We start from the raw sequence: 60,948 nt of genomic DNA on the forward strand, positions 1-60,948 counted from the left end.
TTTCATTATGTAAATTTGTACATAACTTCAGACTATGAACATTTATTTATTTATTTATTTTATAGCTTCTAGCTATAATATTGTTTGGTATAACTTCTAGTTATACCGTATAATTAAGGATCGTATACATAACTTCTAGTAATGTATTTGTAATGTTATAATTTTCCATATAACTTTTGGTTATAGGGATTGCACATATTTTTCATAACTTCTGGTTATGAATTTACCCCATAATTTATCCCATAACTTCTAGTTATAGGAATTGCACATATTTTTTTCATAACTTCTGGTTATGAATTTATCCCATAATTTATAATTTATCTCATAACTTCTGGTTATAGGAATTGTACATATTTTTCATAACTTCTGGTTATGAATGTACCCTATAATTTATAATTTACCTCATAACTTCTGGTTATAGAGATTATACATATTTATGTATTCAAATAAAATATATGAAAATAGAGATCAAAAGGTAATAAAATAGAAAATCATGATATAAGTTTATCACATACCTTTTTGTGAGAAAGAAGAGAGAAAGTCTTTCTATTTGTCTGAAGGGAAAAACATCTTTCTATTTCTCTAAAGAGAAGAAAGTCTTTCTTATTTCTTTTGTAGAGACTATTCGTGCTGATAATGTGTTGTAAAATTATAAAGTGAAAGGAGAAGAAAATAAGAAAGAGAAATTAGAACGTAAGAAGAGAATGAAATAATTTCATTAGAGGTGTCTCCCTTTTATAGGGAGTCATAAAGAGATATACATTAAAATGGATGATCATCCACAAGTTCCCATAATCCGATAAATTCTCATATTTATAACACTAATTACATTTTTATGAAGTTTTATTTTATTTTATATTTTTATGAATTTTGGTCAATTTTAAGCTTATCGATATTTTTTTCCAAAATATCCGCCGATATATCTCCGATATATCCGATATATCTGTAAAATCGAAGTACTGATATATTCGTGATTATTGATATTTTCATCATTGACTCAAACACACTCTCAATTTGGAGCTTTCTCGGGATAAACTTTTGGGTCTTTCACCCTAGAGATCTCACTCCTTTCTTAATTTGCACTCTATATGTCCTTTCATTTCTCATTTTTATTTTTATTTTCTTTTCATTTTTGCCCTCTTTAGGGTTTTTTCATTCTTGTTTCCATTTCACACAACCATTTCTTCAATTTTTTATTTTTTATTTTTATTTTCCTTCACACAATCATGATGCATATGAAGTGCAATCAGCTTACATGTTATAGCATCCACAAATTTCTAGTACATAATTTTATTTACTCCGAATATGCTCCATGTTTTGCAACACTTAACACAACAATTTTTTCTTCACTTTAATCACCATAAACATCAAAATAATTCATAAATAATTCCTATATCATAAAAAATATAGTCTAAACACAAGTAATATAAATTTCATTTATTCCTAACATAATAATTTTCAATAACCAACACAATAATTTTTCTTCCATTAAATCACCACAAACATAAAAAAAAAAAAAAATCATAAATAATCCATAAATTACAAAAGAAAATAATCCTAATAGTAACCATATTTCAAATAACATAAAGAAAAACCCAAATAACACATATTCATCTTCGAACAACCAAATCCGTGATTTTTTTTCAAGAAAAATATTGAATAAAAGTTTTAGGGTTAAACCACCCTACCTTGAATAAAAAAATCTAACCGTTGAAACTAAAATCAAACTCTATAAAAATGTTTCCCACATCAAATAAAGTATTCTCCCAAAATTTTACATGAAATGAAGTTCATTTGATAAGTCCATTGGCGTCCCAAAGTCGGCGATCCTATTTCCCCCACTTTTAAACTCTGCTTCCCTATCTTTAATAAATTAAACTAATATTATTTATTTCATATTCCATAATTATAAATTATACTCAACTTATCATATTCTTAATTAAATTTACTACAAGCCTGTTTTTTAGAAAATATAATTTAACTTTAATTACTTGAAGTAATTTTACTTTGGAATTCACTTAAGACATGATTCCATTAACTATTAAAAAAAAAAATATCAATTTCATAAAATGTTCAAAACATAAAATAATTCTTCGACATCCAAAAAGTTGAAATGGATTATAACCTTTAATCCATTAAGTTTACCAATATTTATTTACCAACAAAAATCTAAGCAATATTTTGAAACTTAATTTCATCAATTATTTAGTAATTCAATTTATAATAATCAAATTCTCAACCCTTCTATAACTTTTATTTAATTTATTTAATTTGTTAAATTCTTAAATTGACTCTAACTTTTAAAAGTTAAATTCACTAAATTCACATTTAATTAATTAATCCTTTGTATGTTTTTCTAAATTCACATATCATAATTTAATTTCGATTCTATTTGATGTTTTTTCATTTTATAAGATTTAATTCTAATTATTAAAATTAAATTGATTCATTATAAAATTAAATTCAATTTCTTTTTAATAATCCATTATAATAATTCATATAATATAAAGTTTTACCAATTTTTTCTCATTACGATTCTCTAATAATTTCCCAATAATAATTAAATTAATTCTTACAATATACTTAATATTCAAATTTTCAAAATTTAAAATCAATTATTTGATGTTTAAATTTTTCTACAAATTTAAATTTAGTTTTTAAAATTCCTACTTTTTAAATTTGATGTGGCAAGATTTAATTTTCAAACTATTGACTTTTGATCAATTTTTTTGTCAAAATTGTTCTCAATTAAATATTAATATGTGGATCTTCATAATTCTTTTTGACTATTTGACTAACAATTTTATGAAAACTTTTTTTATCCCTAAATTTGACATGTCACTAAAAATCCGAGTATTACAAATATTAATATAAAAAAAATTAAATCAAATATATGAGAAATTAAACATTAACTTAAAATATGGTATAGATATTTTACTTATTTAATAGATTATGAATTCATTTTTATTTTAAAATAATTTATTTGGTTAATTATAAGTATGTTAGAATATTTTATTAAATCATTTTAAAATAAAAATATAATAAAAAAAATTAATGAGCAAATTTAATATAATATAATAATAAAGTTGTATATAACGATTATAAATATTATATATATATTAATATTATATGTTATAAAAAATTAATAATGTTATTTCTATAGCACAAGTGTATTATATAAAATTTTAATTATTATTTTTTATTATCTTTCAAGTTTGTAAAAATTCAAAATTAAAAAAGATTTTACAAATTTCATTTTTTTTAAATAATGTAATTTATTTTTATCGACCATGGTTTTCAAGAAGAAGAAAAAACAATTAAATGCATTTTAAAAAAATTATTTTTAGAAAATGAAAATTTGAAAACCTTTACCAAACCAAATACAATAGTGCCTAGTTATATTATTTGCTCTCTTTATGTTGCCCTTAAAATACCAATGAGAAATACAAATCCCTTAAAATATAAATGACACAAAAATTGCACTTAACAACATTTCATTCTTGTTGTGTGTTTTTATTTTCTAAAAATCATTTTAGAAAGCAGTTTTCAAGGAATAAACCAAACGATGGGAATTGTTTTTTAAAACAATTTTTTGTTCTCCAAAACAAAAAATATAGAAAATATGTTTGATAACTAAAAACTATTTTATCTTTTCTTTTCTTAAGAAAAGAAAATAGAATATTTTCAAATAATATATTTTTTATTGTTTTCTAATATTTTAACTTATTTTTTTAATGATTGTTTTAAGAAATAATTATACAAATATATAGAATAATTAAAAATAAAATACTAGATATAAAAAAAAAATATTTTTAAAACATATTTAAAAATATTAAAAAAAAATTAAAAGTATTTTAGTTTCCAAACATACTTTTATTTTATAAAAATCAAAGGATAATTATCAAAAACCATTTTCAAAGACTATTTTTTAGAACTATTTTCACAAATAATTACCAAATTCGCCCTAAAATTCTAAAGTAATGCTAAGTGATTCTAAAATGGATTTGCAGACCCGTTGCAACATGAAGAGCACTGTACCTTTCAAGAAAGTAGTTAGGCAAATTTATTGTTTTCAAATTTTTAAGTTTTTGTCACTTGACCATCCCCTTGCTGTTGATTTTGATTTTGTTTTCATTTTTGAAGTTCCAACTACCAAAGTGTGAAATGGAATGTGGGCCATAGAAAAATAAGTCATGTTGCTGATAACTAATGTCCTTGGTTGACCATTATAATCCTATATAAATAATTTTTTTATTATATGGTATGCTTTTAATTATAGCAGAAATGCCACTTGTTCTAGTTATAAAGTCATATATATATATATATATATATATATATATATATATATATATATATATATATATATATTTGTTTTCATTCCTTAATTAATTTTGTATTGTGATATGAGAATATGACTTTTCCATTGCAAGCTTTGTAATTGTGAATGATAGGGACACTCCTCCAGTCATTTGGCTTCAAAGGTATTCATATTGACTTTCAAATGAAATTTGCTCCCTAAAACCTTAGTCTTCTTCCAAGTTGCTTTAACTCGGTCTTCTTAATTTCTATGGCTTATGGCTTATGGCTTATAGCTTAGTTAAGTGGTAATCTTATGGCTTGATGATTTGAAATTTTTGTATTTCTTCAAAACTAATCCAACCCTAATTAATGAGATGATCCCATTTTTTTTTCATAAAAAAAAACCCATTTTAGACAAATATGTACGTCCTCATATTTTTCTTATAATAATAACATTTTCTTTTAAAACTCATATGTAAATAATTGAAATATTAAAAGATATTTATATAAAAATTGGGTTACTTTTCAAATTTAAAAATGATAGATATTAGTTTTACAAATTGGGGATCTTTTCATCTTTTTTTAATTAATTAATCCAATTAATAACTTATATTAGAGAATTGTGTCAGCGGAGCAAAAATATGAAAGTTAGGCGTCGATTTTGTATCATATTATGATTACATATCTTTATAAAATTACGTACCATTCCTATTAAGATTTTATTATGGAAAGATATTTTTTTATAACTATCTAGAAGGTACTATCAATGAGATGATGCCTTATATACACCATCGAGTTTTCGTGACTTTACACTAAGAGTATCATTCATTATAGTCTTATAGTTTGATCTCATTTATCTAACTTAAATTTTATTTCCACTTTGATTCAATTTAAGTAAAAGGTTAGTAGATACCGAATTAGTAGCTTCGATTTCTGACGTTAGAAACGAAAGCAAACTCCACTCACCAAAGTCTCCTCTCCGGCTATTTATTTATCTTTGGCGCACATAATCAATGCATCTATTTTATAAAAAGAAAGTTAGAGATTCTGCATTCCACGTACACTAAAATTAAACTTTCACTTTTGACTATATGGGGTTGTTGGGTCTGTATTGGACTGTACAACACCAACCGAATGTCAGCATGACGAAACACCAAGAAAAGAGAGACAGTATAAGGGTTATATGCTGTTCTAGAGAATGTATATTTTTTTTTGCAGCAGGGAACTGGGGTGGGAATGTCAACTGAAGCTCAAGATTCACCCATCCCCATGTTGGACTTATGTGAATGGCTCATCTGACTTCTTTTGACCTCAAAAGAAACCAGTATTGTTGTTTAATTCCATGGCCCAATAAGAAATCCCAGAGAGAAATTTCTTAGTTTTATCCTTCTAGCGGTTGTTTGGTGTGAACATTCTTCAGTTTCCAGTTGTTTGGTTTGCAAGGAAATGGTTGGCATTTAACCCGATATTGCCCAGAAAAATCTTGACTGATAACTTGGGTGCAATAACTCATTCGCCAAGCATCTGGCTCTAAAGAAAAATCAGTTCGGATTCAGTCAGTTTTCCAAAATTTTGTGGATTATTTGGTTAGATTGCCATTGAACTATCTCCATAGTTGATAAGAATTCTTAGGGCCCAGTCCTTGCCTCCTTGAGAGACCTACCTTGTCTCTATCCTATGTATGTGTAAAAAACTAAAACTAAAAAAAAAAAAAAAAAATGTCTACCTCAGAAATAATGGGTTGGACCTCTTTCACCTCTTGTAAGGTAGGTAATTCTCTTTCAAAGTGCTCTCTAGAAGAAAGGGCTCCTTCCTAACTCCTTCCGCAGAAGACTTTTTGGAGTTGCTTTTCCCACAAGGGGACTCCCTCAATTTCTCAACTTTTCCTCATCTACAAAGGGTGTCATTAGCTTGAAAGCTTTGGAAGTTTCCAAGTGACCCCATTTTAATATCAATTTTTTGAAAAAGGAGTGGGGGCTTGAATTGCTTAGAAGATTACATGCGAATAGATTAGTTTTCATTAGATACAAATTAATAAAAGGTTAAGGGGATATGTTTCTCTCTTAATAATAATAAAGTGGAATAATAAAAAATAATTTTATTTTGAATCAAATAGACTGTCAAGTCCCAACTACTATTTATTTAAGGGACAATTGTGTTTTTAACCTATATGGGATTGATAATTAAGATAAGGCTCTCCAACTACCCATAATTGATTACAATAATATAAAATGGTAATTGACAAAAATATCCTGTTAACTCATTTTTGTTTTTATTCTACCACTCTTTACATGCCACTATTATTTCTTATTTAACCATTTTTTTATTTTTCATTATTTTTTTAAACTCTTTTATAAATAATTGAAAAATCAACGTTATTTTTTATTTTTAAATTATAAATAAACAAAAATTATATTAATGATTCAAAGACTATTTTGGAAAATACTTTCTAAAAAAATATTAATTTAAATAAATAAAAATTATCTTCTACATTTATTTTTATCTTTTGCATTTTAAAAGTAAATAATTTAATGATTAAAACATTGTTTAAAATAAATATATTCACTATTTTAATTTCTTTTATACTAAAAATTATTTTAAAGTTTTTTTTTTACTATTATAAAATAAAATGTTTATTATTATTATTTTTTTAATTTTCTTCCTTCTTTATTTTAATAACTTTTTTAACATGACTTTTAATAATAAGTTATATGAAATGTTATAAATTTTTTTACTAAGGAATTTTTTTTAATGATTTGAATTAACTGAAAATTTATTAAAATAAGAAAAAGAAAAAAGAAAGAAAGAGGATGGATGGAGAGTTTTTATTTTAAATACTCAATCAAAATGTTTTCATATGACTTAATTTTAGAAGTGGATTATATCAATACATAGTAGAGATTAAATTTTTCTTATATAAAAGAGTTGAAAGATATATTTACTTATTTTAGATGAAAAAAAGTAGTTAAAAATTATATAGATTATATTTGAGTTTGGTTTTAAAATATTTTTCAAGTTTTTATTTTTTATTTTTAAAAATAGTTTTTATTTTCTATATTGTCTCTTTTTGAAAATACGTTTAATTAAAAAATGAAAACTATTTTTAAAAATGAAAATTGAAAACCTTGTTTAGTACTATTTTTTTTTATATAGAAAAAAATAAATTTCATTTATTCATTTATTGTGCCACTATACAATTGTATTACACTAACTGTATAAGAGAAATCTATTAAGTGTACAAAGGTGTATAAAACTACCCTTTATGAAATATTACAATTAATTATGAGTTATTCCTTTATTTTTCTTATCACTCACGGATTGTACACATATGTCATGCACTTTATTTAATTCCCGCATGGAAATTCCAATACTTTCCCTAATAATGATATTTGGGGAAATTTTTTTTTACCTTAAGTCATCCACCATCTTCTCAACTAAACCATTGGAAATATGGTTAAGCACTCATACGATAACACATAACTTAGGAGGGATATGAAATTTGTGTCATTGTATAAAGGTATTACACTAACAGTACAAGGGAAATATACTAATTGTACAAAGGTGTACAAGGTTACCCTTTGTGAATGATTTCAATCAATTCTAAACCATTTTTTTATTTTCCTTGTCAGCTAAGGATTGTACACCTATGTCATGCATTTTATTTAACTCTCATATGAAAATTCCAATATTTTCCCCAATAATGATGTTTGGGGAAAAAAAAATTGACCCTAAGTCATCCACCATTTTCTCAACCAAACCATTGAAAATATGGTCAGTACACCTACATGGACATATAATTTATGAGGGATATGAAATTTATGTCATTGTACAAGGTTATTACATTAGTTGTATAAGGGAAATGTGTCAAGTGTACAAGACTCCTAATAGGTTTTGCATGATTTTTAAACAACGTAAGTTTGACATTAAGATGATTATTGACATTTTTTTTTTCTACCAAACTATGTCATTAAGATATTCCATTAACACATTGGAAATAAAATTAAAATCAATTATGTTTGAATTGTTCATTATAAATAAATTAAATAAAATATATATTTTTACTATTTTGCCTTTATAAACATAATTTCATTGTTATCAATAGATATTAAAAAAAATCATATTTAAATGAAAGTAAAAATAAACAAAAATTATTTTTATAACATTTTTATTTTTTTAAATCATTAATTTAAATGATGAAATTAGTTTTAAAATAAAAAATATTTGTTGTAATTATAGTTTTGAAGATTTCATGATCTTTATCTTATTACTTTGAAAAAATTGCTTTAATAAGAAAGTATTTATATTAATGGTTTTAAATATTTAAAACTTTATTAAAAAATATTTAGGATTAGTGTGGGGAGCAATTAGGTAATTTTGGAATGGAGAAATTTTGAATATTTTAAATATTTTAATTAGGCCAATTACCCGATTTACACTTTCAAAATTATTGGAAGGTTGGTAAATTAGTCTTAAAAATAGTGTCTTCTTGATTAATATTATAAAAGGTTAAGGGGATATGTTTCTCTCTTAATAATAATCAAGTGGAATAATAAAAAAATAACTTTATTTTGAATCAAATAGAAAGCCAAGTTCCAACTACAACTTGTTTAAACTAGATTAGTATCATCATAGCCAATTCATGATGAGTATGAGCCTTAGTCAACTCCTAGTATAGCTGGAAAAATCAGGTTAAAAGGCCAAGTTGGGGCTAGAAAATTTTCGCCTAAAGAAAAGGGACTCAAAGTTGACTACTGGTTAGGTATGGTTCCTTGTTCAGTGAGCAGATATAGCAGCAAATATCAGTAGTAGCAAAATGGGATTTTGTTAGAAAATAAAGAACATGTTAAATGTTTGAATTCCTAAGTAAAATGGGAAATAATGAGCTTGGATTGGATTGTATTTCTTTGATTTTCAACCGCCCCGTTCATGAATACTGCACATGTTTAGATGGTGTGCTTTTACTTGTCTTTATGCCTTCTATATATACGCCACACGGGGCAGAACTCTCTCACCCCACCCCACCCCACCCCCTGGCCACTCCTCTCTCTCTCTCTCTCTCTCTCTCTCTCTCTCTCTCTTTGTGCTATCAAAATTTCATTTATGAGAATCTGGCATCAAGAGCATGGCAATGACTCATAGCGCTCCTCTTTTTCTTATTCATATCCTCTTCCTTGCTTTACTTCCTTTGAAAATTACCACATCACCCACAACAGAAGCAGAAGCTCTTATCAAATGGAAGAACAGCTTAATTTCTTCTCCTCCTCTCAATTCATCATGGTCCCTCACCAACATTGGGAACCTCTGCAACTGGACAGGTATTGCTTGTCATAGCACCGGAAGCATCTCTGTGATAAATCTCTCAGAGACACAGCTGGAGGGAACGCTTGCCCAGTTTGATTTCGGTTCATTCCCTAATCTCACTGGCTTTAATCTCAGCACCAATTCCAAACTCAATGGATCCATACCTTCTACGATTTGCAACCTCTCTAAGCTCACTTTCTTGGACTTGAGTCACAACTTTTTTGATGGCAACATCACTTCAGAGATTGGAGGGTTGACAGAGCTTCTGTATCTCAGCTTTTACGACAACTATTTCGTTGGTACCATCCCCTACCAGATTACCAATCTTCAGAAGATGTGGTACTTGGACCTTGGATCCAACTACTTACAATCTCCAGACTGGTCTAAGTTTTCGAGCATGCCTCTGCTGACACGCCTGAGCTTCAACTACAATGAACTTGCATCAGAATTCCCAGGGTTCATAACTGATTGCTGGAACTTGACATACCTCGACTTGGCAGATAATCAACTGACTGGCGCAATACCAGAGTCGGTATTTGGCAATCTGGGCAAGCTTGAATTCCTCAGTCTCACTGACAATTCATTCCGGGGGCCATTGTCATCCAACATTTCCAGGCTTTCCAAGCTCCAAAAACTTCGCTTAGGAACAAACCAATTCAGTGGTCCAATTCCTGAAGAAATCGGTACGCTCTCTGATCTTCAAATGCTAGAAATGTACAACAATTCATTTGAAGGGCAGATTCCTTCTTCTATAGGTCAGCTCAGAAAGCTTCAGATACTCGATCTCAAAAGCAATGCCTTGAATTCCTCAATTCCATCTGAGCTTGGCTCTTGTACTAATCTCACATTCTTGGCTGTAGCAGTAAACTCACTCTCAGGGGTGATTCCTTTGTCCTTCACCAATTTTAACAAGATATCTGCCTTGGGTTTGTCAGATAATTCATTATCTGGTGAGATCTCACCTGATTTCATCACAAATTGGACTGAATTGACCTCTTTGCAAATCCAGAACAATAACTTCACTGGAAAAATCCCATCAGAGATTGGCCTTTTGGAAAAGCTGAATTACCTTTTCCTGTGTAATAATGGGTTCAACGGCTCAATCCCATCAGAGATTGGGAACTTGAAAGAGTTGTTAAAACTAGACCTTTCAAAAAACCAGTTCTCGGGTCCAATCCCTCCAGTAGAGTGGAATCTCACAAAACTCGAACTCTTACAACTTTATGAAAACAATCTCAGTGGAACAGTTCCCCCAGAGATTGGTAATCTGACATCATTGAAGGTTCTTGATCTCAGCACTAACAAATTGCTTGGAGAGCTGCCAGAGACATTGTCAATCCTCAATAATCTAGAGAAACTCTCTGTGTTCACCAACAATTTCTCAGGCACCATTCCGATTGAACTTGGGAAGAACAGCCTCAAGTTGATGCATGTCAGTTTTGCCAACAACAGCTTCTCAGGAGAATTGCCTCCTGGATTATGTAATGGCTTTGCTCTTCAACATTTAACGGTAAATGGAGGCAACAACTTCACAGGACCATTGCCAGATTGCTTGAGGAACTGCACGGGGCTAACTCGAGTCCGTCTTGAAGGGAACCAATTCACTGGAGACATTTCCAAGGCATTTGGAGTTCATCCAAGTCTCGTTTTCCTTTCTCTGAGTGGCAATCGATTTTCTGGTGAGCTTTCACCTGAGTGGGGGGAATGTCAAAAGCTCACTAGCTTGCAGGTGGATGGGAATAAAATTTCTGGAGTAATCCCAGCGGAGCTTGGGAAGTTGTCACAACTGAGGGTTCTGAGCCTGGATTCCAATGAATTGAGTGGGCAAATTCCAGTGGCACTGGCGAATTTAAGCCAATTGTTCAACCTCAGCTTGGGTAAAAATAATCTGACAGGAGACATCCCCCAGTTCATAGGCACTTTAACTAATCTCAATTATCTGAATTTAGCAGGAAACAATTTCAGTGGAAGCATACCAAAAGAGCTGGGGAATTGTGAGCGCTTGTTGAGCTTGAACTTGGGCAACAATGATTTGTCCGGTGAAATACCTTCAGAGCTTGGAAACTTGTTGACCTTGCAGTACCTTTTGGATCTCAGTAGCAATTCGCTCTCTGGGACAATCCCTTCAGACCTGGGGAAGCTTGCCTCATTGGAGAACCTGAATGTCTCACATAATCATCTCACAGGGAGAATCTCATCATTATCAGGCATGGTCAGTCTAAACTCCTCTGATTTCTCATACAATGAACTGACAGGTTCAATCCCAACTGGCGATGTCTTCAAGCGGGCAATTTATACTGGAAACTCGGGTTTGTGTGGAGATGCAGAAGGATTAAGTCCTTGTTCTTCAAGTTCCCCAAGCAGCAAGTCAAACAATAAAACCAAGATTCTAATTGCTGTCATTGTTCCAGTCTGTGGCCTCTTATTACTTGCAATTGTTATTGCTGCAATTCTTATACTTCGAGGACGAACTCAACACCATGATGAAGAGATCGATAGTCTAGAAAAGGATCGGAGTGGCACGCCCTTGATTTGGGAAAGACTGGGAAAATTCACATTTGGGGATATTGTGAAAGCCACTGAAGACTTCAGCGATAAGTACTGTATTGGAAAAGGAGGATTTGGGACTGTTTACAAAGCGGTATTACCAGAGGGTCAAATTGTTGCGGTTAAAAGACTCCATATGTTAGACTCCAGCGACCTTCCAGCAACAAATAGGCAGAGTTTTGAGAGTGAAACTGTCACTCTGAGAGAAGTTCGGCATAGGAATATCATTAAACTTCATGGGTTCCATTCCAGGAATGGATTCATGTACTTAGTGTATAACTACATAGAGAGAGGTAGTTTGGGGAAAGCACTATATGGGGAGGAAGGGAAAGTGGAGCTGGGGTGGGCCACAAGAGTTACGATTGTGCGGGGAGTGGCTCATGCGCTTGCTTACTTACATCATGACTGCTCTCCGCCCATTGTCCATCGTGATGTTACTCTGAACAATATCTTGCTGGAGTCAGATTTTGAGCCACGGCTCTCAGACTTTGGCACAGCGAGATTGTTGGACCCGAATTCATCCAACTGGACTGCAGTTGCAGGGTCTTATGGCTACATTGCCCCAGGTAAACTGAAGATTATTTTTATCCATTCTGTTTTATATTAGTTGATCAGAATGTGTTTTTAGGAAGCTCATTTTGTTTTCTTGATTTGCAGAGCTTGCACTTACAATGAGGGTCACGGACAAGTGCGATGTGTATAGCTTTGGGGTGGTGGCATTGGAAGTGATGCTGGGAAGGCACCCAGGGGAGCTCCTACTTTCGCTGCATTCTCCAGCAATATCTGATGATTCAGGGTTGTTCTTGAAGGACATGCTAGATCAGAGGCTCCCAGCTCCCACAGGCCGACTGGCAGAGGAAGTGGTGTTTGTGGTCACGATAGCCTTGGCATGCACGCGTGCCAATCCTGAGTCACGCCCCACCATGCGCTTCGTTGCACAAGAACTCTCTGCTCAAACCCAGGCTTGCCTATCTGAGCCATTCCACACTACAACCATGGGCAAGCTAACAAGCTTTCAGAAGTAGGTCGAATTGGTTTAACATCCTTACATTTATATTGTTCACAATGGTTCATGAACTCGAGTAGCTGAATAGTGCTGTGTGTGCTACCTCTCATGTAGCTGGGATGACTTGTCCTAGTCATCTAGGTCTTTAAGGTGGTATATGATTGTGTATGGTTACACATTGAAAATGACAAATGAACATGTCTATTGCTATTTGAGTGATGTGTTCTTTTAAATACTATTTTTGTAGGAGTTTTTAACCTTGAGGGGTACTTGGGCTAGTGTTTGGCTTAGTGATCAATTTGAGTCACATTGGAGTGAGACCCACATATATATATTCTGATGATCTTGAGTGGTTGTTGATTCAACATGTAAACTGTGTATACGTAAGATGGACTTCATAATATCTTGCTGAGGACAATATTTTTCTTTTTAGTAATTCTAAGGTGCATGATTAAGGTAAATCCTTGGTGAGGGTAATTTTATTTGATTATTGGAATTGATGTTTTATCCTTCTAGGATATGGTAACATCAATTGTTTTATCATGACAAATGTGAATTTCTAACTCAAAGGCTAAAGATGGAATTTATTAGTGGATCACACATACTAATTGAATCATGAATATGAGTTCATGGGAAACAAATACATTGATTAGTAGTGTGTGGGACAACTATTAACTTTATGTAATTAGATGTAATTAGTGAAGTGTAGTCAAATGACTTTAATGGAGTCAACCATTGGTGGCCATTGGTTGGAGCTTGAAGAGAGTGAATATAAGTAAGGATTACCGAACCACTATAAAACTTAAATTTGCTTTTTCTATCCCTTATCTCTTTATATTCATTACTCTATAATTGTCTAAATTTATTTTGTTTTCCAAAAGTTTTTAGAAACCCAATTCAATTCCTTCCTAGGTGATTGTATGAATTAATTAGCTTTCAAATTCACACTATATATAAAATAAGCGAAAATATGAAATAATATATTTTATTTCATGTTTAATTCACAATCAAATTTAAGTTATCTCATCACTTTCTAAATTTTAAATATTTTAATTATGAATATTATTAATAAAGAAATAAAAAATTACACACTAAATTATAATTCTAAATAATACCCGATTGACATGTGAGATATTTCAATATTCTTTAATAAACTTTCAATTAAACAAATATTACATTTTCATTCAATTTTTTTTGAGATATCATTTCCATTAAATATAATATGCACGTATATTATGTCTCACTAAAATGATATTTTACCATATACATAGTTATTAAACATGGCCTAAAATTATTTGATAAGGAAAGACGAGACTAGTAAAGCTTTTTAATATGGCTGAATCAAAGATGAACATAAATTAGTATTGGAGAATTTATTTTATTTGAAGGCATCAAAGAGGGAAGGATAGAAATTTCATTAAATTAAAAAGAAGTCCTCAGCCTAAATTTGGTTGATGGGATATAGTCATGACTTTCCTTATCAAATAATGTTCAGTTGATAACTATTTATTAAATTAGTTTTCTATTTTTTAGAAAAAAAAAACTACGATTAACCAAAAAGAAAAAAAGAATACTTTAATATTCTTAAAAGTAGAAAACATGTTGTTTTAATAAAACATCTTTAATTTTCTTGATTGTTTTCACTTGTTTTTTAAGGATGATTTGAATAAATAATCATACAAATACGACAAACAATTAACAATAAAATATTACATATAAAAGTTATTTTTAAAATATATTTAAAAACATAAAAAATATGTTACATATATTTTAGATTCTTAAATAAAGTTTTATTTTACAAAACATAAAATGAAAGAGAATAATTTTTAAAAATTGTTTTTTAAAAATATTTTTGAAAACACTTACAGTATATATAACCTTAGTAACTTAATAGCACTCAAAGATAATGCAAGACAGACTAAGTTTACATAATTGGATAAAAGACTACTTCCAAAAGTAGAAAAACCAAAACAAGTTTTGAAAACGAGCCCTCCAAAATTGTTAGATCTCAGCAATAATGATTCAACAAAGATAAAATGATCAAGCCTTAAGCTAGCGTGTGTGGGAAGCTTTGCTCCATGTGTCCTTCCCAAGCTCAAGACCTTTTGGTTATCCAAGGTAAATAAATAATTCGTCTGGGATCAATCTGTCTGATTCAAGTTAAGCTCTGTCTGGTGCAAGAGGAGAGATATATTTCATTCTTCCTCAATGTTAAACAAAATGGACAGACCAAGCTGACTAGGACTTCCAGATAGACAAACCAACCCAACAGGAAATTCCAAGCATTGGACAAATGATTAATCACACCCAATGCTTGAGCAACAATCTAGATGGCATTTACACGAAAAAACCAATGTTAATAAGTCGTTACACACAATCAGCGACATTGAAAAACGTAAATGCACAGTCAACGATATGGTTCGAGATTCTTGCACGACAACCAACAAATGACACCAATCAGCAACTCTTGTTTGGTATGATTGTCTAGTCTGCACTAAGATGATGGCGTTGATTACCTTATAAAGGCTTAGTATTTGCCACGATGACGATCATCAATGCAAGAAAGGCATGAATGCACAATCAACGCTATGAGAATGACGTCATATGTTCTATAAAAACCACTCGAGAAGCATGAAAAAGATACACGCATGTATAGCCATTCAAAACAGTTGGATTCACTCTTACTAGATTCTGACTTAAGTTTTGGAAAGGCGTGCCTAGACCACCTGTCTAGACATCCTTTTGTGTAGGGAAGAAGTTCGACTGACTCCAATGAAGCTAGACAAACCTATATCTAGTTGACACAACACCAACATTGGTGTCGTTTGTGGGAACCAACTAAGAATGTCAACACCCTCTAGAAACCAATCATTAGCTATGGGTGACAAAGATTGTTTTGTCTGGTGCAAAAGGATGAAGAGATGCCAACAAGAAAATGAGTGGTGGATGTAGACTTTGCTTTGCCAAATAGAATGACTAAGAAAAAAGAACAAAGAATTATGGGCTAAAATGTCAACAATAGGCATTTTTTAAAGTCGGCACACTCAAAACCGACAAACAGCCTCAAAACAAACTATTGAGGCATCTTTCCTCGGGGGCACATAGTTCTCATCCGACAGCTACTCAAGACGATCCTATGAGGAGCCTTCACCAACTCGTCAAAACTAGTCGACAAAGGCACCAACTTCACTTGGGCATCAAGGAAAAAAAGATGCAGTAGAGGGTCACATTTATCTGACGCGATGCGAGTCCGACTAGGACCTCAAGCACCAAGCATGGAGGGATAACAACGTATGTTAGAGACCTTAAGGGCATGTCTAGGTCAGCTAGCCATAACAAATACATCTGGATGACCCTCTCAACTACCAAAGTAGCAGCAGGCGAACATATTGGTGACGCGAGCCCCACCTTACTCTATCAGCCGACGGTTGGATGACATACTCACCACACCATTCAACCCCCATATCATTAACTACGAGCAGCCTAGAGGGTTCATAGTGCCCAAGTTCATAATGTACAACATAAAGAGTGACCCATTTGACCACACCATGCACTTCAAGAAGCTTATGACCCTTGGCATAGGAATGATGCATTGATGTGCAAGGTCTCTACAACCAGCCTACATGGTCAAGCTCTCTCTTGGTTCCATCATCTCCCGTAGAATTTCATGAACACTTTTCGGGATGTCTCAGATGTCTTTTTAGGCCATTTCCTATGTTCTACTCACCAAAAGCATAACATAAGCACCCTACGGAACATCAAGTTGCAGGAAAATGAAATGCTAAGGTACTTCATGAAGCGATTTGGGCAAATAGTGCTCCAAGTTGAATCCTGTAGTATGGACGCCATTTTTCAAGTGAAGTATTAGCCCGGGCACACCATTTTTTGAGTCTCTTGAGAAGAAGCCGATTACAATGATGGATATCCTATTTAGTTTAGTGGACAAGTATTCTATACTCGAAGATGATGTCCAAGAAGCCTTTCAACAAGTCTTGGTCACTAATCATCCGACCAAGAATGATAAAGCGGGGAGTTCTAAGCCCTCGAACCAATTGAGGCAATGTAACAAGAGGTGAGATGACCAACAATAGCAACAAGTGAGACTCACCCTTCTAAGCATTTCCTATGAGAGACTCCTCCCACAGATTTGGCTAGACAGGACTGAAACAAAAGGTGCTCCTACCATAAGGATCATGGTCATACCACCGAACAATGCAAGAGTTTGTATTACTTGGTGAAGAAACTTATTAAGATCGAGAACCTTAAGTAGTACGTTCGCACAACCAACGGGCAAAGAGATATGACACTAGAGGTAACTGTCTAAGCCTTTGCATCTTTGGAAGCTTCCAGAGTTGTCATTAACTATATACACGGAGGTCCAATAGCCGATAAACACTACTTTAGACAGCAAAGGTGAAGGTTGCTTCACGTGGCTTCTATAAGAGAACATATTAACTTTGTTCAATGCACCTTCGCAGAAGGAAGTGTGCATCCAGTAGACAGCATAATCACCTTCTTTCCATTGGATGTTGTAATCGCATGAAGATGCCTTGATCCTAACATTGGGGGTAAGTGGATTTGACGTGTGGAAAATCCTAGTTGATCCGAGCAGTTTAACTAACCTTTCTCAAATGTCGAACTATAGGCAAATGGGCTACTCGTCATCTGTCATAGAAAATCCAGGACGTCTGTTGTCTGGATTCAATGAAGCTACAACAACCTCTTTGTGCGATGTTGTGTTGTCCGTTCAAGTTGGCTCGGTCACATTGGGCATGCAGTTCTCGGTGGTTGACGATTTGTCTCTATACAATGCCATTATGGGATGTGCATGGCTTCACAAAATGAAAGTCATTCCTTCTATATACCATCAAATGGTGAGCTACCTCATAGAATATGGACAAGTTGATCTCCTTGACAACCAGCTAGCCGCGCGACAATGCTATTAGGTGGTGCTAGAATCCGAATATTCGACTGATAAATAGGCGCATTCAAACCCATCAACTACAAGGAAGCAATAGCAGTTACTAAGTCTAGCCGAAAAAGATCCATCTACGATTGAACTCCAGCCACTGCTCATCTAGCATGGCACAAATCAAATCACCTATACCAGTTCCCTGTTTGTGCAAGATGAACTAGAACTGCTAAGAAATATGTTTTAGCGCAATAAGAACATATTTGCTTATACTCACTCGAACATGCCGGAAATCCATCCGGTCATGGCCTCCCACAAGCTTAACGTCTCACCCACCTCGCGACCTATCCGACAAAAGATCCAACATTTTCATCCGAACAGAAAAAAAATCATCCAGATAGAAATTGAAAAACTATTGGTAGTTAGATTCATCAGAAAATTCAAATATCTGGATTGATTGACGAACGTGGTGGTAGTCCCAAAGAAATATGGAAGGTAGCGAGTCTGCGTTGATTACACTAACCTGAATGACGTCTACCCAAATAATTGCTTTTTCTTGCCCCGAATAGATCAAATAGTTGATGCCACCATCGGACATGGGATGCTCTCCTTTCTAGACGTCTGTTTTGGATACCACCAAATCCCTATGTTTTAGCTAGACGAGGAGAAAAAAACCTTTGTCACACCACAAGGGTTGTATTGTTACAAAATCATGTTGTTTGGACTCAAGAATGCTGACGCTACTTACCAGAGACTAATGAAAAAATATTCAAGCCCCTGATCGGCCGAACGGTGGAAGTCTACATTGATGACATTGTTGTAAAGAGCGAAACCCAAGTTGAGCACAACCAACACCTAGAAGAAGGATTCCGTCTGTTGCGGGCATACAACATGAAGCTCAATCCCACTAAATGTGCCTTTGGCGTCAATGCAAGGAAGTTTCCAAGGTTTATGGTAACCCAAAGAGGATTTGAAGTTAATTAAGCTCAAGTGAAAGTCGTCATCGAAACACTCTCTACAAACAGTAAAAGGAATTGCAACGTCTCACAGGTCGTCTCGCAGATTTGGGTCATTTCATAGCTTGTTTCATAGATAAGTTAAGACATTTCTTCCTCACACTTAAAGGGGTAAGCACGTTCGATTGGATAGACGAGTGTAAGTAGACATTTCAAGTAGTCAAGTGTTATCACTAAACCGCCCATTTTAAGCCCCAAGTTCGACGAATAACTCTACATGTATTTGGCCCTATCTGACTGCGTTGTCAATGTCGTCCTATTTATGTATATACGAGATAGAGAGTAGAGACCCATCTATCATGTGAGAAAAGCAATGGTGGATACTAAGACTCGGTATTCCCAAGTAGAGCAAACTGATTTAGCACTATAGAGTGTTACTCGAAAGCTCCGCCATACTTTCAGACTCATCAAGTGACCATACTTACAAACCGGCCGCTCTGAGTCACTTTGCACAAGTCAGACCTATCTGGATGAATGTTCAAATAGGCAATCAAGTTGAGTATGGGATCGAGTATCAATCGCGGTTATCCTTAAAGGGGCAAGTAATAGTTGACTTCATAGTTGAACTCCCTAAAAAAAAACACATTTGGCCGACCACTTTGGAGAGCAATGGTAGACACTTCATGTAGACGGATCGTCTAAGGTGTTTGGATCCGGAGTAGGTCTGGTCCTGCAATCACCAACCATGGAACTAATAGAGCAAGTTATTCGTCTCAGCTTCTCGACTTCCAACAACGAGACATAATATAAAGCTATGCTAGCTGGGCTAGATCTTGCCCTTATGTTAGTTGCAACCAAGTTGGAAATCAAGAGCGACTCTCAGCTAATTGTTGAGCAGATTCAACAAGACTACAAAGCAAAAGATGAATGTATGACCCAATACCTCGCCATGGTGGAAGAACACTTGAAAAAGCTAAACGATTGGATCATTAGACCGACACCACAAGAAGAGAACGGAAAAGCCGATGCATTGGTCAGAATAGTTGCCACTCTTCCTATAAATGAGACGATAATGTTGCCCATCTACCTCAAAGTCATGCCTTCAATCACTTTAGAGTCAGTATGCAATACCAATGAAGAAGACTCAAGATGGATGCTCGACATCATAAAATACCTCTAGACAGGAGAAGTACCAAAAGACGGGAAGTAAGCACATAAACTTCGCATACAAGTAGTACCCTTTACTTTAATTAATGATCAACTTTATTAATGATCATTCGAAAGCCCATACCTAAAGTGTTTGAGTGAGTTAGAGACCAAATATGTCTTAGTTGAATTCCATGAGGGCGTATGTGACAATTACCCAGATGGATACCACGCTTACACGCAAGGATACTATTAACCCCCATGAAGCAAGACGCTAAAAGGTATGTCAAAAAAATGCAATCAATGTCAATCACACGCTCCTATTCCTCGTGTACCTTTGGAAGCCCTCAACCTGGTCACAAGTCCTTGGCCATTTGTGTAGTGGGGGTGGACATAGTCGGCCCCTTACCCACTGGAGCAGCATAAAAGATGTTTCTACTTGTTGCAACTAACTACTTCAGCAAATGGGTAAAGGCAGAAGCCTATGTCAGTATCAAAGACAAAGATGTCTCCAAGTTCATCTGGAAAAACATCGTATGTCGATTCAGAATTCCACGAGCAATCATAACGAATAATGGACCCCAGTTTGACAACGCCGTCTTTCGAACATTTTGCTCAAAGCTAGACATCAAGAATTTGTACTCAACACCCTTGTTATCCACAAAGCAACAGATAAGTAGAGGAGACAAACAAAACCCTATTGAATGCATTAAAAAAAATGTTGGAATGAGCGAAAGGAAAATGGGTAGATGAGTTGCTCGGAGTTGTATAGGCTTACCGAATAACATCCAGATGGTCAACATGAGCTACTCCTTTCACCCTTACTTATCAGATGGAAGCCATCAATCCAATCGAAATTGGCATGCCTACTGCCAAAACAGCTATGGAAGGTCAAAGGGACGACGATGAAGAACTCATATGACAATTGGATTAAGCTGACGAAAAGTGAGGAAATGTAGCTATCTGGATGGCTTCTTACTATCAGAGGACAATTGCTCAGTACAGCAAAAGAGCATGACCACTGTTTTTCCAACCAAGATCTTTAGTTCTCAGAAGAGCCTTCAAAAACACAATTAAAGTGGGAGTCAGAAAGCTACAACTTGAAGTAATTTTACTTTGAAATTCACTTAAGACACGATACCATTAACTATTAAAAAAAAAAATCAATTTCATAAAATCTTCAAAACATAAAATAATTCTTCGACATCCAAAAAGTTGAAATTCATTATAACCTTTAATTCGTTAATTTTACCAACATTTATTTACCAACAAAAATCTAAACAATATTTTGAAACTTAATTTCACCAATTATTTAGTAATTAAATTTATAATAATCAAATTCTCAACCCTTCTATAACTTTTATTTAATTTACTTTATTTGTCAAATTCTTGAATTGAATCAAACTTTTAAAAATTAAATTCACTAAATTCACATTTAATTAATTTATCCTTTTGTATGCTTTTCTAAATTCATATATCATAATTTAATCTTAAATTAATTTCAATTCTATTTGATGTTATATCATTTTATAAGATTTAATTCCAATTATAAAAATTAAACTGATTCATTATAAAATTAAATTCAATTTCTTTTTAACAATCCATTCTGACAATTCATATAATATAAATTTTTACCAAGTTTTTCTCATTACGATTCTCCGACAATTACCCAATAATAATTAAATTAATTCTTACAATATACTTAATATTCAAATTTTCAAAATTTAATATCAATTATTTGATGTTTAAATTTTTCCCCTAATTTAAATTTAGTTTTTAAAATTCCTACTTTTTAAATTTGATGTGGCAAGATTTTCAAACTATTGATTTTTGATCAATTTTTTTCTCAAAATTTTTCCTAATTAAATATTAACACGTGCATCTTCACAATTCTTTTTGACCATTTGACTAACAATTTAATGAAAACTTTTTTTATCCCTAAATCTGACATGTCATTAAAAAACGCGAGTATTACAAATATTAATATAAAAAAAGATTAAAACAAATATATGAGAAATTAAACATTAACTTAAGAATATGGTATAGATATTTTACTTATTTAATAGATTATGAATTATTATAGATGAATTCATTTTTATATTAAAATAATTTATTTGGTTAATTATAAGTATGTTAGAATATTTTATTAAATCATTTTAAAATAAAAATATAATAAAAAAATTAATGAGCAAATGTAATATAATATAATAATAAAGATTAATTTTTTATAATGTATATTATATATATATATATATATATATATATATATATATATATATATATATATATTATACATTATAAAAAATTAATAATGTTATTTCTATAGCACAAGTGTATTATTTAAACTTTTAATTATTATTTTTTATTATCTTTCAAGTTAGTAAAAATTCAAATTAAAAAAGATTTTACAAATTTCACTTTTTTTAAATAATGTTAATTTTTTTTTATCGACCATGGTTTTCAAGAAGAAAAAAAAAAGACAATTAAATACATTTAAAATAAATAAATTTAAAGTTCCAAAAAAAAATAAAAAAATAAAATTTATTTTTAGAAAATGAAATTTTCAAAACCTTTACCAAACTAAATACAATAGTGACTAATTATATTATCCGCGCTCCCTATGTTGCCCTTAAAGTACTAATGAGAAATACAAATCCCTTACAATATAAATGACATGGGAATTGCACTTGATAACATTTCATTCATATTGTGTGTTTTTATTTTCTAAAAATCATTTTAGAAAGCAGTTTTCAAGGAATAAAACCAAACACTAAGGGTGGGAATTGTTTTTTAAAACAATTTTTTGTTCTCCTAAACAAAAAATATAGAAAATATGTTCGATAACCAAAAACTATTTTTTTTTTAAGATAAAAAATAAAATAGGATATTTTCAAATAATATATTTTTATTATTTTATATTATTTTAACTTGTTTTCTAATGATTGATTTAAGAAATAATTATATAAATATATAGAATAATTAAAAATAAAATACTAGATATAAAACTTATTTTTAAAACTTATTTTAAAATTTTAAAAATAGGATAAAAGTATTTTTGATTTCTAAACATACTTTTATTTTATGAAAATCAAAGGATAATTCTCAAAAACTATTGTCAAATATTATTTTTTAAAACTATTTTCATAAATAATTACGAAACTCGCCCTAAAATTCTAAAGTAATGCTAGGTGTTTCTAAAATGGATTTGCAAACCCGTGGCAACATTAAGCGCATTGTACCTTTCAAGAAAGTAGTTAGGCAAATTTATTGTTTTCAAATTATAAGTTTTTGTCACTTGACCATCCCCTTGCTGTTGATTTTGATTTTGTTTTTATTTTTGAAGTTCCAACTACCAAAGTGTGAAATGGAATGTGGGCCATAGAAAAATAAGTCATGTTGCTGGTAACTAATGTACTTGGTTGACCATTATAGTCCTATATAAATAACTTTTTATTTTTATTTTTTATATGGTATGCTTTTAATTATAGCAGAAATGCCACTTGTTCTAGTTATAAAGTCATATATATATATATATATATATATATATTTGTTTTCATTGCTTAATTAATTTTGTATTGTGATATGAGGATATGACTTTTCCTTTGCAAGCTTTGTAATTGTGAATGATAGGGACACTCCTTGTGTCATTTGGTTTCAAAGGGATTCATATTGACTTTCAAATGAAATTTGCTCCCTAAAACCTCATTCTTCTTCCAAGTTGCTTTAACTCGGTCTTCTTAATTTCTATGGCTTATGGCTTATAGCTTAGTTAAGTGGTAATCTTATGTCTTGATGATTTGAAATTTTTGTATTTCTTCAAAACTAATCCAACTCTAATTAATGGGATGATCCAATTTTTTTTTCATAAAAAAAAAAAACACATTTTAGACAAATATGTCCTCATATTTTTCTTCCAATAATAACATTTTTTTTTTTTAAACTCACATGTAAATAGTCGAAATGTTGAAAGATATTTATATAAAAATTGGGTTACTCTTCAAATTTAAAAATGATAAATATTAGTTTTACAAATTGGAGATCTTTTCATCTTTTTTTAATCAATTAATCCAATTAATAACTTATATTAGAGAATTGTATCACCAGAGCAAAAGTATGAAAGTTAGGTGTCACTTTTGTATCATATTATGATTCCATATCTTTATAGAAGTACATACCATCCCTATTAAGGTTTTATTATAGAAAGATATTTTTTTATAACTATCTAAAAGGTACTATCAATGAGATGATGCCATATAGACACAATCGAGTTTTCATGACTTTACACTAAGAGTATCATTCATTATAATCTTATAGTTTGATCTCATTTATCTAACTTAAATTTGATTTCCACTTTGATTCAATTTAAGTAAAAGGTTAGTAGATACCGAATTAGTAGCTTCGATTTCTGACTTTAGAAACGAAAGCAAACTCCACTCACCAACCAGTATTGTTGTTTGATTCCCTGCTCCAATAAGAAATCCCAGAGGGAAATTTCTTAGTTTTATCCTTGTAGTGTTGTTTGGTGTGAACATTCTTCAGTTTCCAGTTGTTTGGTTTGCAAGGAAATGGTTGGCATTTAACCCGATATTGCCCAGAAAAATCTTGACTGATAACTTGGGTGCAGTAACCCATTTGCCAAGCATCTGGCTCTAAAGAAAAATCAGTTCGGATTCAGTCAGTTTTCCGAAATTTTGTGGATTATTTGGTTAGATTGCCATTGAAATATCTCCATAGTCGATAAGAACTCTTAGGGTCCAGTCCTTGCCTCCTTGAGAGACCTACCTTGTCTCTATCCTATTTATGTGTAAAAAACTAAAAAAAAAAAAAAAAATTCTACCTCAGAAATAATGGGTTGGACCCCTTTCACCTCTTGTAAGGTAGTTAATTCTCTTTCAAAGTGCTCTCTAGAAGAAAGGGCTCCTTCCTAACTCCTTCCGCAGAAGACTTTTTGGAGTTGCTTTTCCCACAAGGGGACTCCCTCAATTTCTCAACTTTTCCTCATCTACAAAGGGTGTCATTAGTTTGAAAGCTTTGGAAGTTTCCAAGTGACCCCATTTTAATATCAATTTTTTGAAAAAGGAGTGGGGGCATGAATTGCTTAGAAGATTACATGCGAAGAGATTAGTTTTCTCTCTCTTAATAATAATCAAGTGAAATAATAAAAAATAACTTTATTTTGAATCAAATAGACAGCCAAGTTCCAACTACTCCTTGTTTAAACTAGATTAGTATCATCATAGCCAATTCATGATGAGTATGAGCCTTGGTCAACTCCGAGTGTAGCTGGAAAAATCAGGTTAAAAGGCCAAGTTGGGGCTATAAAATTTTCGCAGTTGAATACTGGTTAAGTATGGTTCCTTGTTCAGTGAGCAGATATCGCAGCAAATATCAGTCGTAGCAAAATGGGATTTTGTTAGAAAATAAAGAACATGTTAAATGTTCGAATTCCCAAGTAAAATGGGAAATAATGAGCTTGGATTGGATGTAGCCCATGTCGTATTTCTTTGACTTTCAACCGCCCCGTTCATGAATACTTTCGGATGTTTAGATGGTGTGCTTTTACTTGTACTTATGCCTTCTATATACGCAACACGGGGCAGAACTCTCTCTCTTTTCCCCCACCCCAGCCCCCAGCCCCCGGCCACTCCTCTCTCTCTCTCTCTTTGTGCTATCAAGATTTCATTGATGAGAATCTGGCATCAAGAGCATGGCAATGATTCATAGCGCTCCTCTTTTTCTTATTCATATCCTCTCCCTTGCTTTACTTCCTTTGAAAATCACCACATCACCCACAACAGAAGCAGAAGCTCTTATCAAATGGAAGAACAGTTTAATTTCTTCTTCTCCTCTCAATTCATCGTGGTCCCTCACCAACATTGGGAACCTCTGCAACTGGACAGGTATTGCTTGTGATACCACCGGAAGCGTCACTGTGATAAATCTCTCAGAGACAGAGCTGGAGGGAACGCTTGCCCAGTTTGATTTCGGTTCATTCCCTAATCTCACTGGCTTCAATCTCAGCAGCAATTCCAAACTCAATGGATCCATACCTTCTACGATTTACAACCTCTCTAAGCTCACTTTCTTGGACTTGAGCCACAACTTTTTTGATGGCAACATCACTTCAGAGATTGGAGGGTTGACAGAGCTTCTGTATCTCAGCTTTTACGACAACTATCTCGTTGGTACCATCCCCTACCAGATTACCAATCTTCAGAAGATGTGGTACTTGGACCTTGGATCCAACTACTTACAATCTCCAGACTGGTCGAAGTTTTCGAGCATGCCTCTGTTGACACGACTGAGCTTCAACTACAATGAACTTGTATCAGAATTCCCGGGGTTCATAACTGATTGCCGGAACCTGACATACCTCGACTTAGCACAGAATCAATTGACTGGCGCAATACCAGAGTCGGTATTTAGCAATCTGGGCAAGCTTGAATTCCTCAATTTCACTGACAATTCATTCCAGGGGCCATTGTCATCCAACATTTCCAGGCTTTCCAAGCTCCAAAACCTTCGCCTAGGAAGAAACCAATTCAGTGGTTCAATTCCTGAAGAAATCGGTACGCTCTCTGATCTTGAAATATTAGAAATGTACAACAATTCATTTGAAGGGCAGATTCCTTCTTCTATAGGTCAGCTCAGAAAGCTTCAGATACTCGATATCCAAAGAAATGCCCTGAATTCTAAAATTCCATCTGAGCTTGGCTCTTGTACTAATCTCACCTTCTTATCTCTAGCTGTGAACTCACTATACGGGGTGATTCCTTCTTCCTTCACCAATCTTAACAAGATATCCGAGTTGGGTTTGTCAGACAATTTTTTATCTGGTGAGATCTCACCTTATTTCATCACTAATTGGACTGAACTGATCTCTTTGCAAGTTCAGAACAATAGCTTCACTGGAAAAATCCCATCTGAGATTGGCCTTTTGGAAAAGCTGAATTACCTTTTCCTGTATAATAATATGCTGTCCGGGGCAATCCCATCAGAGATTGGGAATTTGAAAGACTTGCTTCAACTAGACCTTTCACAAAATCAGCTATCGGGTCCAATCCCTGTAGTAGAGTGGAATCTCACACAGCTTACTACCTTACATCTTTATGAAAACAATCTCACTGGAACAATTCCTCCAGAGATTGGTAACTTGACATCATTGACTGTTCTTGATCTCAACACTAACAAATTGCATGGAGAGTTGCCAGAGACATTGTCACTCCTCAATAATCTAGAGAGACTCTCCGTGTTCACCAACAATTTCTCAGGCACCATTCCGACTGAACTTGGGAAGAACAGCCTTAATCTGATGTATGTCAGTTTTTCCAACAACAGCTTCTCAGGAGAATTGCCTCCTGGATTATGTAATGGCCTTGCTCTTCAATACTTAACGGTAAATGGAGGCAACAACTTCACAGGACCATTGCCAGATTGCTTGAGGAACTGCACAGGGCTAACTCGAGTCCGTCTTGAAGGGAACCAATTCACTGGAGGTATTTCCGAGGCATTTGGAGTTCATCCTAGTCTTGTTTTTCTTTCTCTGAGTGGCAATCGATTTTCAGGTGAGATTTCACCTGAGTGGGGGGAATGTCAAAAGCTCACTAGCTTGCAGGTGGATGGGAATAAAATTTCTGGAGAAATCCCAGCTGAGCTTGGGAAGTTGTCACAACTGGGGGTTCTGAGCCTGGATTCCAATGAATTGAGTGGGCAAATTCCAGTGGAACTGGCGAATTTAAGCCAATTGTTCAACCTCAGCTTGAGTAAAAATCATCTGACAGGAGACATCCCCCAGTTCATAGGCACTTTAACTAATCTCAATTATCTGAATTTAGCAGGAAACTATTTCAGTGGAAGCATACCAAAAGAGCTGGGGAATTGTGAGCGCTTGTTGAGCTTGAACTTGGGCAACAATAATTTGTCAGGAGAAATACCTTCAGAGCTTGGAAACTTGTTGGCCTTGCAGTACCTTTTGGATCTCAGTAGCAATTCGCTCTCTGGGACAATCCCTTCAGACCTGGGAAAGCTTGCCTCATTGGAGAACCTGAATGTCTCACATAATCATCTCACAGGGAGAATCCCATCATTATCAGGCATGATCAGTCTAAACTCCTCTGATTTCTCATACAATGAATTGACAGGTCCAATCCCAACTGGCAATATCTTCAAGCGGGCAATTTATACTGGAAACTCGGGTTTGTGTGGAAATGCAGAAGGATTAAGTCCTTGTTCTTCAAGTTCCCCAAGCAGCAAGTCAAACCATAAAACCAAGATTCTAATTGCTGTCATAATTCCAGTCTGTGGCCTCTTTTTACTTGCAATTCTTATTGCTGCAATTCTTATACTTCGAGGACGAACTCAACACCATGATGAAGAGATCGATTGTACAGAGAAGGATCAGAGTGCCACACCCTTGATTTGGGAAAGACTAGGAAAATTCACATTTGGGGATATTGTGAAAGCCACCGAAGACTTCAGCGAAAAGTATTCTATTGGAAAAGGAGGATTCGGCACTGTTTACAAAGCGGTATTACCAGAGGGTCAGATTGTTGCGGTTAAAAGACTCAATATGTTAGACTCCAGAGGCCTTCCAGCAACAAATAGGAAGAGTTTTGAGAGTGAAATTGACACTCTGAGAAAAGTTCTGCATAGGAATATCATTAAACTTCATGGGTTCCATTCCAGGAATGGATTCATGTACTTGGTTTATAACCACATAGAGAGAGGTAGTTTGGGGAAAGTACTATATGGGGAGCAAGGGAAAGTGGATCTGGGGTGGGCCACAAGAGTTAGGATTGTGCGGGGAGTGGCTCATGCGCTTGCTTACTTACATCATGACTGCTCTCCACCCATTGTCCACCGAGATGTTACTCTGAATAACATCTTGCTGGAGTCAGATTTTGAGCCACGGCTCTCGGACTTCGGCACAGCGAGATTGTTGGACCCGAATTCATCCAACTGGACTACAGTTGCAGGGTCTTATGGCTACATTGCTCCAGGTAAAATGAAGATAATTTTTATCCATTTTGTTTTATCTTAGTTGATCAGAATGTGTTATTAGGAAGCTAATTTTGTTTTCTTGATTTGCAGAGCTTGCGCTTCCAATGAGGGTCAACGACAAATGCGATGTGTATAGCTTTGGGGTGGTGGCATTGGAAGTGATGCTGGGAAGGCACCCAGGGGAGTTCCTACTTTCACTGCCTTCTCCAGCAATATCTGATGATCCGGGGTTGTTCTTGAAGGACATGCTAGATCAGAGGCTCCCAGCTCCCACAGGCCGACTGGCAGAGGAAGTAGTGTTTGTGGTTACGATAGCCTTAGCGTGCACACGTGCCAATCCAAAGTCACGCCCCACCATGCGCTTCGTTGCACAAGAACTCTCTGCTCAAACCCAGGCTTGCCTATCTGAGCCATTCCACTCTATAACCATGGGCAAGCTAACAAGCTTTCAGAAGTAGGTTGAATTGGTTTAACATCCTTACATTTATAGTTGTTGGGTTTTATGCCCTGTATAGCGAGACATGTTGCAATGTTTGTAATTTAATATATGGTTTCTATTCATTCATTGGCATTATGCACGTGCAGTGATAGTTCCTTTCTTTTTATTATTTTGATGCATACTTAGCCTAATTAATTCACATTGTATATAATTTGGATATAGGTGGATACATAGAGAATGCAATTGTGGGTTCCTTATAGATTGATACTATTGTTCATAATGGTTCATGAACTAGAGTAGTTTAATAGTGTTGTGTGTGCTACCTCTCATTCAGGTGGGATGACTTGTCCTAGTCATTAGAGTGAGTCTTTAAGGTGGTATATGATTGTGTATGGTTACACATTGAAAATGACATACAGAGGACATGTCTATTGTTGTTTGAGTGACATGTGTTCTTCTAGATACTATTTTGTAGGAGCTTTTAACCTTGAGGGGTACTTGGGCTAGTGTTTGGCTTAGTAATCATTTTGAGTCACATACGAGTGAGACCCACAAAAGAGGTTATATATTCTCATGATCTTGGGTGGTTGTTGATTCAGCATGTAGCCTGTGGATACCTAAAATGGGCTTCCTACTATACTTACTAGGGACAATATATTTCTTTCTAATAATTCTAAGGTGTATGATTAGGGTAAATCCTTGGTCATGGTAACCCTACTTGGTTAGTGGAATTGATGTTTTATCCTTCTAGGATATGATAACATCAATTGATCATGGAAAATGTGAATGTGTAACTCAAAGGCTAAAGATGTAATTTATTAGTGGATAGCACATACTAATTGGATCATGAATATATATGAGTTCATGGGAAACAAATATGACAATTATTAGGTCGTGGGACAACAATTAAGTTCATATAGTTAGATCTAATTAGTGAAGTGCATTCAATCGACGTTAGTGGAGTGATTGTTTGGCTATGAATTTATGTTTGATTAATTTCATAAGAGCCACAATTAGATTTTCATTGGTCCTTGGTCAAGCTACCTTCATAGGTGTATTTTTTCTCCTTAATATATGAGGGAGCATGAAAAGATCAAATTGTGACATTCCTCTTATTTCCACTTTCATAGTTATTTGGAAACAAAATCAAAGAGTTTCCTCTCCGTTCTAAGAGTGAGTCCAACTTTGATCTTGCAAAGCATTGTCACACACTCAACCATACACTATGGTAGGATCCATCGGATGATCATGGGTGATGGGTCCATCGTTACCCACTTAACAATACTGTTAAAATAAAGCTTTTAAAAGTATGATATGATGTAACAAATATGGAGTTTATTATTTATTTAACAAATTTTTACTTGCATTTTAATATATCTTTATTCCATGCAGTGTAACTTATGAGCATTCTAGTATACATCTCTTGCAATGTACATGACTTGAGTACATTAAGAGTTACATAGAAGACCCAAATCATAGGTTCCTTACAAGTAGATGATTTGTTCACAATCGGTTCATGGACTTAAGCAATCCATTTGAGGCTATAGTAAACTATCTCCTAAGAGGGATGATTGGTCTTGACCATTGGGATTTTCTATGGTAAGTGCACTAATGTGTATGATTATACATTGGACAGAACCTATGATGAGTCATGACGTTAGGCTATCGGGTTGTCATGACTTCACCAAGCTACTATGTTATATTGTTTCTCCTTATATTGTTTCTCCATCTTAGAAGAATATTGAGCTTATGTAAAAGTTAGTTAGCTTTAACTTATAAGTGCGATCTTAAAGTAACCATATATTCCCTATGGATTGAGTCGCTATTAATGGAAGTTGGTAGCAACAGGTATTTTCAATAAAAACATTATGACTTTAAGACAATGTATCACCTTAGGTGACCTTAAGGACATGTGTTTAGGTAAACTATGACCATGGTAGTTTCTTAAGTAGAACTTGACATAAGATCTTTGTGACTTAGGACATGTTAGATGATCATACAATGAGAGGATCTGTAACTCAAAGATAGTAGAGGTAATCTTGAGAGGTTGATGAATTTGACTTTGTTATATTATTTCAACATTGACTCAAAATCTTCTCAAGGTTGAGAGTCCATGCAACATGGTAGCTTGGTAAATCATGACAATCTGATAGCCTTGTATAATGATTCATCATAAGTCTCATCCGATATATAACCATACATATTAGTGCACTCACCATGGAAACCTTATCCCGATGGCCAAGACAAGTCATTCCTCAAATTAAGAGGTAATGCATGATAGTATCTACTAGATTGCCCAAATCCATCAATCAACTATGAACAACTTATCATCTTATAAAGAACGTATTACTTATATCTTATGTGCAACTCCTAATGTACCCAAGTCATGTACAATGCAAGTGATATGGGCTTGAATGTTCAAAACAATATCAGTGCATACAAATAATAAATAAAGTGGAAACATAAGTCCAACTTTGTTACATTATGTCTTACTTTTAAGAGTTTATCCTAATATTGAAGCCAAAGGTAGACAAGTTGAAACCAAAATTAGACGTTTGGCAATTTGTTAGGTATCCAAAATGGATTAAGGGTTATTACCTTTATAGTCAAGTTGACTAAAAGGTCTTTAGAGGGTTGTTATACAACCAAACTAATTCATGTATTTGGAAATCATTATACAACCAAAATAATGAAGCAATAAGCGATATGTATGCACATCTTTAGCAATGAGCCATGGAGGCAAGGTTAGAATATATGTATTCTAACCAAGTTTGGGAGCTTGTAGAAGCACATTAAAAATAAAACCTATAAAGTTCAGTGGGCCTACAAGAGGAAGAGGAGAGTAGATGAAATGGTTGAAACATATAAGGCTAGGCTTGTAGCAAAGGGCTATAGTTTAGAAACTTGGTTTTGACTATATATGAGGAGACCTTCTCATTGGTAGCCATACTCAAGTTCATCAAAATACTCCTATCTATTACAACACATCTCGGCTATAAGATATGAAAAATGAATGCCAAGATTAGATTCTTGAATGACAATCTTAATGAGAACATCTATATGATGCAACCAGGTGGTTTCATAATAAATTATTGAGAGCATATGATATGCAAGTTGTATAAATTTATTTATGGATTAAAGCAACCATCTTGATCATGGAACAAACATTTCAATTAGGTAGTCAAGACCTTAACTTGATCAAAACGAGGATGAACCTTAAGTATACAAGAAGGCGTAGGAAAACATAATGGTCTTTACGATCTTATACGTAGATGAAATTATACTCATTGGTAATTGATCGATTGATTTTTTTAATTTATCGCATCAAAACACAATTTATAACTTAATTCACTATTCTAGAGTAGCTTGTACCCGATCAAAAATGGTTTTAGTACAAACTACCGTAGTATAGTGGTTTTTAGGTGTCATCCACTAGGATGGATTATTCTCGGTAATTAAGGCTTGAATGAGAGAACAAGAAATGATTGTGATTGAGTGAAATTGATTTGAAAATTCATGGTGAAAAATCAATTTAACAATAGTCTCAAATTGAGAAGAAAATGAAATGCTAAATAGAAGAAAATTAATAGGAAATGAAATTCTCAAAGTTAGGATTTTCTAGAAAACAATTTCCATGGTGAATAGTGTGGACCCGCATTTTTCACGTGCGTCCCCACTCGATCGGCGAGACTCGCTTTTTATTTATTTGTGAAAATTTGATTTTTTGAAAAAAAGTTGGAGTCGCCACTTATTTTATTTTTATTTTTGAAGGGAAAATAAAACAAGAAATAAAACCCTAAAAAAATGACTCCATAATTTTTGGAAAAGCGTGTCTTTGAAAACCCAAGTCTTGGTCCGGGGATCAGGTTACTTATTGGGAAGGTACCTCTAGGAGGTAGCACCCCTTTAAGCCCTAAAGAGGTCTCTACTAATTAAGTTAAGGGGAATATGACAATTAATCAGTTAATTATGGATACCTAAGTAGGCTAGGTGATTTCAAAAAAATTTGCATGCTAAACAAGATCAAATTGCCATAAAAGAAAGGTTAGGATGCGTACCTGGACCGCTTCTCAAGCGCTATCATAAAACATCAGAGTTAGTATAGAAGTATAACACACAACATGTATTTAATCATAGTGAATCAAACATACATCTAAACACCTAAGGATTATCAAACATATGCATACTTCATAGTGACACGATTGTTTACAAAATTTAGAAAGTAGGCGATAGGGGGGGCGTACCTGGATAGCATAAATAACTTACAATGCGCTCCCATAAGACATGAGGGATTAGATAATAATAAAATAAAGAAACCCTAGCATGCTTGTTATCTAATTAGCATAACAAAAATTATCAAAGTATATGAAAACATTAATTATCACACACATCTTATATACAATTCCTAAAAAAGATAGACATAATTTCAACAAGTGACAAAAATGGCAACAAAAATAATTTTTGAAAAGATTTTCTTATGTAGGGGTTTCACCAATTCCCCAATTGATATACACGAATTTAGCCCAGAATCATCCCATTATTTGGGACCACAAGCTTTGATTCGTGTTTTTGTTCAAAACCAAAATTTTTGTTGAAAACCGAGAAGGATGCAAACCGAACAAGATATGGTTGCATATTATTTTTAAATAATAAAAAAAAAAAGATTTTGATCCTGAGAGACTCTAAATGAGTTTTTGAAATAGATTTTTAAAATGATTTTTTTGAGAAAAGTATTTTATTTTAAAATAAAAGGAATTAATTTGGAAAAAATAAAATATAAGAAATAAAATACCCAACAAAACAAAAATGAAACCTCAAAGTAAAATTTTTTTTAGTAATTAACAAAAATGATAATGGTGATGGTAGAGGCCAATCTTCATGATTTTCCAATGGCCTTTGAACAAAAAGGAAACTATCAAAGCAATAAATTATTAATATTTAGATCAAATAAGCTAATGAAATATCCATCAAGAATTAGCAACAAGGATTCAAGAAGCGCATAAATTGAGAATAACAATCCATAATTAACATAAGATTAACTAAACACATAAATGCCTCTAGACTAAAAAAATAAATTAAATCAAGATTAAACTTTATCTAACGGGATTAATTAAACTAATGTATTCAAATCACAAACACATACAAGTGAAGAACAAATTAAAACTAAATTAAATTGTAATTAAAAACATGAACTTTATTTAATAAGATTAATTAAACTACTAAATTACAATTACAAACATATCCAAATTAAAAATAAATAAAAGCTAAACTAAATCGGAATTTCAAATATGAACTTTATCTAACAAGATTATTTAAACTAATGAATTAAAATCACAAATATACTTAAACTAAAAGATAGGTTAAAACTGAACTAATTTAGAATTAAAAAAAATATAAACTTTATCTAACATGATTATTTAAACTAATAAATTAAAATCACATACATATTTAAACTAACAAATAAATTAAAAATAAACTATTTTGGGATTAAAAACATGAACTTTATCTAACATAATTATTTAAACTTAAGAATTAAGATCAACTAATGCATTTAAACTAAAAACGAATTGAAATCAAACTAATTGAGATTAAAAACACAAACTTTATTTAACGTGATTATTTAAAGTAAAGAATTAAAATCAACAAAATACATTTAAACTAAAAACAAATTAAAATCAAATTAATTGGGATTAAAAATACAAAATTTATTCGATATGATTATTTAAACTTAAGAATTAAGATCAACAAAATGTATTTAAACTAAAAACGAATTGAAATCAAACTAATTGAGATTAAAAACACAAACTTTATTTAACGTGATTATTAAAAGTCAAGAATTAAGATCAACAAAATATATTTAAACTAAAAAACGAATTGAAATCAAATTAATTGGGATTAAAAATACAAGCTTTATTTAACGTGATTATTTAAAACAAAGAATTAAGATCAACTAATGCATTTAAATTAAAAATGAATTGAAATCAAACTAATTGGGATTAAAAATACAAACTTTATTCAATACAATTATTTAAACTTAAGAATTAAAATCAACAAAATACATTTAAACTAAAAAACAAGTTAAAATCAAACTAATTGGGATTAAAAATACAAACTTTATTCGATACGATTATTTAAACTTAAGAATTAAGATCAATAAAATGTATTTAAACTAAAAACGAATTGGAATCAAACTAATTGAGATTAAAAACATAAACTTTATTTAACGTGATTATTTAAAGTCAAGAATTAAGATCAACAAAATACATTTAAACTAAAAAACAAATTAAAATCAAACTAATTGGGATTAAAAATACAAACTTTATTCGATATGATTATTTAAACTAAAGAATTAAGATCAACAAAATACATTTAAACTAAAAAACGAATTGAAATCAAATTAATTGGGATTAAAAATACAAACTTTATTTAACGTGATTATTTAAAACAAAGAATTAAGATCAACTAATGCATTTAAATTAAAAATGAATTGAAATCAAACTAATTGGGATTAAAAATACAAACTTTATTCAATACAATTATTTAAACTTAAGAATTAAAATCAACTAATGCATTTAGATTAAAAATGAATTGAAATCAAACTAATTGGGATTAAAAATACAAACTTTATTCAATACAATTATTTAAACTTAAGAATTAAAATCAACAAAATACATTTAAACTAAAAAACAAGTTAAAATCAAACTAATTGGGATTAAAAATACAAACTTTATTCGATATGATTATTTAAACTTAAGAATTAAGATCAATAAAATGTATTTAAACTAAAAACGAATTGGAATCAAACTAATTGAGATTAAAAACATAAACTTTATTTAACGTGATTATTTAAAGTCAAGAATTAAGATCAACAAAATACATTTAAACTAAAAAAAAAATTAAAATCAAACTAATTGGGATTAAAAAAGAAAATAATATAAACTTTAACACAAAGAATTAATCAAAAACTAAAATTTCCAAAAAAAAAAAAAAAAAAATCTAGGCTAAATAAAAGTACTATATAGAAAACTAACCTTTGAAGTGAAAGAGAAAATCCTCTCTTGATGATTAAATGACAGCCCGATCTCCGTTCGAAGTCCCTTGTTTTTTTCCCAAAATTCCGTGTGCTCTGCCCCCCCCCCCAAGAAAAATCTCTCCTATTCTTTTCCTTTTCTCACCTATATATATCACCCCTCAAGACCTAAATTTGTTTCCAAAAAGGAAAATTCTCCTCCTTCCTTTCTTCTTCTCTTCTTTTTTTAAATCCTCCAATCAAAAGCAATCTTCCCAATTTCAAATTCCCCTCCAAAACCTTCCAAGGAGAGTCCCATCTTCCTTAAACTCCAATGGTAAGTTTCCTTGCAAAAACATGAAATTTTTTAAGTTAAATAATTGCATGTATAGATAAATAAGTAAATAAATTAAAAAATGGTAAAAATAATAAATAAATAAATAAGTTAAGCAAAATAATATAAAGAGGAAGATAACCAATAAAAAGTGAATGATAATCATAAAATTAAAATTAAAAACAAAATAAATAAATAAATAAATAAAATAAAATAAAATAAAATGAAAGTCTTCGTAGGCCTAGTGTGCCTAAACGGGCCTAAGGTGAGACTAAGTGGGCCTAGGGTAGTGCCTAATGGGCCAAGTGTATCTAAAAGCTATCCTAAAAAAACAAGAAAAGCCTAAGTCTAAGTTAGGGCTGCCAAGGGTCACAATAAGGGATCAAATAATCCCTCAACCAAAATCTCCGAGGTGACTCAGAAAAAGGTAAGTGGTATGAGTAGCCATGGGCCACCAAGGAACTATTGTGGAGCATTGAAAATGAATTTTAAAGACATGTGCTAAAGGGACAAAATTGAGGGTCTACAAATAGATGTTGAGATCTAACTTTCATTAAATTAGATTGAAAACCTAAATTCTCATCCAAATCGATTTTGGATCTAGCTTTAAGTCTAGATCTAATTTCTCTTCAAATTAGGTTATTTAATCTAAGAGATCAATTCAAATTACATATTCAGTTTATCTTAAATTATCTTTCAATGATTCACACAATGCAACTATTCAATTTCATCAAATGTAGCTTTAAGAATTTAATGAATCTACCTAGTTTGCATTGTAGTAGTCATCCAAGACAATTTGAAGAGAAAAATCCTCAAAATTCAATTAATCAATCAATTGGATCAAATTACCTTTGCAATTAAATCTCATTTCTCTAATTCACCATAGATCTTGCCTCTAGATTCTCATTCCTCCAAGAAAAACGAGATTTAACCACTCATGCTTGGAGATTTGGTCTCACAAGGCATGTTTGGCTAGTAAGAAAATGAGAGAAAATAAAGAAAAATAGGGAATTCTATTGAGAGAGAAAATATGGAAAATTCTACAATTAGAAGTGTTAAATAGCTTTTCACATGAAAAAATCAAGTTTCTATTTATAGGCCAAGGTCAAGTGGACACTTGGCATGATCTAAGAGGTCTTTCGGAAGCTTCTTCATCAAGCAATCTGGAGTTTAATAATAAAATGACCATTTGTACGAGCTCAACCAATTTCGCATGGTTGTGCGAAATAAGTAATTCAACAGTAGCAGTTATAGTTTTCTGGAGCATTTCGCATGACTATGTGAAATTTTCGCATGATCATGAGAAACCAGCTTGCAGATCTTCCTTATCCTGCAACATAATTCCACTTTTTGGTCCATTTCACATGATCATGCGAAATGGAAATATTTGATTTTTAATATTTCTTTTCTCATTTCTTCCATTTCTTCATTTTGAATTCACCTCAACTACCTCCAAATCAACTCTAAATCCTGGTCCAAGTGCATTGATTTTTCCTCATCATCCACATTATTTTTCTTCCTAAATTCTATTTCTTTTTTTGTCACTCAATGCTTCAAAAATCACCTTGAAATATCTTCAAAACTTCACAAAAATCATTAGTATCTCTTACAAATACCCTATAAATACCCTTTATGGGTTTTGGGTTCGGTCTTCTTTCTCCATTCTCCCTACATTCATGGCTCAAGTTGGGAAACTTAGCTCGGAAATTTGTGGGGTTAGATAGTAGCTCATCCACGCTCATGAATGACCCACTTGCTTGCATTTTATGTGGACCAGATATGGGATACAAGTTTAATGTAATTAATTTTTTTTGCATGCAATTATAGGATTAAAAAAAACCTAGGTAATTTTGGAGATGCAAAATAGATATTAATTAGGAAATTTAAACTTGGTAAAATTAAGGTTTTAATTGTCAAAAACTTTATGCTTAAAATTTTCATAAATGTTAGAAATGAAAAATTAGGATAATTAAGGAATTTTAATTTGGAGATCTTAATTAATAATTATCCAATATTTGAATTGCATAATTTAAAAAAAATAAGAAAATTAATTTTAGAAAATAATTGGAATCAATTTTGGATATGCGTAAAATTTTAGAAAATGGTCGGTTAATTAATTCTTATTAGATTATGGAGATATTTATGAAAATTAAAGTTAGTCCAAATTCTATTTTGGAAATGTCAAATTGGATTAATAAATATAAGAAAGCCTAAGTCACTTTTCAATTTTTTCCAAAAAATTATATAGTGATTTTTTTCCTAAACTACTGATAAGTCAAATTTGGAAAGATTTCCATAAGAAGAAAGTAAATTTACCAAGCTTTCCACAAAAAGAAAGTGGTACTTTCCATAATTAAAAAGCTTTTGATTAAAATTAGTATTTCATGAGAAATAAAATTTCCATAAATAAGAAGTTGGAAACTCTCATTTTGTTCAAAACCTCTTGCAAACACACAACCTCCCACTATCAAGTTCAATTTGGCGATAGGTACAAGCCTCCTAAAGATGTTTGGGAAGAAGGTCGGTCTATAAGACAAGCAACCCTAAAGTTTATAATGAAAATCGAGGCATTTGAAGGAACCCCAGTTAGAGAGCATATGATCAAGATGGTTGGTTTCTTTAGTGAGATGAAGACCCTTGGAGTAAATATTGATGGTGAAACTAAGATTGACATTGTACTTGAGACCTCACCACCATCCTTCAATTAGTTCAAGTTGAACTATAAAATGAATAGGATGATCCTATCATTACCAAAGCAATGAAGGAATTGTAGATGGCTGAGAAGAGCCCAAGAATCAAAAGTTAATCAATGTAGCTTTAAAAACTAAAATAAAAAAACCCTTCCAAATCTTCCAAAATGAAGAGGAAGAGTTCTAACACTAGTCATATTAATTTATCTAAATCGAAACAAGGAAAAAAAAAGTGTAAAAAGGTGGCTACGAAAAAGTCCACAAGGAAATGCTTCTTTTATTGCAGAAAAGGCCATTAGAAAAAAAAATGCCTTAAGTTCCTCAGAAAGAAGGTAATCACTCACTTTCAGTTATTTAGTCTTACTTAGTGGTGGATTACGCTAGTTATTGGTGGATAGATTCCAAAGCTATTGGCCATATTTGTAGTTTTTTTATAGGGGTTTCAAGTCTGCAAAGGACTCGATAAAGTAGAGATGTACTTGAATCTTGTCTCCATTGCTTAGATGGTTGTTCGAGTTATGGGAATAATTCAACCATTAGTTGGAGAGAATATCTTATTTTGAAACTCTAAGATTGTTTATATGTGTCAGGGTTTAAAGAATTTAATTTAAGTTTCTAGTCTATGTAAAATGAACTATTCAATTTCTTTTAATGATACTACTATAGTTTTAAGAAAGAATAAGATGTTCATTTGTATTGGTGCATTGTTTAACAATTTGTACTATATCATTGCAAGTTTCATGGAAACTAACCGAGTTGAGAATATATTGACTTATGAACAAAAACAACTTACCACTAATCAAACATACCTTTAGTGCCTAAGGTTGAATCATATTAACATGAGTAGAATTTAAAGATCAGTGAATTCGGGTCCATCAAAAACATTGGTTCGTGGACAATTTTCATTATGTGAATCCTGCAATGAAGTCAAAATGATAAGGAGACGTTTTAAAGCTAAAGAGCATAGAGCATCTAAATGTCTAAAGTTAGTGAATATTGATGTGTGTGGACTTTTCAATGTTCATGCGCATGGAATATATGAGTATTTCATTACCTTTATTGAGAATTATTCTAGGTATGGATATGTTTATCAAATAGTTAGGAAATATAAAGTGGATACATCAAAGAAGCAATTTGGAAAACATGTGAAGGTACTTCGATCTGATTGGGGTGGTGAGTCCATGTCTGGTGAATTTGATTTTTTTTTTCTTAAAATACATGAAATTATTTCCAAATTAAGTGTCCTTAGAACTCAACAATAGAATGGGGTATTGGAAAAAACAAATCAAACTCTGATGGGCATGGTGAGATCAATAATGAGTTTCTCAACCTTACCAACTTCATTCTAGGGTTATGCATTGGAAACTCATCTAACCACCCTCATAAACCATGTCATCAAGGAATATGAGCTCGAGTGAGGACCATTAGGACTTATAGGACAACACTAGCTCCCTCAAAATCCAATTTTGAAGTTAACTCAACATCCCATTATAAAGAGTCAACTGCACTTCAATACCTTATATATATTATAACGAGACACTAAATGCTCGGGTTCGTGACTTATTATCCATTGTATGTAGTCTTCCTATGGTCTGATTGTCCGTAGTCTAACAAGGTGAAAGCTATCAACCTTTCAAAACTATCTCTACCGTCCTTGAGTTATAGATCCTCCTATTATGTGATTAAATGATATACTCTAACTCACTAATAGCTTCATTTTTCTAAAATAGAAAGCTATTTTTTAATCACATAGTCAAACAAACTCTTACTTGCTTCCTAAAAACCCATTCTTCTTCCAAGTTGCTTACCTATGTCTTCTTATTTTTTAGAGTTAATTTACTCACCTCCCCTTACGCTTTGACTAAATAAATTTTATACTTATTGGCATGAAATTACATCAAATACCTCATCTATCCTCTTCATTTGTTATTTTCACTCACCTCTCATCTCGCTCAAAATAAAGGGAGTATTTGACGAACTTTCAAACTTACAGGGGTTAGGTATATTTAGCTAAAACCTCCAAATATATGGATGAAATAATTTCTATTGATTAGTTTGGTAATAGGCATGACCTTTTGTGTTGGAAAACCAAACCCACTACTATGTTTTATTATTTGAAATTTATGAATTTCTTCAAAACTACTCCAACCATGATTAGTGGTTCATGCTAGAGTCTCATGTCACCAAAGCTAAAAGTATTAAAGCTAGGCTATAATTTAACTTGAAAAATAACATTTTTTTAATACAAACATCTTCTAACCTTTAGATTATTTTCATGTTAATTTTGAAAGAGAAATTTCCTTTTAAAAAAAAATATATTTTTATCAAACTTTGATCATTTTTAAAATTGATGTGGAGGGTTAGATTTGCAAATTTGAAAAAATTTTATCTTTTAATCAAATAACAAAGTTAAAATAAATAAATAAATAAATAAATAACAAATTTGCAATAAGTACCAAAAAGACACCACCAATATGAAGCAGCTTTTATACAGGAGTTTCATAGATTTATATCCTTATATTTTGATCTACTTATTTTTATCTCATTTAATAATTTAGATTTAATCAAACACATTCAATGATAAAGATGGAGGAATTCCGTACATACGGATCTGACATGTACATATTTTCATCTCCTCTCGCCAAAGTCTCCGACCATTCACCTTTGGCGCACATGTTCAATATGCTAAAAGGGAGTTTGAAGTCGTGGCTTTCAAACTAAAATTAAACTTTGACTTCCGACAACACCTCGCAAGCATTTTACTAGCGCCGAGCAGGGTAATGTCGGCATGACGAAACTGGGGAAAGAAGAAAGACAATTCATGGGTAATATGCTGTCATAGAGCACTTGTATTTGTCTTTGCTGCTACCATATGCTGCAGGTCATTGGGGTGGGACTGTTCTAATCTGACTAGTTTTGAACCCAAATGTAAACAATATTTGGGGTCTGGATCGAAGAGAGGACTCCTTCCTATCTCCTTCCGCACAAGATTCGTTGGAGTTATTTCCCAGTTCCCACACGAGGCAGAACTGTCTGTGCCTCTGTCTCTGTCTCTCTTTGTGCTATATAGATAAAGATTTCATTGATGAGAATCTGACATTAAGAGCGTTGCAATGACTCGTAGTGCTCCACTTCTTATTCATGTCCTCTTCCTTTCTTTACTTCCTTTGACAATCACATCTTCACCCACAATAGAAGCAGAATGCCTTCTCAAATGGAAGAACAGCTTAATTTCTTCTCTTTCTCTCAATTCATCATGGTCCCTCACCAACATTGGGAACCTCTGCAACTGGACAGGTATTGCTTGTGATACCACCGGAAGCGTCTCTGAGATAAACCTCTCAGAGACAGAGCTCGAAGGAACGCTTGCTAAGTTTGATTTCAGTTCATTCCCTGGTCTCACTGACTTCAATCTCGGCACCAACAAACTCAATGGATCTATACCCTCTATGGTCGCCAACCCCTCCAATCTCATCTTCTTGGACTTGAGCAACAACATTTTTTTTATTTTTTTTATGGCAACATCACTTCAGAGATTGGAGGGTTGACAGAGCTTCAGTAGCTCAGCTTTTACAACAACTGTCTCGTTGGTACCATCCCCTACCAGATTACTAATCTCCAAAAGATATGGTACTTGGACCTTGGATCCAACTACTTACAATCTCCAGACTGGTCTAAGTTTTCGAGCATGCCTCTGATGACACACTGAGCTTCAACTACAACAAACTTGCATCAGAATTCCCGGGGTTCACAACCGATTGCCGTAACCTGACATACCTCGACTTGGCACAGAATCAACTGACTGGTGCAATACCAGAGTCGGTATTTAGCAATCTGAGCAAGCTTGAATTCCTCAATGTCACTGATTCATTCCGGGGGCCATTGTCATCCAACATTTCCAGGCTTTCCAACCTCCAAAATCTTCACCTAGGAAGAAACCAATTCAGTGGTCCAATTCCTGAAGAAATTGGTACTCTCTCTGATCTTCAAATGTTAGAAATGTACGACAATTCATTTGAAGGGCATTGCTTCTTCTCTAGGTCAGCTCAGAAAGCTTCAGATACTCAAAACTCCAAATAAATGCCTTGAATTCTACAATTCCATCTGAGCTTGGCTCTTGTACTAATCTCACCTTCTTGTCTCTAGCTGTGAACTCACTCTCTGGGGTGATTCCTTCTTCCTTCACCAATCTTAGCAAGATATCCGAGTTGGGTTTGTCAGACAACTTTTTATCTGGTAAGATCTCACTTTATTTGATCACTAATTGGACTGAATTGATCTCTTTGCAAGTCAAGAGCAATAGCTTCACTGGAGGAATCCCATCTGAGATTGGCCTTTTGGAAAAGCTGAATTACCTTTTCCTGTTTGATAATGGGTTCTATGGCTCAATCCCATCAGAGATTGGGAACTTGAAAGAGTTGTACAAAACCAGCTCTCGGGTCTAATCCCTCCAGTAGAGGGGAATCTCACAAAACTCACACTCTTACAACTTTATGAAAACAATCTCAGTGGAACAGTTCCTCCAGAGATTGGGAATCTGACATCACTGACTGTTCTTGATCTCAGCACTAACAAATTGCATGGAGAGCTTCCAGAGACATTGTCACTCCTCAATAAACTAGAGACACTCTCTGTGTTCGCCAACAATTTCTTAGGCACCATTCCAACCGAACTTGGGAAGAACAGCCCCAATTTGATGAATGTCAGTTTTGCCAACAACAGATTCTCAGGAGAATTGCCTCCTGGATTAAGTAATGGCTTTGCTTTTCAACATTTAACTGTAAATGAAGGCAACAACTTCACAGGACCGTTGCCAGAGTGCTTGATGAACTGCACAAGGCTATTTCGAGTCCGTCTTGAAGGGAACCAATTCACCGGAGACATTTCCAAGGCATTTGGAGTTCATCCAAGTCTCAATTTTATTTCTCTGAGTGGCAATCGATTTTCAGGTGAGCTTTCACCTGAGTGGGGGGAATGTCAAAGCCTCACCAGCTTGCAGGTGGATGGGAATAAAATTTCTGGAGAAATCCCAGCTGAGCTTGGGAAATTGTCACAACTGGAGTTTCTAAGACTGGATTCCAATGAATTGAGTGGGTAAAGTCCAGTGGAACTAGTGATTTTAAGCCGATTGTTCAACCTCAGCTTGAGTAGAAATCATTTGACAGGAGACATCCCCCAGTTCACAGGCAATTTAACCAATCTTCAGTATCTGAATTTAGCAGGAAACGAATTTCAGTGGAAGCATACCCAAAGAGCTGGGGAATTGTAAGCGCTTGTTGAGCTAGAACTTGGGCAGCAAAGATTTGTCAGGTGAAATACCGTCAGAGCTTGGAAACTTGTTCACCTTGCAGTACCTTTTGGATCTCAGTGGCAATTCGCTCTCTGGGACAATCCCTTCAAACCTGGGGAAGCTTGCCTCATTGGAGAACCTGAATCTCTCACATAACCATCTCACAGGGAGAATCCCATCTTCGTTATCAAACATGAAGAGTCTAAACTCCTTTGATTTCTCATACAATGAGCTGACATGTCCAATTCCAACTAGGGATGTTTCCAAGCAGGCAACTTACACTGGAAACTCAGGTTTGTGTGGGGTTGCAGAAGAATTAAGTCCTTGTTCTTCAAGTTCGCCAAGCAGCAAGTCCTCCAACAATAAAACAAAGGTTATAATTGGTGTCATTGTTTCAGCCTGTGGCCTCTTATCACTTGCTATTGTTATTGTTGCCATTCTGATGTCGTGAACAAACTAAACACCATGATAAAAAGAGGGAAAGCATAGAAAAGGATCAGATTGCCAGACCCTTGATTTGGGAAAGACTCAGAAAATTCAGATTTGGGGATATTGTCAAAGCCACTGAAGACTTCAGCGAAAATTACTGCATTGGAAAAGGAGGATTCCAGACTGTTTACAAAGTAGCATTGCCAATGGGTCAGATTGTTGCGGTTAAAAGACTCAATATGTTAGACTCCAGCGACCTTCCAGCAAACAAATAGGCAGAGTTTTGAGAATGAAATCCTCACTCTGACAGAAGTTAAGCACAGGAATATCATTAAACTTCATGGGTTCCATTCCAGGAATGGATTCATGTACCTGGTCTGTAACTACTTAGAGAGAGGTAGTTTAGGGAAGGAACTATATGGGGAGGAAGGGAAAGTGGAGCTGGGGTGGGCCACTAGATTTAGCATTCTGCAGGGAGTGGCTCATGCACTTGCTTACTTGCATCATGACTGCTCTCCACCCATTGTCCACCACGACGTTACTCTGAACAACATCTTGCTGGAGTCAGATTTTGTGCCACGGCTCTCAGACTTTGACACAGCGAGATTGTGGGACCTGAATTCATCCAACTGGTCTACAGTTGCAGGGTCTTATGGCTACATTGCTCCAGGTAAAATGAAGATTTTGTTTTCTCTAAGCTGATCGAGATGTGTTATTAGGTAGCTAATTTTGTTTTCTTGATTTGCAGAGCTTGCGCTTACAATGCGGGTCACTAACAAATGTGATGTGTATGGCTTTGGGGCGGTGGCATTGGAAGTGATGATGGGAAGGCACCCAGGGGAGCTCCTACTTTTACTGTCTTCTCCAGAAATATCTGATGGTCCTGGGTTGTTGTTGAAGGACATGCTAGATCAGAGGCTCCCTGCTCCCCAGGGTCAATTAGCAGAGAAAGTGGTGCGTGTGGTCACCATAGCCTTAGCATGCACGCGTGCCAATCCAGAGCCACGCCCCACCATGCGCTTTGTGGCACAAGAACTCTCTGCTCAAATCCAGGCTCGCCTATCTGAGCCATTCCACACCGTAACCATTGGCAAGCTAACAAGCCTTCAGAAGTAGGCCAAATTGGTTTCACACCCTTACAGGCTTTTTCCATGTTCATTTTTGGCAGTTATAGATCCTTCTTCTTGGCTTTTGTACCGAGTACAAGTTTTACCTTTTGCATACCTCAAATTTTGGCCGATATATATGTAGGGTTGTTTTATGGTACCCACTCTTCATTTTGGGAGTACCTACCCACATTTGACCCAATAAAAAGATGACATGTGTAAAGTACATATCATTAAAAAATTTATAAAAACTTATCACACCGGTAAAGATGACTTGTTGGTGAGAAATAATCACATGCATTTCATATATATCTAAATATTACAACTTTTTTATAATTTATTATTAAATATCAAATATAATTTGTTATTTAATACATTACCTAACTCTATCTAAAAAAAGAAAACTCTATCAACTACTTTTATACTCTCATTATTCATATATAAAAAAAAAGGATAGTAATTTAATATGAAAATTAAATAATTTCAACTACTAAATTACAAAATATGTAAGATATATTTTGATGAATCAAATTTCAAGATCAAGTTTAAAACTTTTTGAAAGAGAAAATTTAAAATTTGTATTATATGAAGAAGATGAGGATTTCAAGTGATTATAAGTGTCAAATGTAATATTTGATATTTTTTTATCCAAATATAATTGTTATGGGAAGAAATGCGATGTTAAATAACGATTTTAGAATTTTTTATGAGTTTATTATAAAATTTTGTTATCAAATTGTTATTAATATTTATATATATAAATGGGACGTGAAGATTATTTATTCTAAAGAGTTGAAACCCTACTCGTTTTGAATAGGTATGTAAACGGTCCTTGTTGCGCTTAACCACTTCCACCAAGTCAAAGTGGGCCTAGCCCGTCCCTACCGATCCAAAGTGGGCCTAACTCAAACTGGTCCTAAGTCCCAGAATTTAACAAATATAATTATATTCATTAATAGAAACATTAAAAGGCTTGGTCTAGTATGACATATATACTTCTCATCCTTTGGAAGGATCAGGCATACCCTTTAAAGATCCTTTTTCAAGCTCCAGTATCAGCCAAACACCTTGATATAATCTTTGCATCACTCATGACATCAAACAATTTTCTTACCCATAGACCCATCTCTTAGAAAGACAAGAGAAGAGTAGGTGTCTTCCTGGAAGCCTCCCCTTTACTTTTCTTTATTTGGGTGAGTTCCCACTATGAGCGTTTTGACACAACCCAAGGGAATAATATATGAACCACGGTAGGTGAGAAGCTAATATCACTTTCATCCATGAACTAGTTAAGTTGCATCCCCACTCATATTCACACTGTAAGTTTTGAATGGCAATCCAGAAGGACAAGAGATTCTTTGGCCCCACCCTGTTGTATATATGAAAAGGAGGTGGTTGGAAAGAACTGAACTCTATATTAAATGAAAATGCAGGTTTTATACAAATGGAAAATTCTAGGGTACCTCTTCGGTACCTACTGAAAAAGTCTTTCAAGCCATTGGATGTCCAAGATTACATCTTGGCCATCCATTTTAAATTTGAAATAAAAATTCCACTTAACCAGTTAAGGGAAGAACCGGTTGTGGCATTCTTTCTTCCTTCATTCTCAACAATTTTGGGTTTAAATAAAATAAATATTAGATAAAAATAGAATTGGAAAAAAATAAAAATAAAAATGATATAAAATTTGAAAACATATTTATTAACAAAAAAAAAAATCATCATATATCATAATTACATTATTTTATTTTTAACAAATTATTAAACATTTAAATTCAACATAAAAATGAATGTGGTAATATTTTAATATGAAATGAGTATTTTCATAAAAATTCAACATTTTGATAATCATATGTAAAGCTTAGGTAATTAGATCGTCCTAATTTTTTTTCGTACTCTCCAAATTTTACATTTTTTAAATTTAAGGTTTTTAAAGTTAAATTACAATAAAATAAATTACTAATGCTCTTTTAAGTTACTAATGATAGTATTTTTGAAAATAAATTTGTAATTTCAAAAATTTTAAAACTAAAAATCAATATGAAAAATGTGATAAAAGTACCAAACATGTATTTATCACAATTTTCGTACCGTTCTCACATTTTTCATACCCTAAATTATTTATATTTTTAAAATTCTACTTTTTAACTTGAAATAACAATAACATAGTTTAATAATATATTTTGAGTTATTATTGATAGAATTGTTAAAAATAATAATAATTAAAAAAATTTTAAATTGGAAATAATGTAAATTATCCTAAAAAATTAGAAAATTAAAACACTAAAAAATTAGAGAGGATATGAAAAATGTGAGAAAAGGTATGAAGATTATGAGAAATCCTCACATTCTTCATACCTTACCTCACATTCTCCGTACCCTGAAATTTAACAATTTTTCGATTTTTTTTTCCACTTAAAAATACAAATAATATTGTTTATTGATACTAATCAAGCTTAGAAATGATGAATATTATTTTTAAGAAAATTAAAAAATTAAAACACTAAGTAATTGTAGAATGTATGAATAACGTGAGGAATGGTATAAAGAATGTGAGGAATCCTCACATTCTTAGCACCCTTCATCACATTCTCTTTACCCTCGAAAATTTTACAAATTTTCAAACTTTTCAAATTTTTTTCCACATGGAAATACAATAATATTATTTATTGATACTAATTAAACTTAGAAATGATGGAAATTACTCTTAAAAGAAATTAAAAAAATTAATCTTAAAGAAATGATGGAAGTTCGTACCCCCTCTCGCAAAGTTCGTACCCTCTACCATCTCTCACAAAGTTCGTACACTCTCTCACAAAGTTTGTACCCTCTCTCACAAAGTTCGTACCATCTCTTACAAAGTTCGTACCCTCTCTTAGAAAGTTCGTACCCTCTCTTAGAAAGGTCGTACACTCTCTTAGAAAGTTCGTAAGTTCATACCCTCTCTTACAAAGTTCGTACCCTTTAACCTTTCTTACAAAGTTCGTACCCTCTCTTACAAAGTTCGTATCATCTCTTACAAAGTTCGTACCATCTCTTAGAAAGTTCGTACCCTCTCTTAGAAAGTTCGTATCCTCTCTTAGAAAGTTTGTACCTTGTCTTAGAAAGTTCATACTTTGTCTTAGAAAGTTCGTACCCTTTCTTACAAAGTTCGTATCCTCTTTTAGAAAGTTAGTACCCTCTCTTAGAAAGTTTGTATCCTCTCTTACAAAGTTCGTACCCTCTCTTAGAAAGGTTGTACACTCTCTTAGAAAGTTCGTAAGTTCGTACCCTCTCTTACAAAGTTCGTACCCTTTAACCTCTCTTGCAAAGTTCTTACCATCTCTTACAAAGTTCGTACCATCTCTTAGAAAGTTCGTACCCTCTCTTAGAAAGTTCGTACCTTGTCTTAGAAAGTTCGTACACTGTCTTAGAAAATTCGTACCCTCTCTTACAAAGTTCGTACCCTTTCTTACAAAGTTCGTACCATCTCTTACAAAGTTCGTACCATGTCTTAAAAAGTTCGTACCATCTCTTACAAAGTTCGTACCATCTCTTACAAAGTTCGTACGCTCTCTTAAAAAGTTCGTACCCTCTCTTAGAAAGTTCGTACAATCTCTTACAAAGTTCGTACCCTATCTTACAAAGTTCATACTTTCTCTTAGAAAGTTCGTACCCTGTCTTAGAAAGTTCGTACCCTATCTTAGAAAGTTCATATCCTATCTTAGAAAGTTCGTACCATATCTTAGAAAGTTCGTACCATATCTTACAAAGTTCGTACCATCTCTTAGAAAGTTTGTACCCTATCTTACAAAGTTCGTACCCTCTCTTAGAAAGTTCGTACCCTATTTTACAAAGTTCGTACCATCTCTTAGAAAGTTCGTACACTCTATTAGAAAGTTCGTACCCTATCTTAGAAAGTTCGTACCCTCTCTTAGAAAGTTCGTACCCTATCTTACAAAGTTCGTTCCCTCTTTTAGAAAATCCGTACCCTCTCTTAGAAAGTTTGTATCCTCCCTTACAAAATTCGTACCCTCTCTTACAAAGTTCGTACCCTCTCTTACAAAGTTCGTACCCTCTCTTACAAAATATTGATGACAATTTCATAACAAATGACTAAATACTCTCAATTTGATTAATAATAACTGAGAAAAAAAATTAAAAAATCTAGATGTTATAAATCATTACATATTTAAATGTCATTTAACATGACATTTCTACCTACAATAGTTATACGTAAATGGAAAAAAAAAAATCAAATGTTACCTTTTAACACTTGTAATCACTTGACATCCTTCAAGACATATAAAGCTTCATCTTCAAATTTAATCTATGAACAAATATATATATATATATATATATATTAATAACAATTTGATAACAAAATTTTATAATAAACTCATAAAAAAATTCTAAAATCGTTATTTAACATCACATTTCTTCCTACAACAATTATATTTGGATAAAAAAAATATCAAATATTACATTTGACACTTGTAATCACTTGAAACCCTCATCTTCTTCATATGATACAAATTTTAAATTTTCTCTCTCAAAAAGTTTTAAACTTGATCTTGAAATTTGATTCATCAAAATACATCTTACGTATTTTGTAATTTGGTAGTTGAAATTATTTTATTTTCATATTAAATTACTATCCCTTTTTTTATATATGAATAATGAGAGTATAAGAGTAGTTGGTAGGATTTTCTTTTTTTAGATAGAGTTAGGTAATGCATTAAATAACAAATTATATTTGATATTTAATAATAAATTATAAAAAAGTTAAAATATTTAGATATATATGAAATGCATGTGATTGTTTCTCACCAACAAGTCATCTTTACCAGTTTGATAAGTTTTTATAAATTTTTTAATGATATGTACTTTACATATGTCATCTTTTTATTATGGTCAAATGTGGGTTAGTACCCCCAAAATGAAGAGTGGGTACCATAGAACAACCTTGAATATAATTATATTTGTTAAATTCTGGGACTTAGGACCAGTTTGAGTTAGGCCCACTTTGGATCGGTAGGGACGGGCTAGGCCCACTTTGACTGGGTAGAAGTGGTTAAGCGCAACAAGGACCATTTACATTCCTATTCAAAACGAGTAGGGTTTCAACTCTTTAGAATAAATAATCTTCACGTCCCATTTATTTAATTTATATAGTGATGTCCATATCGTCATGAAAGGAAAGTTTCCAACACGTCCGGGACAAACTCGTCTAACATGTATGAATTGTTTACTAGTAACCAATAGAATAGACTAGCGGAATGGTTAATTGTGGAGGTTGATGGAAAAGAATATTGTACACGAATATGTATAACAAAAATACTAATAGAGAAATATCCTAAAATTAAGGGAATCAAGTCCAATTTATGGAATCATTAAAGGAAGTATACTCCTACCAATTATGAGTTTAATTTTGGGTATCTCCTTCATTATTTTGATCCCCTTAATATGTCCTTTGAAGTTGGATTAAGAACGAATATAGATGCTTAGCTTGTCCTGAAACATAGTGAAATCATTCTTTGATAAAGACTTGGTAAAAATATAAGTAGGTTGAGGATATGGGGGAATACATTGAGTCACAAGAGTGCCTATAAATACCTTCTCTCATATAAAGTAATAATTAAGGTTAATGTGCTTATAATGAGCATACAACAATTAACAAACATGTAAAAAGTATTCATTTCTTGCTTAATTAGTTCTTATATAAGTTCATCAAGGATTCAATAATATAAAATAACATCGGTTGTTTTAGATTCTCTATTATCTAATTGTCATTTTGGTTTGATTCTGATACGGATTTCTTCAAATCCACCAGAATAACCAAATGGGTTAGTATTATCTATAATTGCATGCATACATATCACTTCATTGATGGCATCTGACATGAGAGCTGATTGTTTGCTCAAATTTAGTTTGAATGGTTATAATGAATAGGATGTTGAATCATGTGGGCTATGAATGTTGGAATTGTCACTTTTATGTTCATTCTTGATGTAACCAGTCTTCCCTGTCCCCACAACAATCAATAATTTAAGAAGCAAGTTCCATATAGCTTCCCTGTCATGACTTTAGAATTCAGTAATGACAGCTTGCACCTGATTTGGCACTCGCTTTCAGAAAGTCAAATGAAATTTTTGAATGGTACTTGCCATTTTGCCTTTAATTAAGCAGATAACATGCTTCTCTTTCTAGCTGCCTGTTTAACTTATTTTCTTGTACATTTTGGTTGAAACTGAAATTGGGGACTGTGATATCCAATTCCATGCTGAGAAACGCGGGGTTGGATGTAAGATTCATAAGTTCAATCTTATATAACAGAGTGTAGAATGTAAGATATATATGTATAAGTTAGATTTCTCTCTTTGTGCTATAAGAGCTAACTCTTAGTAGAATACAACATGAAGAGCACTTCTCTTGTTCTTATTCATCTTCTCTTCCTATCCTTACTTCCTTTCAGAATCACATCGTCGCCGAGAGCACAAGCAGAAGCTCTTGTCAAATGGAAAAACAGCTTATCTTCTTCTACTTCTCTCAATTCATCATGGTCCCTCGCCAACCTTGGGAACCTCTGTAACTGGACAGGCATTGTTTGCGATGTTGCCGGAAGCATATCTGAGATAAACCTCTCAGATGCAAAACTTCGAGGAACAATTGTGGAGTTCAATTGCAGTTCATTTCCTAATCTTACCAGCCTCAACCTCAACACCAACAGACTCAAGGGATCGATACCAACTGCTGTTGCCAACCTCTCCAAGCTCACTTTCTTGGACATGGGCAGCAACCTTTTCAGTGGCCGCATCACTTCGGAGATTGGCCAGTTGACAGAGCTTCGATATCTTAGCCTCCATGACAACTATCTCATTGGTGACATCCCCTATCAAATTACCAATCTTCAAAAGGTATGGTACTTAGACCTTGGTTCAAACTACTTAGTATCGCCAGACTGGTCTAGGTTTTTGGGCATGCCTTTGTTGACACACCTGAGCTTTAATTTCAATGACCTTATACTGGAATTCCCCGAGTTCATAACTGATTGTCGGAACCTGACATACCTCGACTTGTCACAGAATTATTTTACTGGCCCAATACCAGAGTGGGTATTTAGCAATCTGGTAAAGCTTGAATTCCTATATCTCTTTGAAAATTCATTTCAAGGGCTGTTGTCCCCAAACATATCCAGGCTTTCCAACCTCCAAAATCTTCGCCTTGGCAGGAACCAATTTAGTGGTCCAATTCCAGAAGATATTGGTATGATCTCTGATCTTCAGAACATAGAAATGTATGACAATTGGTTTGAAGGGAAGATTCCTTCTTCTATAGGTCAGCTCAGGAAGCTTCAGGGCCTTGATCTTCACATGAATGGCTTGAATTCTACAATTCCTACCGAGCTTGGTCTTTGTACCAGTCTCACCTTTTTGAATCTAGCTATGAACTCACTCACTGGGGTCCTTCCTTTGTCCTTGACCAATCTGAGCATGATATCAGAGTTGGGTTTGGCCGACAATTTTTTGTCTGGTGTGATATCGTCTTATTTAATCACCAATTGGACGGAATTGATATCTTTACAACTACAGAACAATCTCTTCAGTGGAAAAATTCCATTGGAAATCGGCCTTTTAACAAAGCTGAATTACCTTTTTCTGTACAATAACACGCTCTATGGCTCAATCCCCTCAGAGATTGGGAACTTGAAGGATTTGTTTGAATTAGACCTTTCAGAAAACCATCTTTCAGGTCCAATTCCTCTAGCGGTGGGAAATCTCACAAAACTTACCCGCTTAGAGCTTTTCTCCAACAATCTCAGTGGGAAAATTCCTATGGAGATTGGTAATCTGAAATCATTGAAGGTTCTTGATCTCAACACTAACAAATTGCATGGAGAGCTGCCAGAGACATTGTCACTCCTCAATAATCTAGAGAGACTCTCCATGTTCACCAACAATTTCTCAGGCACCATTCCGACTGAACTTGGGAAGAACAGCCTCAAGTTGATGTATGTCAGTTTTACCAACAACAGCTTCTCAGGAGAATTGCCTCCTGGATTATGTAATGGCTTTGCTCTTCAATATTTAACGGTAAATGGAGGCAACAACTTCACAGGACCATTGCCAGATTGCTTGAGGAACTGCACGGGGCTAACTCAAGTCCGTCTTGAAGGGAACCAATTCACTGGAAATATTTCAGAAGTATTTGGAGTTCATCGAAGTCTTAAGTTTATTTCTCTTAGTGGCAATCGATTTTCTGGTGTGCTCTCACCTAAGTGGGGAGAATGTCAAAATCTCACAATACTACAGATGGATGGAAATCAAATTTCCGGCAAAATCCCAGTCGAGTTTGTGAACTGTGTGCTTTTGTTGATCTTGAAGCTAAGAAACAATGATTTGTCAGGTGAGATACCGCCAGAGCTTGGAAACTTGTCCACGTTGAATGTTTTGGATCTCAGCAGCAATTCACTCTCAGGAGCAATCCCTTCAAACTTAGGGAAGCTTGTAGCATTACAGATCCTCAATCTTTCACATAATAATCTCACTGGGAAAATCCCGCCATCATTGTCAGACATGATGAATCTGAGTTCAATCGATTTCTCATACAATACATTGACAGGTCCAATTCCAACTGGCGATGTTTTCAAGCAGGCAGATTATACTGGAAACTCAGGTTTGTGTGGAAATGCAGAGAGAGTGGTTCCCTGTTATTCCAATTCCACCGGTGGCAAGTCTACAAAAATTCTCATTGGCATTACTGTCCCTATCTGCAGCCTCTTAGTTCTTGCAACTATTATTGCTGTTATTCTAATATCTTCCCGACGAAACAAACACCCAGATGAAAAGGCTGAAAGTACAGAAAAATATGAGAATCCCATGTTGCTAATTTGGGAAAAACAAGGAAAATTCACATTTGGGGATATTGTAAAAGCCACTGCTGACCTAAGTGATGAGTATTGCATTGGAAAAGGAGGGTCTGGGAGTGTTTACAAGGTGGTCTTGCCACAGGGTCAGACACTTGCAGTCAAAAGACTCGATATATCAGATACCAGCGATACTTCATGTTGAATTTTGACTTAGTATTTGCTGGAATTTGAATTTTGAATATTGCAGCTGGAGTCTTGCACAAAATCTGCAACATCTAGATATTTTCTTATTTTTATTTGGTCAAGATTTGGTTTCTATTTTATAGGAAGTAGTTATTCATCATCTAGTAGCTTGATTTTCTGCTATTCTAATGTCATTTAAGTTACAAGTTCATGTATAAATTCAGCACTCTTCATCAATAAAATTAGAGTTCCGGTAGCCCAAAAATATATATTTTGTATAAGTATTTAATCCAAATACCAACAGATTGGTATCAGAGCCATAGTTATCTTGAGGGGCCAGTGAGGTGAGTGAACCCAAACACCTTCTAAAATCATTTAGCAATGGAAGAGTCAAGTCTCACAGTTGCACCATCAATTCTTGATGGAGACAATTATGAAACTTGGGCTGTTAGAATGACAGTTCATCTACAAGCACTTGATGTTTGGGAAGCAGTGGAAGAAAATTATGAAGTTCCTCCCCTGGGAGCCAATCCAACTGTGGCTCAAATGAAGTTGCATAAAGAAAGAAGGACAAGAAAGGCTAAAGCGAAAGCTTGCTTGTTTGCTGCAGTTTCACCATCAATTTTCATCAAAATCATGAAAATTGATTCAGCTGCAGAAATTTGGGAGTATCTCAAGGAGGAATACAAAGGAGATGAAAGAATCAAGAACATGCAGGTGATGAACTTGATTCGAGAATTTGAAATGAAGAAAATGAGGGAGTCTGATGCTGTTAAAGACTATGCTGCACAACTTCTTTCAATAGCAGACAAAGTTAGGCTGCTTGGAAAAGAATTTTCCAATGAGAAGATTGTTCAAAAGATATTGGTTACACTTCCTGAGAAATATGAAACTACAATTTCCTCTTTGGAGAATTCAAAAGATCTGTCAACTATTAGCTTGACAGAATTATTACATTCCTTGGAGGCTGTAGAACAAAGAAGACTCATGAGACAAGGAGATACTGCAGAAGGAGCATTTCAAGCAAGAATGCAGAAAAATGCAGGCCATAAAAATGGAAAGGTGAACAACAACAAGTCGTGTGGCAACAACCAGAAAAATGGAGTTTTTCCACCTTGTCCTCATTGCAAGAAGACAAATCATTCTCCACAAAAATGTTGGTGGAGACCAGATGTGAAATGCAACAAGTGTGGTAAACAAGGACATGTGGAGAGGATTTGCAAAAATCAACAGCAGGAAGAAACTAGTGCAGCAGTTGACTATTGTCAGGAGGAGCAATTGTTTGTAGCAACGTGTTTTGCTAATAAAAGCACCTCTAAAAGCTGGCTTGTGGATAGTGGTTGTACAAACCATATGACAAATAATCAAGATCTCTTTAGAGAACTTGATAGAACAACTATTTCCAAAGTCAGAATTGGAAATGGTGAGTATATTCCAGTGAAGGGCAAAGGAACGGTTGCTATCGAAAGCCAAACAGGTTTGAAACTCATTTATGATGTTTTGTTTGTGCCTGACATTGACCAAAACTTACTCAGTGTTGGACAGCTCGTTGAGAAAGAATTTAAAGTTTATTTTGAAGATAGGAATTGCATTATCAAGGATGCTGAAGGCAAAGAGGTGTTCAACATAAAAATGAAGGATAAGAGTTTTGCCTTGAATTTACTGGAAGATGAGCATACTGCTATTTTACAACAAGATAGCACAACAATGTTTTGGGACAGAAGGGTCGAGCACTTTCATCATGATGATGTGCTCTACATGAAGAAAAATCAAATAGCTGAAGGACTTCCTGACTTAGAAAAAGATCTTCCTATATGTGCTACTTGTCAATATGGGAAGCAAACTAAACTTCCCTTTCCAAAGAAAATATCCTGGAGAGCAACCCAAAAACTGCAACTGGTGCATACTGATGTTGGTGGATCTCAAAAGATGCCATCCTTGAAATGGAATGCAAACAATGTTTGGTGGATCTCAAAAAATGTCATCCTTGAAATGGAATGCAAACAATTTTGGGCTAAAACTGCAAGTAGAGCAGTATATTTTCTGAACATATTGCCAACAAAAGTGTTAAAGAAGCAGACCCCTTTCGAAGTTTGGTTTGAGTGTCTACGTGCAAGACTTGGAGTTTGCATCTACGAAGTCAAGGAGGAGTGTTGAATTTTGACTTAGTATTTGCTGGAATTTGAATTTTGAATATTGCAGCTGGAGTCTTGCACAAAATCTGCAACATCTAGATATTTTCTTATTTTTATTTGGTCAAGATTTGGTTTCTATTTTATAGGAAGTAGTTATTCATCATCTAGTAGCTTGATTTTCTGCTATTCTAATGTCATTTAAGTTACAAGTTCATGTATAAATTCAGCACTCTTCATCAATAAAATTAGAGTTCCGGTAGCCCAAAAATATATATTTTGTATAAGTATTTAATCCAAATACCAACACTTCAGCAAGGAACTGGCTGACTAATTGGATGAGTTTTGACAATGAGATTCGAACCCTGACAGAAGTTCAGCACCGAAATATCATTAAGTTTTATGGGTTCTGCTCCAGCAAGGGATTCATGTACTTGGTTTATAAATATATGGAGAGAGGTAGTTTGAGAAATGTATTGTATGGGGAAGAAGGGGAGGTGGAGCTGGGCTGGGACACAAGGGTTAAAATTGTGCAAGGACTAGCTCATGCACTTGCTTACTTGCACCATGACTGCTATCCACCTATCGTGCACCGTGATGTGTCGCTGAGCAACATTTTGCTTGACTCAGGGTTTGAGCCGCGTCTCTCAGATTTTGGCACAGCAAGACTTTTGAGCCCAGGTTCACCTAACTGGACCCCAGTTGCAGGGACTTATGGCTACATGGCACCAGGTAAGGATAAGATTTAATATATAGATGTTTTATCTAGTGGCCTTTCCTTTTAACCATACACAAAAAGGCTTGAAATGTATCATTAAGAAGTTCATTAATTTTGTTTTTTCGATGTGCAGAGCTGGCCCTTACAATGCGAGTCACAGATAAAAGTGATGTCTATAGCTTTGGAGTGGTGGCATTGGAAGTAATGATGGGAAAGCATCCGGGGGAGCTCCTATTTTCACCAGCATTATCAGCATTATCTGATGATCCTGATTCGTTCATGAAGGATGTGCTAGACCAAAGGCTCCCACCTTCCACAGGACAAGTAGCAGAAGAAGTGCTGCTTGTAGTTTCAGTAGCCTTGGCATGCACACATGCCGCTCCTGAGTCACGACCCACCATGCGTTTCGTGGCAAAACAACTATCAGCTCGAGTCCCTGCTTCCCAGTCACACAGTAATCCTTAACAAGCTAATCAAGCCTTTAATAAGAAAGATGGATATCATGATGCCAAAGTTCAATTAGCTGGGCAGGATAGACGTCCTAGGGGCTGACCCCCAAGTTTTAGTGCCCCCTAAGTTATAATTTACTGGTACTTACAGCATGTGAACCCTTCACTTGTACGTCTTTTGTATTGTTGATAAATTTTTTTCTATGCATAGACCTGAATTCTGAAACCTTTTTTTTACGTATAATAAACATCTGATTTTCCTTTTAATACAGATTTTAGTTCCTTCCAACAGCTTGCTTGTTCCATATATTAATATGATATGACGGTGGCCCAAGATAATCTTATCTTTCTGGGTTTCTAGTCAAAACTTGACTTTGAACGGGTTGGAGTGTTAGCTTCATGTTTGGTTCCTCAAAGTAAGAACTCACCATAAACAAAGGCAGCAATGGGAGACTTCCAGGAAGACACTCTCTCGTGTTCCTAAGAAAATGATGGATCTTGACTTGATTCCTAAATATCTTTGGAAAACCAGGACAAATGAGAGTCTTTAAAACCACAAAAAGAAACCTATAAAACTATAAATAGGTAATTAATGTTCCTAAAGTCTAATTCACAGGGACTCCGAAGATCTTAAAAATACATTTACTAGGAATGATAAAAGATTCTACATAACTTTTATAAATAATGACTTAGAACTGACATGGTAAAAGACTCTCTCTCTCTCTCTCTCTCTCTCTCTCTCTCTTTGTAAAAGCTCTTTCTCCTTTTATTAGTTACTCCATTTTTTCATTCTCCCTTTCTTGCTACTCTCCCTCTTTCTTTCTAATGTCAAAATTCACTTCCGCTCCCTCTCTCAACCGAAACTCACAACCCCTCTCTCTTTTAATTGAGGTCCAATGTTCACTCATCTTTTTCAAAACCTATTCCTTCCTTTCTTATCTGAAAGTGGTTAATAGGAATGAAAAGGTTCTTAGTTGAACAAAACAAAAAACGGTCAACCTTCAATGAAAAATATTGAATAATCTCTTGACAGGGTAAGTGCTTTTTAAACATTTTTTAGGTAGCATTTAGAAATTTTATTGTGTTGTAATGATTTTTTGAGTGTGACTAGACTAGGATTAATTTTGTCTATGTTCTATTTTGGGCAAATTTTGTAACATCTAAGGGTTTATTGCAAACGAGTTTTTGAAGTGACTAGAATAGGGTAGAATAGGGTTAAGTTTGATCTACTTTATATGAGTCATGGTGCAGGATTTTTTTGAAATATCTAAGGATTAAGATGTTGAATGACTTTTGTAGTGTGGCTAAACTAGATTAAGTTCTGTTCTCTTTTTTTTTTTATCCTATTTTGGGAATTTATAATATAATTGGAATTTAATACATTAAATTGTTTTATGTGGCTCTTCAAGAGATAATGCATTAGATTTTATGTTTTTGTTTTTTAATGATCTATGATCTATCTCCGTACATGTAACTTCCTCGCAAAAATCCTTTGAGCTTTTATTACTCCATTCTTCAATCTTGTCGGACCCCAAACCTAGGTATAGTTGCAACAATATTAAAAGAACCAATTAACATATCTTAGTAAAAATGTATCAACTCATGCTTAGGTAAAACAAATATGTTTGTGATCTTAGTACATTCTTCAATCTTGTCCCACCCCAAACTGTTTCTCAGTTTCCAAGACCTCTGCTTCTTTGTCTTAGGTAGGTGATGGAGTTGGGAAGTTTTAGTCACTTTTGTTTGTGAGAGTTCAATTCCTTCCAATGCTCATTTCTCACTTAATTTGTTCTACATATGCCTTCATCAAAGGTTGCTTCTATTAGGTCTTGTGTGATCAAATTGTCATTTTGATTTGGGATTTGGTTTGGGTTTCTTCAAATTGAGAAGCCTTTAAAATTATCTCTTAGTGTGAAAGAGTGGGGTTTAGGTTCATTTTTGGTTCCTCAAATTGTGAATTTACAAGAAAAACCATTTTCAAGTTAATCTTATCCATTATTATCACTCAAGAAGTTCAAGCTCGAGTACCATTATATGAAGATATGTATGCCTTCCAACAACATGTCATAAATTTTGTAAAGATTTATTTAAGGTATTTTTTTACATTTGGGATATGAAATTAATTTGTTTCCTAAATTAATGGTGGGTCAAGTC

The 60,948-nt window shown here is 33.7% G+C and overlaps 4 protein-coding genes and 1 pseudogene across 4 annotated transcripts; all 5 read left to right on the plus strand.

Moving 5' to 3' along the window:
• Positions 1 to 9,329: 9,329 nt before the first annotated feature.
• Positions 9,330 to 13,523, plus strand: LOC100253178 (MDIS1-interacting receptor like kinase 2). Its single transcript, XM_002270786.5, has 2 exons — positions 9,330 to 12,713; positions 12,805 to 13,523. The coding sequence occupies exons 1-2, from the start codon at positions 9,422 to 9,424 to the stop codon at positions 13,170 to 13,172; spliced, it is 3,660 nt and encodes a 1,219-aa protein (XP_002270822.2). The 5' UTR covers positions 9,330 to 9,421; the 3' UTR covers positions 13,173 to 13,523.
• Positions 13,524 to 25,680: 12,157 nt separating this feature from the next.
• On the plus strand, positions 25,681 to 29,745 carry LOC100263455 (MDIS1-interacting receptor like kinase 2). Its single transcript, XM_003632343.4, has 2 exons — positions 25,681 to 29,166; positions 29,258 to 29,745. Exons 1-2 carry the CDS (start codon positions 25,875 to 25,877, stop codon positions 29,623 to 29,625), a joined length of 3,660 nt encoding a protein of 1,219 aa, XP_003632391.1. The 5' UTR covers positions 25,681 to 25,874; the 3' UTR covers positions 29,626 to 29,745.
• A 13,007-nt stretch (positions 29,746 to 42,752) lies between these two features.
• LOC100241179 (MDIS1-interacting receptor like kinase 2-like) lies at positions 42,753 to 46,581 on the plus strand (annotated as a pseudogene).
• Positions 46,582 to 52,849: 6,268 nt separating this feature from the next.
• LOC132254062 (MDIS1-interacting receptor like kinase 2-like) lies at positions 52,850 to 55,514 on the plus strand. The gene has a single exon (XM_059737982.1). The coding sequence runs from the start codon at positions 52,860 to 52,862 to the stop codon at positions 55,512 to 55,514; it is 2,655 nt and encodes an 884-aa protein (XP_059593965.1). The 5' UTR covers positions 52,850 to 52,859.
• A 362-nt stretch (positions 55,515 to 55,876) lies between these two features.
• LOC100246300 (receptor protein-tyrosine kinase CEPR1-like) lies at positions 55,877 to 58,810 on the plus strand. The gene is made up of 3 exons (XM_059738813.1): positions 55,877 to 56,972; positions 57,943 to 58,359; positions 58,479 to 58,810. Exons 1-3 carry the CDS (start codon positions 55,877 to 55,879, stop codon positions 58,808 to 58,810), a joined length of 1,845 nt encoding a protein of 614 aa, XP_059594796.1.
• The last annotated feature ends 2,138 nt before the right edge of the window (positions 58,811 to 60,948 follow it).

This window comes from Vitis vinifera, chromosome 7 (genome assembly GCF_030704535.1).
Source record: "Vitis vinifera cultivar Pinot Noir 40024 chromosome 7, ASM3070453v1".
Lineage (NCBI taxonomy): Eukaryota > Viridiplantae > Streptophyta > Magnoliopsida > Vitales > Vitaceae > Vitis > Vitis vinifera.

Coding starts and splice junctions, on each gene's coding strand:
- LOC100263455 (XM_003632343.4), top strand. CDS start 25,875: ATGGCAATGATTCATAGCGCTCCTCTTTTTCTTATTCATATCCTCTCC. Junction 29,167..29,257: donor TTATGGCTACATTGCTCCAG/GTAAAATGAAGA, acceptor CTTGATTTGCAG/AGCTTGCGCTTCCAATGAGG.
- LOC100253178 (XM_002270786.5), top strand. CDS start 9,422: ATGGCAATGACTCATAGCGCTCCTCTTTTTCTTATTCATATCCTCTTC. Junction 12,714..12,804: donor TTATGGCTACATTGCCCCAG/GTAAACTGAAGA, acceptor CTTGATTTGCAG/AGCTTGCACTTACAATGAGG.
- LOC100246300 (XM_059738813.1), top strand. CDS start 55,877: ATGGAAGAGTCAAGTCTCACAGTTGCACCATCAATTCTTGATGGAGAC. Junction 56,973..57,942: donor TGCTATCGAAAGCCAAACAG/GTTTGAAACTCA, acceptor CCAACACTTCAG/CAAGGAACTGGCTGACTAAT. Junction 58,360..58,478: donor TTATGGCTACATGGCACCAG/GTAAGGATAAGA, acceptor TTCGATGTGCAG/AGCTGGCCCTTACAATGCGA.
- LOC132254062 (XM_059737982.1), top strand. CDS start 52,860: ATGAAGAGCACTTCTCTTGTTCTTATTCATCTTCTCTTCCTATCCTTA.